Below are 72,089 nucleotides of genomic sequence, written 5' to 3' on the forward strand. Positions count from 1 at the left end.
CCTTTTTTCTCTTTCCACGTTGGGGCCAACCTTACTACAGAGCAAAACAGATCTTCATTTCCTTTTTCATTTTTAGCATAGTCAAATGGTGAGAAGAAATATACCAGTCTGATGTGATCCCACCCTCTCTTTTCTCTTTTGTAAAATGAGATATCAATAAAACACTAGATAATTTCAAAGTGATAGTTACAGAAAATCTAGCTATCTTAGGCGCTGAACATAATAGGAAAATCACAACCCATGTTTTAAGGAGCATCAATTTCAACTGGTTTTACAAGGACTAGGCAAAGAAGGTGAAAATAAAACTAAGTATGTTTAAAAAGAAAAGGAAAATATTTGATGGAAGACTTCTTTCAGTATGGGGTAAAAAAGCTAAAACAATAAAAAACTATTTTAATAGGTGGGGGGGTACTTGTAAGCAGTGGAAAAGAATCAGAAAATGAGAAATTACAGGGTGAAAAATGTTTAAAAGGTGAAAATAATGAAACGTAAATAAATGAAACATAAATCAGAACCAGACTGGCTGAAATAAATTGAGCAGAATTTACAAGGGAAGAAGGAAATAAAAAGAAGCAGATTTATTTCAGAGCTAAAGGCCCTTCAAAGAAATCCAAAATATATAGGAAAGTTGACCTAAGTGAAATGATGTGCAGTTAAAACTGGAAACATAATTAAAAGTAAAGTGGTTGGAAATATTATTATGAACAAAAACCTGAATACTTAAAAATTGAAAAGAACCAAAGAATAAAAATTAATACTGCTGTCTGAAACATAAAACTCAAAGAAAGTTGAATTTAATTCAGAGTGCAAAAATAATTGGCACAAAAAGCTGCAAGAGGTAAACTTGTTCATTTCTAAAACCTACCCCAATGGAATAGACTTGACCTTCATTTTAAATATACAAATCTAAATGGGAAACCATTCTTTTCCATAGGTGAAACCAAAAGCTGTCACTTTTTATTTGCAGTACTGTTATGTTTGGGTTTTCTCTTACAATTCCTTAACACAGAAGTTGGATACACACTAAAAGCACAGATTTTTTTTTTTAAACTGACATGACATTGGCAAATACATTCCCTGAAACAAGCTAAGATCACAGTCCTCCCCTGGTACCTCCTAATAGCAAGCTCAATGTCTCTGACTGTCTCAACTGACAAGTGGCTACAACTGGACACAGAAGCTTTTTCATGCAAAAGATTACTTTTTTTTTTGCACCTATTTTTATATCAAAGGACAAAATTAATAATTTGTTCAATGAGAGGAAGGATAAGAGAGAAAAATCAAGTTTCTATCAACTTTTCTGAAGTCCCTTGAAAGCTAGTATTAAATTTTCTTAACTGACCAGCTAGTCAGGTTCAAGTACATCTTTATTTTATGTACTGTTATAGGCTGCTTGAGGTAGGAACCTGTTCTTTTTCTGTACTCACAGTGAGCTCTGAAGATTGCATATCTGATATCTGTTGATAAATAATACATGCTTAACTCATCAAAGACTTAAAGATAATCTAGGCTTAAATATTAATTCTTTTAACTTAAGCACTTCTCTAGCCTCAGTTTGGAATCAGAAAAAAATAAAAACTTCAATGTGAGTCTGGTGAAATGAGGCTGCCAGAGTATATTTCAGATATTTTTACTTATTCTGTTTTTAAAGATCTAGATTTGCTAAGTTTTTATTCATAGCATTGCCTTGAATTTACTGCCTATATTAAGCATCTCTGCAATAAACAGTTTTATTTATTGTTCCAGTGTAATTTTCAGTGTATGGATCATAACTAAGGAAAATCAACACTTCTAAAATTAAAATACTATGTCACCTTCAGTTACTTTTTTTAAAAAAAAAAAACCTTCAAGAATACAACATGAAGTTATTCTGATCCACATTTACAGTAAGTATGCATGTGAAAAAGAGACTTTCAAGACATAAAATCTTTCAATTAGTATATTTCCCACTATTGGAATAATAATGCACCATTCTCTTTTAAAATAGAGTATTTTATTTCAAAGTATTAACTGTGGTTATTATTGTAGAAACATCCCCAATGGTTTTAAAGTTGCTTTTGAAATTCAATTTGATGCCAATAACAGTGAACTTGTGTTGTTTTGAAAACCCTGAAATGTATGGACCAACATATTTTAAAAGAAATCCCTAAATAGGAAACATTCTCTAATCCAACATAGAACAGAGGATGGCTGCTCTCCATATTACAGAAATATTTTCTTATTTTGTGGAAACAAAATGGAAGTGAAACTGTTCTTTATGAGTGTATCCTTAAATGTATGGTAGCATATTCAAGGCTGGCATTGAGCAACAGAATCAGAGAAATGAATGTTGCCTGATGATTTGGCTAATGTTTTCATACTGAGAGACAATTTATTTCCTATTCTCTTCAGGTCAGCTGGTACAAGCACTCATGATTGAGAAAAATGGTACTGTCTCATTTTGTTGAAAAAGATAAATGTTGAGGACACCCTACACTGGGATTGCAAACCCTTCATGATTCATAGGCTAACATACAGGGACATAGGCTTGTCACAGCAAGAAGAGCACTGACACAGTAACAGTCTATGAGAAGATGATGCTTTCAATGAGGAAAAGGAAGGATGGACATCTGTAAATGTAGCCAAATGCTACAATGCTGCAGAATCCTGGACGAAATCCTATAAACTGTTTCCTACAAAATACGAGCTTAGGTGTCAGGATCATTTAACTTTTTCTTGGTTTCTTTTTGCCATACTCTTATTACTTCAACAGTGCCAATGCTGCTGGGTTTTGATGCATTCAGACAAGGATTTTGCGTTGCTAAGACCCTTCAATGAAAAAGGAAGGTAATGTTTACTATGAACATTATGCAGCCTCCTCTGCCTGAACCACAGTTTCTGAATAATCTTTGTGAAAATTAACTTCTTCTAAGGAGAGAAAGGCAGGGGAAAAAAAAAAAAAAAACAAACCAATATTTGCTCTTTTGCCCATTCTTACTGTGGCAGAGAGGAGCTTTGCTGTTTCAAAAAATTAGTGAGTCTCCCAGTCAGAATATGTCCCTGTACTTTAGTGAAATTTTCAATGTTGTGTTTTGCTCTCCTTAGTGAGTTAAATTGTCTGTATCTAATGTTATTATGTTGTGCAAAAGCTGTCTGAAAAAACATTTTCAAAGTTTTATGACAAAAGGTATTGAATTTCCAGAAAGATGATTAGCTGCTCCTTGTCAAAAAACTGATGCATGATTTAGAAGTTTTAAATACAGTTATTAGTTACCTATGGAGAATGAACAGTTATGAATACAATGTGCATTTGTCACTAAGCTGACAGGGCAGTTAAAGTACAAGAATAAATACAAAGGAATCTAATTATTATGCATGTGGTTAATGATTTTTGGTATGTTTACTGAAAGAAAACATGAAATTTTTCTTCATTAAATTTGTAGGTGACACACAAAGAGAAAGGGTATTTATATTCAATTTATTTGGCAGGGTTTGGCAGCAGGGGAGCTGCTGGGGTGGCTGCTGTGAGATCAGATCAGCTTAACCCACTACAGTCTTTTCTGGTGCCACATGTGGGTTCTGGAGGAATTTGAGAAAAGGGCAGTAATGAAGAGAGGTAATCAGCAAATCTTGATCTGAATATTACCAGAAAGCAGAATATTTGTGAGAACTGATTTGTAGTTGTAATGTGGTGTAGGGACAAAGGGTGTGGCATGCATGTGTTCTCCACCATCATTGGTGCAGTATGATATCAGTTCGAATTTGGTGAATAATACTCTTTATCAATGTATGTGAGGTTTGGGTAGACTGTGTGGTGAATGTATATTTTAATGATAATTTTAAAATATGTTTTTGACAGAGGTGAAGGGGGGATGTCTGGGGGGTGCAGAGTAGAAGTAAACTGAAGAAGCTGTAGCCTGTGGAGTGTGACCTGCACTGGAGCAGCTCTGGAAGAGCTGCAACCCATTGGAAAGCCCCTTGTTGAAGAAGTTCATGTAGGATTGTATCCCAGGGGAGGGACCCCACAATGGAGCAGTGGAAGGGCATGAGGAGAAAGGAGCAGCAGACCTGAAGCATTATGAACTGTCCACAACCCCCTTCCCCTGCCCCACTCAAGCGTGTGGGGGGCAGAGGTACAGGAGTCAGGAGAATCTGAGCCTGGAAAGAAGTGGGAGTGGTGAGGTGTGTTTAGTTTTGGTTTTGTTTCTCACTATTCTACTCTGTTTTCAACTGGAAATAAACTAAATTATTCTTCCTCAATTCTAATCTCTTTTGCCTGTGACAGTAATTGGTGAGAGATCTCCCTCACTCTACCCATCAGCTTTTAATCTTACATTGTTCCCTTGTCCTGCCGAGGAGCAGAAGTGACAAAGTGGCTGGGTGGGCACCTGACAGCTGGCCAAGGTCAACCCACTGCAGTACTGAACAATGAAAGGGCAGTTTCATATCAATATCCCTGTTCTCTGCAAAGTCTGTGCAGTTAAAAATAAAATCAATAAGCTACACAAACTGGAGGGCAACTTTTAAAAAGCAGTGAGTAAGAAAAAGGCACTGAGAAAACCAGATGAAGGATAATTGGTTGAAATTGCTTTCTGGTAAGTGCAATTTTTGGGAATATCATAGTGAATTTTTTATGTATAAGCTGAGCATAAGGATGGGAAGGTACAAGTATAGATCTTGTGATTTCCTCTGTGTGGTACTTGAGAAATAATTTTTTGATTATGATGTCCACTTCTGGTGTTTATTCAAGAGAAAAATAAGGCAATTGCATTACTTTCTGTAAGTAAGTGTGGAACAAATTTCTTAAAGTACAGACATCTGTAACAGACAGAAATTTTACAGTTTACAGTCTCTGCAGGCTTATGCAAGACAAATTCAGACTAATATTGAAGAATTCCTTTTTAACATAGAGTAGATAGCCATTGAAATAGCTTTTCTAATGAAGCATTGAATTTTATATCATCTGCAGTCTTTAAATAAAGCCTAGATAATTTTTCTAAAATGTCTCTAGCTCAGAAGTTGCAGAGTGGATACATCACTTACCAGTTTAAAATTCTACAAGCAGGTAATGAATGCTATGATGATTCCTTATAGACTTGAAATCTGTGTTAATTCTTAAGAGGAATATTAAATTTGAGTGATAGGTTGGAAAAGTAATTGCCAAAAACAACAAGGAAACTTAGGCACAAATTTAGTGAAGTGCTTCTAGAGGTGAAAAAGGCCAGCATAGACTTGTTTTATAAATATACAGGTTGGCACCCAAAAAAATATATGGATTCAGTGCATGACCAGTGATTTCATTTTAATGCATCCTACTATGGGTTTTATCTTGTAAGACAAACTGGAAAGATTTTGGAGAAAATCAACAATTCTATAGGACAGAGTTTCTTTTATATTGTGGTATTTGTATTTAATTGTGTACATTTCACGTTTGAATTGTAACATTTTAGTCAATGGGTACAAATGGCAAAGAAAGGAAAGGAAACATGGTGCAGAACGCTCACCTTTCTGTATACTTACCCCCCAAAAAAACTGGTTTAAAATTAGGATCCTGGTTATTACTTTTAAAACTGGTTTAAAAGTAGTAGCATTTCATCACATCCCAATTTTGAATGTTTTCAATTTTTGTGATTCAAGTTATATTTTCTGGAGAAACTGCTTAGAATAGGGTGAAGCCAGGAGTTTATCACAAGCCATATTCCATATGTAGTCACAGATCATTTGTAATGACTATACCTGTGTCCCTTCATTCAGGCTGAAAATTTCACTGATTTTTTGGAGGTGTTTAGAGAATGCTTGAAGACAAAGAGGAAGTTACACATAAATTTATCCAGCTTGGAACAACTAGCATGGCATTGCTCCCTGAACTTTTCAACAACAAGAAGCTGACTTCTATGCAGCTGCTGACAGCAGAAGGAGAACCCAGCAAAAATAAGTTGCCTACCATTAACATGGAGTAAACTTACAATTAAGCAAATAAGTGTAAGAACTGTTAGGGCTGACACCATGCAAATGTTGGTTTTTTGCTTTCCAGTCTGTGTATTCCATAAGAGTAACCATTTGCTCTTATTATATTAACAATAATGCTTTGCTCCAGAAAATAAGAGTGATTAATGATTGATTTGCCATTGTTTTGTACTTTACCATGTAGTCCTTGCTATTTTTTAATTTAAATGCAGGGTTTATTGCCAACAGCTTTTTTTTACATCCCTTCAAGATTGCTTTTACACAGTAGGAATAGCAAGGAAAACTGCTAAAGGAAGGCCAAACTTTTCATGTAGCACCTGTGCACACAAAGGCTACCCATCCCTAGTCTGTCAGAGGACAGACCAATTTGATCAGAATAGTTCTCTTTTCTTTTAAGGACAGCATGTCTTGTGGAAAAGAATGTCTGAAGTTTGACATCCTGCTATGCACTTTCTCATCTGACAAATAGAAATTAGGATTTTTCCCAGTTCATATGGGAGCTGTTCAGATTTGGGAGTCATGTACAGTGAAAGTTATTTGATATGAAGTCCATTTTCCATTCTGGTTCAATTCTTTCCCCTGGCTTTAGCAGCCTACCTGGTCTAGTCAACTGAATTCTCTCCTTTTCTGGATGGCATTCACAGGCAGCTCATTTTTCAGCTCCACACTGGAACAGAGTTTTCCTGGAGTAGTTCTTCTTTCTCAGAATTGAGGATGACAGCTCAAATGTTCTTAGACCCTTTGCTAAATGGATTTTGGATGGTCTCTTAAGAAGAGGCAGAGCTGGATACTGATCAGGATGTCTTGCTGTACTAAAGTAAGATGCATGGGTGCAGCAACCTTAACCTTTTTTTAATTTTCTCCTTGACTGCAGGAAAAAGCATTGCATTAAACCACAGCAATGTGGATCCAAATACAGGCAGAGTTTGGAATAATTTTATGATAAGTATGCTTTGATTCTTTCTCTTCTTTTGGGGCCCACTAACTAACTAACTAACTAACTAACTAACTAACTAACTAACTAACTAACTAACTAACTAACTAACTAACTAACCCATTCTTAACTAAACTGGCCCTAAACCTCCATCCCTGCATCTCTTAGAATCTAGGAATTTTAACAAGTGGAGCTGATGCTTTCCTTGTGCAACAGGTGGAGTGGCAGCCACTGACATGTTCCAATATTATATCCTGCTTCCAAACAATGTTTATCCTGTAAAGCACATTTACCAAGAGTAATCCTACATCATTAATCTTTTAGTATTCATAATTTGTATCAGCTGATTTCTATTATCTTTTACTCTTCAAAAAAAATTAGAAATCTCTTCCACATGTGATTACCCATATAGCTGGGTGTTGACTTTGTGTGAGTCACTGGGGGAAAGTATATCACTACTTGTGAAATTTTAGAAGATACACCAGGGTTCTCATTGTGTGGTTTTATGAAATTATGATGCATTCAACTGGTTTGCTTCAAGTTATCTATTATCTAGTTCCTGTTTTACATGAGGATAAAGAGTACTTTCCAAGTACAAGCCCAGACCATTTATTATAGCAAGTAATTCGTCTCTATCCACAAAAAAAAAAAAAAAAGCTATTTCCCTAGAAATGTTGTAAAACAGATAGTGCAGTTGATTTAGGAAAACTGAGCTTTGCACGGAGTAAAATATGACAAGCTGGTAAGCGGGCATTTCTTTTCAGTAGCATAGATAATGAAATTTATTTCTGGCTCATACTTGTGGATTGAAACAAATAGTACAAAGGTCTCAAAGCACGGTGGTTTTCACCTTTAGAAATATGTCTTCCTTTATATTTTAAAATTAAATTTATTTTCTATATATAGAGAAAAGAAATTGAAGATCCAGTGATAAACTGGTTTTTTTTCTGCATTTGAGGGGGTTTCTACAGTCCCTTGTTACTAGACAGAATGAGACACTACAGCATCTCATGTAATTTTTTTCTTCTAATTTGGCTGGCAGCACTGTACACTTTCAGCAGCTACATGGCTATGCTTCACTATGTCTTTTGTGTCCATGAGTTGTATGTTTCCAAAGCTTAGAAGTCTGATTCAAAGAAACTATGAAAATGCACAGGCAGCAGAAATGACAACCTACAATATCTTCTGTGATTCACAATGGATGGGAGCCATGACTTCTGACTCCTCTTATTTTGTGTGGGTGGTCACTTGACAAGATATCTGTGGGGATATTACTAATACACTGATACTTTTATTTGAAGTCTAAGCCTATCAGTTAGAATGAAATCATGCTGAAGAAAAAACATTTTTACGAGGACAGTGAAAACTTTCTTTGAAATGAAACTCAGCCTCATGAAATCCACAGCTCTGGCAAGTGTCTCCAAGTGGATGACCTATTCATCACCAGCAGTTTCTGTAGTTGGTTGAGGAAAACTATCAACAAAACACCTCATTCCCATGAGCATTAGAGCCTCCCTGCTGCCAAAAATAGTCTCATTTTTATGACTGCATAACCTGCCAGCATCTAAATATGACCATTAGCCACAACACTGTGGAGGAAAAATGCTTTGATTTTGTGAGCTGAGTACTCACAGATCCCCATTACACAGCAGTCCTAATAAGAAATCCAGGTCTCATACGGCCTGGATTTCTAGGAAGAGCTGCTTGTACACTAGCTACAGAGGTGTTTTACTTCATGCAAAAGCCAAACAAAACTTCTTGTGCCACTCTACACACTGTAGATTTTTTCTGGAAAAGCTAAATATATACTTTCATTAAAAATAAAATCAGGCATTAATAAAAGGTTTCAATATCTGCTGTTCTCACCCTGTTTCTTTGATTTCTAATTTTTTTACTGGAAATAACTGGGGAAAATGTGATATTTTCAAGAAAATTTCAGTATCAAATCAGCATCTTTCACACAGAATTTTTAAGCAGCTATCAACTTCAGTTTGTCAACTTCACAGAATTATTACAAAATCCCAAACTCTCCTTGAAACCTGCACATAAACTGTTCTTTTTGTCCTGCAGTTCTGAGTGAAAGCAGCCTTGCCCACATTCCCCTGTATGTGAATTAAGCCTGAATTAAGAGGGCCAAATTACAATGTTGAACTTCTTCAGAAGAGCTCCAGATGTCCCTGCTGGATGCTTTTTCATGTTTCATTCTGTGTGGGGGCAGCATCATGTACCATGCTGTCTAACACATTCATAATTGATTACCTCAAGCCTCTGTCCATATAGCTGAAATATTATGAAATATTATCAAAATACAAGACTGTATTAAATGGGTTGGATGCACACTTATGACTACACTTGAAAATGAAATGGGTAGATGCTCTGCCCAGAATATAGTGCTCTATACTGCTATAATGGAGGAAACGTAAGAGGGTGTCTCTCAGGCTTTTCTGTCATTGAGAAGAATAGTTTTCATGAGGATTGACCAATCTATCTATCTCTGTACCAATCCATATTTCTGTCTTCATTAATCTATTTCACAAGAGATATGCAATGTTTCTCCAGATGTGTTGCATAGATTAGAATCTGTGCTCTTTTCAGCAAATCTTTTGACCCAAAGCACTTTAACAATGTACAACGAAGGACTCACAATAAATTAAAATCTACATTTGCTTACAATTCTGTTAATCTCAGATAGTATTTTACTATTTTTTTTGAATTTGTGAGCAAATTTGTGACTGAGAGGCTAAAAATTAACCTGAATCTCATTATGCCTTGGGAGTGGAATAATTTTATTATCCTGCAGATCAGGTATTGTTATTGTTATTGCAATGATCAGATTCACGGTTGTACTATTTCACTCCCAGTGTAGTCATATACTGGTAGAAAATTAAATCAGTAGATCAATGACCCTTGCCTTTACAAAGACAATTTCTGTCCTGACCAGCCACAGCCTAACTAAAGAGGAAAGTGAAATTACTTATGAAGCTGAGTATGAAAGTCCTAAGCCAACTTCCTTCAGAGAAAGAGTGAGCAGATATTTATGTCTCAAAGTGGCCCCAGTTTATGTGGCTTAAGATACAAGCAACCTCAGCAGTACCTGAGATCCCAGGCTGTGAAAAATCTATGCTTTAGCTAAGTCAGATGGCAGTGACTGTTTTTGGTAGAAAGAAAAAGTCAAGGGATTCTCTACTGCTGGTGGAGCCGGCTGAGTCTAATACTGACTGCAGGAGACCTAGGACTTTATCACTGCTAAGCCAATATAACTTTCCTTCACTCAAGTGCACCTAGAATTCCTTATGCCTTCTTAAAAAGAAACCCAACATAAAAAAAGAACTCTAATTATTAACTGGAAAAAGAATACTCACTCTGCCATTTTGACTGTCTTCAATGTCACAGTGAAAAAAAAATATTATTATGGGAATATTAAGATAAGGTTGGTAACATATTCAGACTTTATGTAGAAAAGGACAGGTAGAAGAGAGATAAATTAAATTAAATCACACAAGGAATCTGAGTCAAAGTTAGGTTTAGATCTAGTATTCCCTGATGCATAACTCTGTACTTGGACCTTAAGAAATTCTCTCCTGTCAGCTACTTGTTGCATATGCAGAACAGGTTTCGAGCTTACATTGTGTACCTGTCCTGACATTGTTGGTGTTCAGCTGTTTGGACATTTTTGCACCCTATGTCACAGCTCCACATGCGCCTTCTCTGTACAGCACCTGTTGCCAGACAATCTTATTGTTCCAAAGCACACTCATGTGCTATATATAACTGCACACCATCAGGAAATGTCAACATGCATTTGAATTTTCTACTTTTAAAGCAAAAATCCCCACTTATTTTTTTCCACCTTAAAAAAATTTATAGGAGAAAAAGATAGCTAAACTCCTCAATTAAACTAGGGAACTGCCTGCTCCTTCTGCTAGTTCAAAAAAGTCTATAAAAAAGAAAATCTACTTTAAACACATTTCCCAAGGGTTATAGGGCTAGTCAGCTCTGCACTAGGTATGTGACATTGTATCAGTATCCATCATCTCTTAATCCCAAAAAATACATTTTAAAGTAAGGACACATTTCTTTCTTTGTCTTTATAAGGAAAGTTTCAGCTTCTTCCTCTCCTTTCCAATGACTGCGATCTGATCTTTGTTTCTAAACCTGTCACAAACTTCACTTGTGTTTCTTTCTAGTTTTTTCTTCCCTGTGCAATAGAGATCAAACATCCTATTTCACGGGATCTTTGTGTAAGTACAGATTTAAACTAAAAATAAATAAATAAATTTAGAAAAAAAAATTAGTAAGCATGCATCATGGGTCTCACAGTACTGGGAAGGGGCTAAAATGATCCAAATTATTCTTGCATTCCCATAGGCTTAAAAATGTTGGAGAATCAGTGTTCTCATAACATCAGTAAAGAGGGAAGTCCTGTGTATGTTGTGCACACCCTGGGCACTGCTGGTTGTTTCGAGCAGCAGTAATAACCTAGCCCATCCCCAACTGCTGACAGCATTCTGCCTCCTGTAGATTGGTACCTGCCCCTTTCCAGGAGTAGTGTAGTGGCTGGGAAGGAGGTGTATCCCATGGAAATTGCACACAATTCTACCTGCATAAGAAGAGTCCTTCCACTTGCTGATTTGGAGGTTTTTACAAGCTTACCAAGCATTATTCATGACAAAGATGGCAATCTCTCAGGTTTTGTGACAAACCTACCTCATTGGAATCAATTCACAAATCTGTAATCTGTTTTTATTATTATCTTATTCTTTTTTTATGTTTTTAAAAATTTTTTATGAAAATATATGAAAAGTTAAATGTAAGCAAATACCAAGTTACACAACCACCTACAAGCATACTCTTCCCTCCCATGAGAGAAACTGTTTTCTCTCATGGAAAAGATTTTTTTACAACTCATATAATTATTTTTAATGGCACCTATCAATGAGTGGAACTGTCTCCTCCATGTAGAAAGGAAGCACTTGCCAGCAGAGATGAATTCTTTCTAATGCTGGTGATGATGCAGCTATATTAGTTCAAGGCTACACTGTCAACATAAATTAGGAGCCAGAGTCAAAAAGATACTGGCACAAACAGCACAGTTTGGTACCATTATGTGGCATGTGAGTCAGGTTGTGTAGTACATGAAAGATTCAAAAATCAAAATCTTCATTCCTAATGGTTGCACAGGAGTTAAGCTGTGTGACACCCATTAAAGTAAACAGAGGTTTAAAGCTTAAATCTTCTGTCCCACATTCAAGACTTTCCACATTGTAGCATGACTTTCTTCATACAGAGAATGAAATATCATATTTTCCCCTTAAAACTTGAAGTCAACAAAATGAAGGGTTAATCCCTTTAGGTTATGATGTACTACCTCACTTCCTTAGCATGATATACACAAAAAAAAAAAAATTAAGAGAGACATTATATTTTCACTTTTGGTGTGGTTTACTTATTTTATCGTTCAAGAAAGGCAAGTGAAGAGGAATATAAGTGAGCATCACAGTTAGTGTCTCATTTTGTTGCTGTTGCATTTTTCTCTCCATTTTAACAATTGTAATAAATCTGAGTTTAGGGTGATGCAGACTGGGGCAACAGTGGGGATACCCCAAAGATGACTTCTGTCCAAAAGGCCAGCTGTGAGAGTGTTCATGATCTCTGAGCTTGGCTCTTGTTCTCTTTCCATTAAAGAATTATATCCACGTGTCACTGAAGATCGGTATTCATTTGTCCTTTGTCAGCAAAATACTGTCTTGAGGGAAGAGTAGGTATCTCCCACTGAGTGTGTTTATCCATACCACTGTGTGTCAGTACCTTGCCTGAAGCAAACCCCAATTTTCTTCATTTCTAGGAACAGTCTTAAAATCTGTTACAACACATTCTGAATTTCTGAAATATTTTGCCTCGGCAGCACTCAAAACTCCATATGTGTCTGTAAATGTGCTGGGAGTCACATCTCAGATCTGACTTTGGACACATTTACAGTCTTTAAAGAAATGGTTTGCCATAGCTGAGTAATGATATACTGTTAAATAAAATTAGCTATTCAGTCTTATGACTATGATGATGAAAGGTCAACAGCACAATCAATCCCATTTCAAGACAGGGAAACTTCCCGAGTTCAGCAGCAGCAAGCAAGCAGATTTAAAAACTCAAAGAGTGGCAAATTATTATATTCATTTTGAAGACAGAATAAGGCTCTCTATATTTCCCTCACATTTTTTTCCAGAGATCATTAACATGCTTTAATAAGAGCGTGCTTTATGAATTTAATACATATTGTGAAAGTTCATGTACACAAAAGATAGGCTTTTAATTGATATTTGAGAACTGATATTTGAGAATTGGGATTTGAGAACTGCTTCTTCTAGGCCAAAATTTAGATTATCCCATCATACATCTCTCTCCTGGTGCAATGCTACATGATTGAGCAGATATAATAATTTCATTGCTAATAAACAAGAGATGTCCATTCCCTGCCCCACTCCAGCAGTCCATTCCTTTTCTGACTGTACAGCTCCTCCCTCCTGCATCTATGCTTGCACTCATTTGTCCCGTGATGAATCAGTTTGATTCACAACCTAAAAAAAAATAATTGGAATAACAGATGAAGCAGTTTTCTGGGCTTATGACGTGTATCTGTCCATGAAGGTCTGATGAATATGAAAGTGGGCAGGAGTGAGAGTAGGAAGATAGAAAGAATCTCCTCCTCTTCCCCTTCACCAAATTGCTAGATTTGTTCAGTTTCTTGTTCAGCACATCCCACAACAGGTGCTTCAGCTAAGAGTGGTTTGAGATGTTGCAGAGAATGAGAATTAGATCCCTGTGTCCTTTACACAGACAATACAAAGAGGTGCAGGATGTTTACACAGTCAGAGTGTGTTCCGGACCAGACTCCTTCTGACCTGTGCAGTAATGGCACAAGTGTTTTCTGTCCAGCACGGCAGGGCAGGCTCAGCTTCTCTGCATTCAAACTGCAATTAAGAAAACAAATGTAGATAATTCAACAGTAATTTTTGTGTGTGTGTGTGAAGCTGCTTCTGCAAATTCCAGATACTTCAACAAACTGTTGAGTGCTGAAGATTGCTAATTCTGTAAGGGATAAAAGACAGATATGGAAGGATACAAAATGTAATCCCCAAAAACAGAAGAAAAAGGCTGTGTAATGAAACTAAGAATTCTGATTCAGTTTTGGTTTTAATTATTGTTATAAAGTCATGATTTAGTGCTGCCAGCATTTCTTAAATGGCTGTATGGCCATATATCTGTATTCCATGTGTTGTCTAATTTTCAGCTACCTGACAACTGTAAATTATGTAAAGCCCTTAAGAGGCCGGATACTTTTGCAATTTTTTATTTGTTTGTAACATAGTTTTCATAGAGAATACTGAATATTTCTAAAGCTGAAAGCAAAATTCTATGTTTCTTTCTTTGGTGGCAGTATGAGTTTAAGCAATTTCTGCTCTCAGCCCTTCCTTCCTGTCTCAACACCACCACATCCATTGTGCCAGCACAGCTGCTTCTGCAGCTGGTGGTGAAAATGGGAACCATCTGATAAATCCTGGGGCAGCAGAGAGGAATCAAAATCAAAAGGAAGCTTATAACAATGTGTGAATTAAGATGTGTAAGAGGCTAACCTTGCATTGTGACATCTATGAGGTCTATGGAGGCCTTGTTAAGTTGACCCTAAAGGATCTGAGGTCTAGGGAAACTTTTAGAGTCTCTTATGAAATTTCAAATTATGTCTAAAGAACCCTCTTATTTACTTAATTCAAAACTTTTTTCTAGTGACCTTACTTTTTAGCTGTTTGCTGCTTTGAAGATTCTTCATGGAGCAATATTAAACTTACTTAAAAATAAACCTTCCTGAGGAGTTAAGACAGACCCTTAAGGGCCAACTGTTCCATCTCCTTTCTGTTCTTCTCTCAGAAGGTATGATGAATTATAGAAACATATATATGTTTATCTAAACATATAGGTAAAGAGAATGTGTACATATAATCTTTGAAACATTTTTGAAAGCCACTCTATTTTTTTTTTTGTATCAGGTAAGCAAGTTGGTTTGGCTGCCTATGGGAGAGCAGAACATTCACGACAGCTTTCTTAAATACAATATCCATAAAATTAAACACAGTTTTATTAAAAATATTTTATACTTGAACAAAGCTGAACATTTAATTTCTGCAGTGACCCACAGACATTGATATCTCACTTGTTTGCTGGGCAGCTTCTCCAGAGTGCCTCAGTTCCTTCTTTTTTTGATAACAAGGGGTTCTGTCACACTTAAGTCTCACATCAAATGTTGCCCATTTACAGACATGTAATTTTGGAGCACTTCACTGTCCAGATGCTCTGCATATGGAAGGCTGGGTATCTGGTTTCCATTCCAGGGACCAGGCAGTATAATGCATATCATTTAGGTGCTTTGAGATTTTGGCTAATTTCAAGTCTGTGAATAATGGTTGGAACTATTCATATCCTTGATGCTAGGCAAATGCCCAAGAGATTTACTAAAATGTTAAATCACAGTAACACAGTGGCCTCCGATTCAGAGCTTTTAGTCACTAACTCACTTTTCTTCACCTCATATTCTCATACACTGAGTTTTCTGTGCTTTTAAGTAATTATTTTTCTCCTTAAACCTTAAATACATGGCAAAATTTCACTGCTATTTTACCCTGATAGTTTTGTCTTCAGATCAGACAGCTGATGAAGTAATTTTAGAAGGCTGCATTTCCTTAATATCTTTCCCCAGAACATCTCAAAATGTGTTATGAAAAATAATCAAGCTCTTCAGTACGTCTGAGACACTTGAATACTTGAAGGGAAATTAATTCTGGCACAGCTCAAGTCTTTCTTCCCAGCCAAGCATTCTCCTGTCCTGATTCATTCCTCCTCTTTCCTTCTCCTCCTATGCTAACAAAACTTTAACTACCTTTGATTCATACCTCTGTTTAACAGCTATATCTTACTGCAGACTATTTCATCTAAAGGCTTGATTACACCATACTTCACCAGCCATCAAAATCTGTTTTCCTTCTGAAGTCCTTTTTTTTCTTCCCCATACCCCTTTATCTTTTTGATCAACAACTACCTGTTCAATTTACGCTCTGTCATTTATTGAATCAGTCTTATTTCCTCAGTATCTTTTTCCTTCCTCTTTTAATGTGTTTCATTTCAGTTCCACCCCCTTTCATCAATCTTTTGACATGTTTCTTAGTTCTTTATTTGCAGGATTGCAAACCTGACTCTTTCTTTGTATGTGTTTCCTTTTTGCTTGAATCAAAAATCTGAAAATCTACTAGACTTGCTTTGAAGGAAATTTCTTCTGCCTTTTCACACAATTCTTCTTTCAACTTCTTTCGTTTCAGAGAATATCTCACATCTTCGAACCTCGAGTGTTGGAAAACACATAATTTTTTTTCACCTGTTGAGTTTGGGTTGGACATGAAAGATTCAGAGGGCATCATGAAACCAGAAAATGACTGGGACTGAATAAAAAGGGAGAATGTCTACATCTGGTTTTTCACTGAATGTATTCTTTAACACCCTAATTTAAAGTCTATGCTATGGGAGCTATCATTGCCATTCAGTGTACTTTGCTGGACAAAAATCACTAAAGGCATGTACTGCTGCAGCTTTCAGACAAGGTCGTCTTGGTTAGTCTTTTTCACTCATTTAGTTGTCAGTAACAATGAATACAGTATAAATGGAAGACAGGATGGTTTTGTCAGAGCTAGTGAGAAATACTTTCCACCTTCCTTACCAAAAGGGTTAAACATATCCCCAAGGCACATTTATCAGCCTCTAAAAACCAGACATCTCAGTAGCTTCTTTCCTCAGAAGCAATGCTGCAGGCCAGTCACTCCTTCAGCTGCTGCCTCTTCTCAGGGTCCCTTGCTAGCTCCCCAACACCTTCCATCTACCTCCTGGCAACTTTAATCATTTACTGATGATTGTAGTGAGAAGCCCTCAAGTTTTTAATATAATTGTCAGTGTTAGTAGTAATATTAGAGTCAGAGATTCTCATATGCCACTAATCTGTCAACCAATTACTTTGCTAATTTAAGAAATAAAAATAGCAAGTAATAAGATATTTTAAAAAAATAATAATAAAGCATGTTAGAAAGCACTGTTTCAAAATATTGACCCAAGAATCTACTGTCTGCTCTCAAGACCCAAAAGTGTATTACTTGGCAATGGGATACTGACATCTTGGTTTTGCTTATGATAGCATTAAAAATTCTGGGGTTTTGAAAATAAAACCCCAAATATGTATGAAAGCTGCTTAAGGAACAGATTATTAAAGCTCTGAGCTTTAGCAACACCATGATAATTCAGAGGTCTTGTGTTGATCGAGAATAAAAATATATTATTCTGCCCTTTTCAAAACTCGAGTGTTGTATTTCACCAACAGACATGGCATATGAGCACCATCAAGTGGCAAGGCACGTAAATTACAGATAGTATTTTGACTTCCTCCTTTTTCCTCAAACCACAGAATCTAACTAGGCATTTAGATGATGATATTAAATTTCTGCATTTTTAAAAAATTCGCATAACCGTCATTCTGCTAACTCCTCAAAGATGTGGTAGAAGTAGAAAGCTTTTTTGAATACTCTGCATGTCACCTGAACAGGGCACTTGAGTATTCCATGCTGGTTAATATAGGCAAATATTTTCAGAGTATCTAAAATTCCTTTGCAAACACATCTTTTCTTTTTTTTTTCGCTGCGACTGCTATCACAATCATAACTGATTCCTCCCCAGTGTGACAAGACCATTGTTCTCCTTATGGCAGAATAAGGATTCATAACTAAACTGTATCTGCTGCTTCCTGAGAATAGGGTTAAGATTGTTCAACCCTTTTTTAATGCTTACATATTTTTCTTTCTTTCCCCTATTCTCTTTCTTTTCTTCATTGCATAATACTCTGTAAGGTATCAATAAAATTTTGATCCATCAAAAAAGACTAAAATCAGGCATCAAGACTGTATGTCTATCCTGTACTTCAGTGAATTTGGGAACCTCCACTGATGAGTATGGAAGTAATTATGGGGCCTTCATTTATGCCATATTAATGGTGACTGATTCGTTCAAATTTCTGTAGCAAAATCAGATCCCAAAATAATATTGGTTAGAGGAACCTTATGCCTTCTGTAATAATTATATTGGAAATATATTTTCACTTTCCACATGGATGATCTTGTTCTTAGGCCATTTCCTAAGAACAAAATTGTGTAAGACTCCATTAGGATTTTCTTTAATTTTAAGCATGACTGACTTTTGCAATGATCTCTTCCTTAAACTACCCCACTCACCCCCAGATTAAATGTAGCTCTAACTGACATGACACACAGACTTTTAAGTAGGTAAATATGAAACCTCTGTCTTCTGCCCTCTTCTTTTACTACTTTGCTCCCAAAGCTGAAGAATCAAAGCAATGCAGATTTCTTTGGCTTTAACAGCAACCTCATACAATTACTTTCTTTGCTTCAGTAGTTCTTTCGTAATATGAAGAACCTAGATGTCACACTTCATAGTAATTACTTTTAGATTTTTTAAATCTTTACATCTGTGTGGGTTTTTTTTGATCAGTACTGCTTCTTTAGGCTGGACATATTGTGCCTTTTTAAGAGACCATCATACTAAACCACAGCTGAAGAACTTCTGCACTTGAGCATGTTCAATCATAGTTATTATCAAATTATGAATTGAACATCTGACAGCAGACAGGACATACATTCTGGGCTTTCTCAAGCGTGAAACATTTCATGAAGCTGAGGTGATGTGCTAACTGGAGTTAATAGGAAGAAACCAATTGAGAACTAGTGGTTTAAATGAGTGGAAAATCTTAATACTCATTAAAAGTGCTGAAGTAAAGAGCAAAAGGGTAGACATATATTCCCAGCAGAATAATCTTCAGCAGTCGGCTAAAGTAGCATTAGTCCCCTTTGTGATGCATTAAACAGAAGAAGCTATTGCACCTGAGATCTTGCTCACATTCATTTCCAGACCTCTTCTGTAGCAACAAACATTTGACTGTTGAAAACTAGGGTTTATAAAAGTAAAAGCATGTGTCAGTACAGGTAACTTATCTTTAAGAACAGAATTCTGCACTCTGTGGACCGGGCACAGAGGGATGCATGGCAACTACCTTGAAGAGCCATGTTAGAAGCTGGTGTGGTATGATGGTGGAAATTTGCTGTTGCTCTGCCACAACAGGAATATTTTGTACATGCTTCCTCTGTCTCTAATGGTGAGACATTACACACATGGCTAATGTTGCAAATACATCAGTTATAAAAGAACAAGCTGCTTAAATTATGCCAACTCTATCCCATATGTTCCAGTATGTGTGTTTTAGAGGACTAATTTAAATACTTTTTAGGTGCACAATTTCTATCACATGTAAAATAAGCCTGATAATTAAATATAGCTTTTTGTCAACTAATGCTTCTAGTTCAACTTTCTGATGATTGTAAATTATTTCAAAAACTCTCAGGTTAAAAGTGGAAAATTATCTGAGATTATTCTCCTGTGACAGAAGAGTTACCCATAAGGAATTTTATCAAGTTGCTAAAGTGTTTTGGTTTAATATTCTGCTTCTTTCCATTTATTTGTCATAGCTTTTCCATACCGACATGCACAAAACTGCAGTCTTGAGACACAGAGCTTCAGAGACTTGCATTTACCTCAAATAAATTAATCTAGTTCTTTGATGCTGGGACAATGTAAGCAAGTTCTTCCCTTTGCTTAGCAGAGGTAGAAAAGTCAGAATTTATGCCCAATTTAAAACATTTTAAGGTAAGGAGTAGATCATGTCCCAGCTTCCAGTGTATCCTGCCAGTTTACAACACTACATCACCTCCTGTACTCACAGTAAACGGCCCTGTCCAAAAGTTTATTATGACCGATTTTTTGTTTTCAAGTTCTTTTAGCATCTCTATTCATCTACTGAAAGTCATTCCTTCAGGTAGTCCAGATGAGGAAAAAGCAGGCTGTGTTGTAAGTGTATTAGGATATCACAGAGAAATACCTTATCAATCTCTTTATTTGTTGGTTAAAATGTAATGCCATACAGTTCTTAACAATTACTGACTGAAAAAAAAATTATCTGCATAAAAGAGAAGCAAAACTGAAGAGACTAATTTAAAAAGCCATCTTGCTTCAACTTTTGAAACGATTACATACAGAATAATATACATATTTACATTACAAGTATATTATATAAATATAATATATATGTAATCTTGTAACCACAATAAATATCAAGGTCTTTTTTAGGCACACAGCATAGAAAAAAATGCAGAATCTGCACAATCCTTAAGATTCTTGGAGTGACTCACTCTAACATTGTTTTCACACTGAAAAAGCAAATATTTTACACAAAATATACAGCCACAGTTTACGCAGTCCCCAGTGAACAGGGAATCTTTGATCACTTTTCTATAAGTCTACTCCTTGATTTTCTAATACTATTGCTCTATACAGCTATTACATAAGAAAATAGTTTGCAGGTTTGTTTTTTACTCAGCTAAGAGCCTAAGTAATTATCAGTGCTAATAAAATAAGTACAGCATATCTACATAAGGTATATACAGTGTTTACACAAAAACAGGTTTGGTGAACTACTACTGAGCTCACCATTAATACTTGGGAGTCAACCTGAAATTCAGCAGAAAAAAAACTGATTTCCAATGACACAACCTCAGAAATATTTCATCGTTTGAGCAAGACCTGGGCTTCAAAAATAGAAAGCTTTAAATTTAGAAGTTAATTAAAAAATCAAATTCTTGGCTATGCTGGCAGATGTAGGCTGCCCTGCCATTGCATTTGAATGTTTCCTTCAGTGCAAATAAAAACTCAGAGAATTAATCCAACGTGAATTTTCTCAACCAGTATGTACAGTCATGGCATTTTAAAGACTGTCACTATGGAGCACCTGAGACTGCATCCTAGTAAGTGACGCTGACCACTTCTCACAGCAGGGCCGTGATCAGTGAGAGAAGAAACAAACAGCACTTTTTTTGTTCTGTGGTTACAAATCAGACTCTGGCATGTCAGGCATATCTGCCATCAGGTAGCCAATACCATAGCGTCCGTTTGGAGCCGTGTCCAGAGTCGGCGAGCCAGTCTGTTTTCGATATATGTTTTTGCCAAAATTTGGAGACGGCACTTCACTTGGACTCTTCCCATGAATCAGACTCGTATTATCTCCCTCCAGATTAACAGGTTCCTTTATTATCCGACCTCTTTTGTAGGATACAGATGCCAAACTACCAGAACTGTCATCAATAAGGTTGCAACGGCGTACCATGAAGACTATTGGGACTGGCAGTATGGCCAACACCATCAAAGATATACAGACAATCATCCCCCATGTTGGATAGCTGTGGAACTCTTCCATAGCCTGAGAAACACAACAGAAAAAGATTAAGACATCTTTATCAGAAAAATAACAAAAACCTGCAGTCCTCATTGAGGTCTGCAGTTTTCAAGCACATACTGCACAGCACTCACAGTGTGGGCACCACTACAGATCTCAGATTTGAAGAGTCACGGAGATGTAGGATTGCTATCTTTCAGCCGGTGAGCAGGACTAAAACACTTTTGAACAGTTTCTGAGAGCACTTCAGCAGCACACAAATGAAGATTTTCACTTTAGGCTTTCTGCTAGTATTTCTCTGTAGTTTTCCTTCCTTTAAAGGATGTCCAGAACAGACAAGTATGCAGTGGTTATCTGTAACTATGCCTGCAAAATTAGCCCTTGTTCTGTAGGCTAATAGCTGGTCTAGACAGGAACCATCTCAGTTATTGCTCTTTGCATAAACATCAGGTAAACTGTAATGCTGGGGCACTATTATACCCCAGACCTCTACTGCATCCATGCATCAATGGCCAAAAGGCTCTGCTTGCCTAACTGTACGTGGAAAGGAATGGCATGTTTGGTATTCCAAGGTATTCTAAGGTATCTCTCTTTCTAATTTTTCAGGGCAAGACTCAAGTGTAACAAGAGCATTTTTCTGAGAATCATGTAGTTGTCTGGATAGAGGCAGGCATACTATCTACCAATAGTAACACCAACCTCCTCTGTTTATCCTTTACCTGTCTTTGCTGTGACTTCCCCCTGGCTAATTTGGGAAAGTTTTGTTAGATTAATTTGACATTTTCTCTGACATTTTCTCTCTATTCTGCATAAAAAGCCTGTAGAAATAGCTGAGGGCTCATGGGCCTACAACTAGCTGAAGTCTTCAGTTCCCTTGACAAAATCTCTTTTTGAAGTCAAAGCTCCGAACCATCTTGCCACTCACCCAGACAAGTTCTTATCAGAGATAGGTTTTAATACAGCTGCTACCTATACTGTGATATGTGTTCCCAAAGGGAAAAAATTATGACACATAAAAACCTGATGTGATATCTTAAATGATTTATGCAGTTATAATCTGTTTTCTGCAGTAAAATAAGACTTAATGAATGTGAACAACCTCTCCCGTGATCAAGAATTTCTTTATCATATAAGTCACCCAGAGCATACAAGTTTGTGTTAATCAGTTATATTTTAAAGCAGAACTACTTAAAATTTAAAAACTGTTGGTTTTACATCAAAGTTACTTGAGATAAAAGCAACCATGTCATTATTTATACTAATTTTGACTTTCTAATTGTAGTTTTTTAGTCTGCTCATGTGTTTCTCAAATGCTCCAGATACAACCACTATGATGATGATGATGATGATGGTATCATACATACGTACAAACCCTACATATATACACACATACTATATACATACCGTATCTTCAATCCAAGCATTGTAACCAGGAGGACTCAATCCCATTTGGACAATGCTAGCTACCAGCAAACATAGCAATACAAATGGTGAAACATACTTCCACATATAGTAATAATATTGGCTTGGAGAAAACCCCAGCATATCCTTCAGGTCCTCCATAAATCTGTGAAGGGATTAAAATGTTATTGTTAGAGTAGACACTGAGATTTTGAGCACTATAATCAATACATAGCACCCAACCTGAGGGAATCAACACACTGGAAAAAATGCATATATAGAAATAGCTGTAGTTTAAATTACTTGATGGGCTGAAAAATAGAGCTTAGACTAGTAGTTCAGACGAGACGAACAAAAGGAATCCCTGCACAGTGCAGTGATTCAGTAAGCTGCCTGTTGGACTGTGCTGGAAGATATTTAAACTCACTTTTCTTTTAGAAGATTCTTTTTAACATTTTCTTGTATTGTCTACTGGGTTGTTTACTAGCACATCTTACAAATTGTGCAGTATTAATTTTGAACCCGCACACGTGCTGCAGTCTAAAAAACGAACTTTATGCATAAGCTACGGTTTGCATCATATAAGCTGCTGAAATAAAATTCTGCCAAGCTATAAAACTGCCTCCTTTCTCCTCAAAATCTTAAGTTAAGACATGAACAAAACTCCTATTTTTGTACTCATGATGGAGTACATGGTTCCAGAGCTAGCAGAAACAGAGAATGATTTTAGAAATAATTATTTTGGAGTGTGCACAAGCAATGATTGTTTTAACTCCCTTGTGGTCCCACTCCCTTCTGAAATGTGCATCCCAAAAAAGCTCTTATAGAAGAATGTTTTCCAAGCAGTTACACATGTGAAGCTTCTGTCATGTAAACTCTCAGGAAAATATTTTAACTGCACAGCTTGAGGCATTCTATTGTTTGTTTACACTGAAATAAAACACATCATTAAAAGGAAGCTGAATTTACAAATGGATTGTGCCCTCTATAGATAGCCTTCTCTTTCTGAGACCTCCAGTTCTTCTTCCAGCTGAACATGAATCTGTTATCCTTACTTTAAAGTAGTCTTCTATTGTCTCCATCCTACTCATCCTCTCTGTAAGTCCCCTTTAGCTCAAGCTCCTTATAGCACTGATTCCAGTGTGGGAGATTTTCCTTCTTGGCTACAGAAATTCACACGTTGTCTCTTTTCTATAGCACCCTTTGGATGCTATGCTTTGGTTTTCCACTATCTGATTAAAGACTTAATGTCTAAAAATTAGACATTTATACAGAACTTTATCTACAGGGAACCCTTGGTACTATCACAGCCAATGGCAACTTGAGGCTGTTGATACTGACAGTTTTTGCAAACTGAATTGCTAGGTTTCTGCAGAAACATACATCAGAAGAAATACTAGAAATACTGCAGGGGGAATACTCAGGTGGTCATAAGAAATGAGAAACTTGGCTTCACTGTATCCTGCCAGAACCCCTTCTGAAAACATGAATTGCCTGCACTGTGAGTCATAAACCAAGGATTATCATATTTTAGCTATGCCTAAACATCAACTTCCTCACAGGTAAGCTGCTGACTTTTGGCATGTCTACTTCCACGGACAGTGGAGCTTGGACATTACCAACCTTATAACCAAGTCATGTGTTTTTTACATTTTGGTTGCATGTATAAAATAATCTACATGTTGTTTTTATATCTAAATGATCAATTATAGGATTATACATGTGGTCCAAGTTGGAATTCTCCCTATTCTCCCTGAACAAGCAAGAAGACCAAGTACTACTTGCACAGACCAGAAACAATTCTGGAAACCATAAAATTAAATTTTCTTATAGTTTTGTTTCATTGTGATAAATGATTGGCTGATTACTCAGATCACACAAGTGAAAAGTCAAATGAAACCCCACCCATTCTATGTCACACTTTTTCCTCATGCAAAGCAATTACAGACATTTTAATTACTACAACATGTTAGTATGGCATGTTCTGTTTAACCTGTGCATGGCACAAGTTATTTCTGATACAAACTCATCTATTCCTTAAGCATGGCATATACTGATCTCACTTACTGAATCTCACTTACACTCACTGCTGATTTTTGATATAAAATGAATTCAACTAAAAAAAGAAAAAAAAAAAAAAAAAAGAGGGATTTATGGTCATTCCTCTTCACCCATCCCCAACAGGTCACTTTACTTCATTGTCAGCTGTGCTGCTTCCTAGTAAGCTTTGACCCTGTTTTTTCTATCATCTCCTCTCTCACAACTAATGCAAAGAAAAATTAATTGCTATAACACCCCAAACTAAATTTAGTTCTTAAATTGAAACTTTTTTATTTTTACTGCCATTAGAGCTTGCTTTGTTTCTTTCTCAGGTTGCCTGGAATGCTGCATTGAAATACTCACCCTCATCTGTTGCTTAGACCATGGTTATTTCTGAAATCTTCTTGATGTCTTTGTTGATACAAATTCCCTATACTTTTCTATCTAGCCTCCTTTCTAAATTTCTAATTTTGTCTATTTTACTGCATTCTCTTTTTTTTTGACCTCTTGCAATTATTCTTTGGGTTTCAGTACACTGTTCTGATGTAGTATATCTTGCTCCTGTTCTTAGTAACAGACTAGATTCTGGACCAGATTGACATGCTTTCTAATTACTTGAATTTCTGTGTATAATGCAGATGCTTCATACAGTATAATTAAAATAGTAATAAATGTTGTAAAGAATGGTGTTGATATGGACAGGGAGACACATTTCCATCACTTACTTGTCTATTCCATAAATTCGGATGACTGCAATATTCTCCAAAATGACCACGATAAGCAGGGGCAGAGTAGCTGAGTAATCATCAAACATCGTCACAAAATAATTTCCAGAGCGCTGCACAAAGATCAGGCCAATAAAAAAGGCTACCAAGCAGCAGATGACTGGAATAAAGGACAGAAATGTGAGCTACAACGAAGTTCCACAGACAAAAAGGAACTAAGGCATTATTTCATAAAAGTCAAGTTGGTAACATTTGACTGTTTAGGGGCTCTCAATTTTAAGACTATAAGTTATCCTACCTCCTTCCTACAAAACAGACAAATTATGAAACTAGAATTACTAAAATCACCATATTACAGCAGTCCTGATTACGAGAATAATCAGCAGAGATTAATCAAGTGACTATTTCTCACTAAACATAATGTAAATGCAAAGGTAAAATCAAGCAGTTGGCAAAACATCACACATCATGTTAATTGGTCACCAGCTCACCCTTTGGAATTCAGAAGCGAAAAGAATTTAGAGTGAAAATATGGGGAAAAAATAATACAAATAAGTTTCTGTGATTCTAAAAAGACTATGATTCTAAAAAATACAAAGGCTGAATAGACTGCTCCTAAAAGATCATTAACGGCATAAAGGATTAGGATTTATTAGGATTTGTCTAAATGTATTTGAACATTAAGCAACATTCTTGTCGCTTCTTTAGGGACAGCCCAAAATATATTTCTTGAATGGCTGATCCTGCATAATGGATCTCAATATTATGCAGGAACAGCCTGCATAATTTTCTCCAACTAAATTTGTCAGTAACAGGACTTAATGCTTAAGTAAGTCAAATTTCAATAAATCGTGGAATCAGCTGAGGCTGAGCATCAGTAAGACTGATTCTTACAGCTGTAAGTGCTCTCTTTTTTTCTCACAGGGAACTTAGGCTAAGGATGCATCTAAGTAGTCCAAAATTACGTGAAATCATCTGGGTCAAAATATAAAATATCTTTACAGAATACACCCATGAGTCCAAGATAATCAATTATTATTGATTATACTACTGAAAGTAAGACAATAACACTGTTTCAAATATTGTGGTAGAAGTCTAATCACTTTCTTGAACCTTGCAGGAACTATTACTATAATGTCTTTATGGACTTTCCACCACTCAGCATGAGGCATTGTTGAATGCAAAATAAATTTAAGCATTTGAGTTGGTTTCTCTGAACTCAAAGAGTTACAAATGTACTAACTTTTACATTCTGTAAAAGTTGAAAGTTCCTGTCTTGTAAGAACAAAATCTATTGCAGCTATAATCCTTCTTAAATACCACCAGTACTGCATGAAAAATAATCCAGATATTTCATTTTTTTCAGTTAATTAACAAACCACATCAAGTTGTAATCTTTTGAGTACAACTGAATTTAGCTAAAATCATGCATGAACACCACTTTAAAAAGTTACAAAAGAAAGGCAGTTCTTGAATGTTTATCTTAATTATTTTTTTTTGTCTAACAGAGTAACAGGAATTACTGTAAAATGCTCCATTACTTCAGAGTAATGACTATAAATCATGGTACTTGCACACATACTTAGGAAGAACAGCTAATTTCTAATTGTTGCACTGGTTATTCAGTGAGAAGTTAAGACCTAATTAAAAAAAAACCAAACAGACCAAAAAGTGCTCAATAACTTAGGACTTCTGAAAAATCAATTGATTTATCTTTTTTAAGGATTTTATTTTTTTATCTATCAAATATTACTTATTATCTCAGAAAAGTAAGGAAAGCAATAATTGGGAAAAAAGAAGTTGCTCTGCTGCATCAGGCGTTAACTCTTATAAAATGTATTATTATTTCTCTCATAGAGTTTATTATTTTCTTCATAGAGTTAGGCAATGTTAAAGCACAATTTTTTAAAATTTATTTTGTATCCCACCTTTTACAGGCATTGATATGAAAACTGAATTTGTGAATAACACACCAGTCTCTTGCAGCTGTCCTGAAGGTTTTCAGAAACCTGACTGTGTTCACATCTTTGCTGGTGCTTTACATAAAAAAAGAAATCCCTACAAGTCAAAGCTACGTGAACATGCTACACCTCAAATAACTTAGGGCATTTAAGTAATAAAAAACCTCCAAACAAATAACTTAGGGAATTTAAGTAATAAAAAACCCACAAACAAAAAAACTGGACGTCTTGTTTAAGACTTCATAAATATTTAACAGGGAAAAATGTTTCTCTAGAGAGTTACTGTACTGATTTTAACATAATAAAAATTTCATTATAAATTAAGATTTCATCTGGCCTACTCAGGAATAATTTGTAGCAATTTGCAATGTATTTTCATTCTTTCCTTTTCCTTTGTTTCTCCAATGTGTGACAAAGGCTGGAATGGAAAACATTCCGAAAGAGCCCAAAACGACTGACCATACAAAAACTTGTAACAGAAATTGAATAAAAATTTAAGTTTTAGGGTGTTTATGCTACTATAACATTCAGGAAAAGGTTTTATTGGCAGATATTAATGTGCCTGTGCATGGAAGTACAGTCTGGAATACAGTGATTTACTGCTCTGTAAACCTTCACGTCCAAAAAAAAAAAAAAATCATAGTGCCAAAAAAAATTTAGCTTACTGCTCTATGGAGAAAAGAAAGTTTGTGTTACTCACCAGTAAGAATTTCTTTCCTGACCTTGAAGGTATCAACAATGGGCGTGATAATGCCTTCAATGGTTCCAAACATACTTCCAAGTCCCAAATTTACTAACATGAGAAAGAACATGACTGACCAGAAAGGAGAAGCAGGGAAGTGGGTCATTGCTTCTGTAAAGGCAATAAAAGCTAAACCAGTTCCTTGAACTGCCTGTCAGTGAGGAAAGAAAAATTGTATCATTATTCATGAATTTTATTTTGGTTTTTTGGTAGTGTGACAGCCTGACAAGTCTGACTTTGTGTTCATATGGTGTCGTTGATTGCCTCTTGAAGGCAGAGTGGGAAATTGCTATTTAATACGTAATTCTTCCAATTAATACTATTTACTGAAACATGAGAATTTGTAAGTTGATTAGCATTAACACATTTCTTTCACAGAATCATAAACTACAAGGTTTGAAGGTGTCTCACTGATCATCTGGTCCAAACTTTCTTGGCAAAAGCAGGCTAAACAAGATGGCCCTGCATCCTGTCCAGCTGAATCTTCAAAGTGTCCGACGCCATGGAAACCACCACGTCCACTGAGAGATTAGTCCAATGGCTGACTGTGCTCATTATGAAGAATTTTCCTCTCTTGTCCAATCAGAACTTCTTTCTCACCTTCACTGATAATTTTGCATGACAGCGACTATATAGGACTACTACAAAATATACTCTGTATTCTCCAGCAAGCATATAAAGGATTTAATTTCTACACTTCTGTTTCAAATTCAAACAGTGGCCATAGTATAGAAACTTGAGAAGTCTAAGTCACCAATTTTATATTTTACATTCAGATGCTGGTGCAACTGTATAGAAGTCAGTGTTTCAATCTGCAATTGCCTCTCTAAACCTAGAAAACTGTAATTTCTGTAACAGATTTGGCTTACTCTAAGGTTTCAAAACAGGATGATACTCATTAAACAACTACCTAATAAGTAGATAATAATTTTTCAGTATTAGTGAAGTAGTATTTATATCTAATAATTGTATCTTAACATTAAAATATCTTGCAGTCTGAGACATTGAATAGGTAACACCTCTGTTTAGTCTTTGGAAAAACCTTCATGATCAGTTCTTCTAAAAACAGACCTTAAAAAACTTATCACCTCCTGAGAAGAATGATATAATGAACAAAATATATTATAAATCAGTGAAGACTATATTAAGACATCCGACCTCAAAGTCCTCAAGTGAGCTGGAATGCAACCATGTCCTCAAGTGAGCTGGAATGCAACCATGTTTCCATCCAGGTCTTTACAGGTGCACAGCTCACAGGTACACTGTACTGATACTCTGTGTAGGTACACATCACAGCTTACTTCAGGCTTACAAATATTCATCTCTTCCTAATCTCTGTACTCAAGACTTAATCTCACCTTGTCAAGTTCATCTTCAATTTGACAAGATTTCAGGCCAAGAGAATCAAACTGTTCTTCTTTGACTTTCTGTATAATGTCATACACTAAATTGTAATCTTCTGCTGTAATGCTTGAGAAATTGATATGATGTGGGATCATATCTTGGCTGAGATTGCCCATTTTCAAAAGTTTTAAAATCTTCTCAGAATTTCTGCAAAACACAATAGAACAGAGAGAACAAACTCAGTGGTCTGTGTTAATTCATTAACGAAATAAACCATAAAAATAATTTTAAAAAAAGAAATGGATATTCATACTGGGTAACACATTTTTCATTTATGATATTGGCTTTGAAGCCCAGAACTGCAAACACCACCAAAGTTGCCAGCACAGAAGTGAAAAAATTGATGAAGGACACCAGTACAGCATCAAAATGGCAGTTGTTGTCTCTCTTGTTGTAGCTTGAAAAGGCAATGACTCCACCAAATCCAAGCCCTAAGGCAAAGAACACCTGAGTAGCAGCTTCTCTCCAGACCTTGGGCTCCAGCATTATTTCAAGCTGTTTGAAATTAGATATAATATATGTCAGCTATAAAATGCATTTCTATTATATGAAAAAGACAACAGAATAAACACTACATCATAAAATGCTAATACTCCACTATAACCATATTTTCATTATGATAAAATGAAAGCTGAATGCAACCCCTGAAGTTGGCAAACTTATGGGCCAGAATTTCTATTTATTTTATAGTATCTAAACATCGAGGAGAAACATGCTATACATATGTTCCCAACAACGAGACACTACTGGAGCTATGTAACTGAAATAGCAGCTAGTTATACTGAGAAATAAGAGAGATTTGTTTTTTACAGTACTCTTTTATTTACAGTACATGTACTGACTTCTGTTAGACTTAAGATGCATTTTAGATTGATCAACTCTTTTAATAAATGCAATGAGTATGATTAAAGTTGCCTTGCTGTTACTTTTCAAATAAACAAAAAGAAGATGAACATGAGATAGACATGCTTATATGGAATTCTGTTACATGCAAATATGTAAAGCAAAACAAAATATATGAAATGAACACTCGCCACCACAAGCTGTATAGTGCATGAGTCAAATCTCTTAAGACACCTTGAACTTAATCCTATGTTAAATGGGTCATGTATTTCAGGGGCAACTAAGTATTATATCAAACAATTTAACAGTATTGCTCACTCAGATCAACTGCTTTTTGCAAAAAAACCCAAAAACTTTTTTACAAAGTTATGAGTCATCATCTATCTCAAATTCTTCTAGATACTGATTCACAAAAAACAATTAAAGAAGTACATGTCAAATTTAAACATCAGATTTGCTCAAGCTGAACCAGGGCCTCTATTAATGAAAGTGACTTTTATTTTCTTTGAGCCCTAGGTTTAGTCATAGAAGTAAAACTAAAAAGCATCAGCATAGATGCCATAACTATTAGACTGACTGTCTTAGTCTGAGGAGAAATAAATCTGCTATTATTACAACATTTTGAATAAAATGTCTGGAGATATAATGGAGATATAATATTTATTACAGATAGGCAGCAGAAAGCTTCTCTATTCACTTATATATAGCTGAAATACAATAAAATTGGGAAAAGGTGTTTACCAGAATAAACATATTTCTGACTTACAATTTGGATTATAATTACAATGCACAAGTGGCTACTGCACGTAGTTCTAACTCTGGCACTGTCATGCCAGAACTTTCCCACCAGAGGGAGAGCAAGGAACACTCTTAACTGTAACAAATCCCTAATTGGTTGAAATACCATAACACTTCTCACTTCCTGTAATATATCCTTTGGTACCATCAAAAGTAGCGTGTTTTCAGATACACATAACCCAGACTTTCAAAATTAACTCTAGACTGATTTGCTATTAGGTATTGTATGTGAAATTTTGGAGTCTCTGTACTTCAGCTTCATATAATCCCACAGTTTAAACTGCAGTAGTTCAGCGGGCTTTTCACATACCTTTCTTTAGGTTTTCCATTAATTTTCTTACTTAGAATTTCTGCTTTGTTTAACAGCCATGCCAAACAGAGAAAGTCTCCCCTTCTGCATTAGTCTTGCACTCTCACACCTGCACCAATGTGTGCCGGTCCTCTCCTGTGCTGGCATAACTGATGGGAATTTGCTGCAATCATCTGTGCTCAAAATGTGGTCATTTGTTCAGCTAATTGGGCCAAAAAGATGCTTCTCCCTCTCACATCTATCTACCTGGATAATTTTCACACTAGATTGGTTTAGTATTCCTTTTTTGAGCCTGGATGCCCAAATAAAGTGTTAGCACAGTGGAGCGAATGAAAAAACAGGTGTGGGAGTCTGAATTTCTTCAGGTAGTCTCATATGAACCTACAGTCCAAATTAGCGCTCAAGTACAAAAAATTTTAATGGAAATAACTTGTAAGGTTTATATTCACATATAATACATATCACATACAGGCCTCCGATCTTCAAATTTAAACCACAACTTAAATTTTGATACAAAACTGGAAAGTGTCAGAAGAAATTAAGAACCATTTTTCTTTTAATATCATTTAAATGAACAGTTGAAACACTTGTATAATTAAGCATAATGCAACTGTAAGGTAAACACCAGCTGCAACTTTTTTTAAGTATAACTCATGAAGTAGTGAATACTGAAGAGGTGTTGGTATCCAAGGACAGTTTTTATATTTATTTTCCCTCAGTATCTAGTGGTACTTCTCCAGCCAAAGAAAGTATTAACACTGTGGCTGAGAAACCAGATTATATCTTATAGAGGTCTGTACTTCACCTTCGCTTTAGACTTTCTCTCATTAGTAGGCATTACATTTCTCTCTTCCTCAGGTTTCTCAAATTTGCCTGAGCAGCCTGCAAGTCTCTGCACAAGCATGACTCTCAAAAGTGGTGACAGTGAGTGAAGTGGAACATGACTGCATCAATGTGAGAGACGACAAAGGTCATTTTTATAGGATGACAGTTCTCTAGACTCAAAACATCTGGAATCAAAACAACTGACAACATCCTGCCATCTGGCATTAGCCACTATGTGCATTGATTTTGATTATCTTATTATTTACCTTTCATTTTTGAAATAATAGCCCTGTTTTTCTCAACTGTATTGTGAAGTGGACTTGTTGGAAAGCCCATTTCACAATACAATATGAAGCCCAGACTTCATTCCTGAGTATGGCTCTGACTATTCAAACATGCTGTTCCTATAGTATAGATGTAGTTGCAAGCACTTGAGATACATGTGGGTAGAATTTAGATCTTCAAGCTAAACAGTGATTCATAACACTCCTTATCACCTCCATGGTTAGAAAACCTAAAGCTGTGGAAGGCACGTTCCTGGCAAAAATATTGGCAGTAAAAAAAATATACTTAGAACTGCTGCTATCTTGGCAAGTCAAAAGAAAATTGGTAAGGAAAGCTGAGTGGCAAGTACTTACCCTACTTCACTACTAAACACAGGTCACTTGTACTTTGGGCTACTATATAAACAGCTTTAAGTTTTTTCTAAAAAAGAAGGGGGGAAAATGCTCTTTTCCAAAAGGACAAGTTAATTATGCATGCCATGATGAAAGTGCAAAGTAAGGCACTGACAACCCAGAACTAGACATTTCAATATTAGAAAATGGCAAATTTCTCTTTTCAGTATTTAGAAGAGCTCTCTAAACTTCCTGAATCCTCTAAATTGCACTCTCAATTGTTTAGCTTTGTAGAGGTGTGTAACTCCAGCAGCCCTCACCTAAGAGAGGTAACTCCACAGACCCTCAGAGCACCTAGAGCCTTTGGACTTTAGGGCTTGGTATTGTGCCACTGAGATAAACAAAAATTATGCCATTTAAGCAAACAGAAATACAGCCAAATGTTCTATAAAGGAATAAGCTTAAATGAGAGCATTCACAAATGGTCAAATTGCCACTGAAACTTTAATACCCTGCAAACAGAAATTAAGTACATACCTTAGGGGTGAACATGTGACGAATTCCATCCACTGACCCATTAAGGAGGAGTCCTCTGATCAGAAAGCATAAAAGTACCACATATGGAAAAAGGGAACTAAAATACATGATCTGAAATACAAGAAGGCAAGAAAAAATGTAACCTGACATTTAACACAGAGTTTCTTTTCAATATGTTCATTCACTACACAGTATCCTTTGGATATATGACTGAATTGACACTCAGATGGTCTAAGAAATATGCAGAACACTTCCCCTTCCCCTTGTCTCTGCAGAAGAAAGCAAAACCACATGACTGTAAAAGAAATTAAATTCTGTACTGTACAAAAGCAATACAACTGCCTGATGTATTTATCACTAACTGATAAAGAACCTCTGGATATCCAGGGAAATTCAGTAATAATTCAATGAGATGAAAACAAAGACAGAAGTATATTGTTGCAGAAATGCTTCTCTTTACAAAAGCACTTTGACTGGGTATGGCACAGGTATGCAGCATGAATAGAAACTAATTTTGTCTTCAGAAGGAAAGGGGACAAGAATCAATAGAAAGTACATAGCCAATTAATTGAATCACATGCTTACTGTCAAAACAACAAAAAATAGTAATAAAATTTGATATTTCATTACACGTGACTGAAAAGAAAATTAATTCTGGAAAGTTTAGTAAAATGATTCTCTAGTTAAACTTGTTACTTATTTCTTTAACTGAAATGCACCAAGGAGGTCACAGAAATTGCCATGTCAGTGCCAAACGTTTTAATAGCAAAGAATTTTGCTATTGGGACAAATTATTTTTCCTCTGAAAATCCCACCGAGATCAACAGATCTAGCAAATCTTTCACCAGCAAATCCAGCTGGCTGCACGCAAAGAAAGAAGACAACAGCACTCAGATGCAAAGGGATGTTAAATCATTAGTCAAAAGAAACAATCCAGAATCCTGGAAAGCTGCTGTGTTAATGCCAGAAGCATGCATATGTGAGTGCACTGCAGTCATACAGTGAGTACACATGGAAACTTATTTCCTTAGACACTCAAAACACAGAGACTTATGCTGCACAATAAAGCTGAGGTACAGTTACATGCAACAACTATGCTGATGAGAAGCAAAATTATTCTTCAGATCTCAATTCCCACTAAATAACTTCCATTTCCAATAAAATTGATAGAATTTTAATGCTTAACTACTAATATCCCTCTACTTGAGATTATAAAAATGCATGGGTGAGTCAAAGCACTTAACCTGCTCCTACAGATTTCATGAGAGTAAACAGTTTGGTGAACAGAATTGTCCTGATATGCTTCAAAATAAAACAATGTCATGCAGGTAAACAGTAAACTCACTTTGCCTGAAGACTGAATGCCTTTGATCATGGCTAAGCATACCATGACCCAAGCTGCCAGCAAGCAGATAGTCATCTTCCAATTTAAACCCCCACTCTCTGACAGAGAGCTGGAAATATTCAGTGCTTCTCTGTACCAGTAGTAAGTGGTTGCAGAACTTTTTTCGCACTCTGGCTCCACAACTGTCAAAGAGATGTTAGCAAGTAAAAAGAGGGTTAAGGAGAGATTTTTCATAACAGCGTTCTATCACTTCTCAATATTTCTAATTGTGCCATCATCATTTATTAAAAAACTAAACTCAAAAAACAGTGTTAAGACATTGTGTAAAAGAAAAAGTGACTGCTATTATTGAAAGCTTCTGGGTATATCTTTTAAAACACTCTTTTGGGAAAATGTATTCCTCTGCATTATGGTTAAACCTACCCCAAGGCAGAATTTATTTCTCTCTTCAGAACTAAACAGTAGGCAGGCTTAGATGAAGACATATATTCAATTAATAACAAATAAAATTACATTATCTGCATATGATACTATGAATTCCATACTATGAAAACTACCTCTCTGCAACGAACACAAATTTGAAGACATATGGAAAACGAATCATTGTGTCTGCTTTGATATGACACTCAAATAAACAGGGACTTAACTACTATTACAAACAATAAAATAATAACATAATGATAGCAAAGTGACGAGAAAAGGAAATAAGTGGTTCCTACACAGATATATTAAATGACAGTTCCTATGCATATTCCAGAAGTGATTCTTTGGCTCATACTGTAATTCTGTTATAGTCATGTTGCCGAACAGTTTAAGAAACTGTGTGTATCTAGACACCTAACACACAAATAGAAAGATTTCTTCAGAGAAAATATTTACTTAATAATCTTTATAAATTATTTATACCTGACAATCAACCATACATGTAAAGCATGACCTGAGTCAAGACCATTAATGGAAAAAAAGGGGAAAACACACTCTTTTTAATCTAACCTAACACAGATGACAGATCTTCACTGAAATAACCTATTAAAAATGGTAAGATGTTATCAAATATAATAGTTTTCTTTTTTAAGCTTAGTTCAGATGGCCTCTGCTCAAGTTAGGCTGACACGCTGCGTCTTGATATTTAGGAAGGTTAAGAGTACATAAACAACCACTGCTGCTCAATTAATGGACAGTAGCTTGTGGAATACATTCAGTTTGACTGTCAACATTCACAAGTATTATTTCTGAAGAGTAACTGAAGCAAGCAACTCTGGAAAAGACACTACAAAAAGGTACAACTTTTCAAACATCCCTGGTTGCTCTTTATTCAAGTGGTAAACAAACCCATGGAAGATAATTAAAGAAAATTTAGGATCTGAAAAAAAGCAAAAGAAGAAATAATTCATATTTCAATATCAATAATAATACAAAATATGTACTGCTATAAGATAACCAAACCCAAGGGATAAGGAACTTTTCATGCTGTTACAGAATATGTCTGTAAGAGATTATCCCATTACAGCAGAACTCAAAGGATTGATCATCTCATTTCTATTAATTTACATAGAAAACAGTACTCTTATAGGACACTTAAGAACACACAAACAGAACACTTTTGCACACAAGTATCTTCTTAAATTGTAGTTTTTCTCCTTTTTGTTTGAAAACCTCAAATTTTATATACTTCATATGTTAACATAGACTTACAGGTATGAGATGCATTTTTAACTAAAGGACATTGATCCCATGGTAATGGATGCTGAAAAGACTGGGAAAAGTAAAACAGGCTCCATCCAATAATGACATTGTAGTACAGGGCCACAAAGAAACATACCTAGTAAGAAGGAAAAAAACAACGAAAAAGTTATATTTATGAAGTAAATAAAAAAATGCCTGTTAAGCTTCTGCATATTTCTGTACATCAGTCAATGAACCTGATTAACTAAATTTAGTTTTATTCAACTAAATCAGAAGAAGGGAAGGACTAGTCCCCTCAAAGTACCTGACATTTTCTAAATTTTCATTTTTCTCCCTATTTATTTATTTATGTTACACCTATACTGTTACAGGCATTTTTCCTCCAGAAGGGTACTCTGTTCCACAGCTCCTAATTTCAAAAGAATCACAAAATTCAAGTTGACTGACTTAACAGACATTACATTGGCATATATGCCAACAGTTTAAATGGATCAATTCAAGTTCTAAGATCTTCAAAAACACTGTAAACTGACCTTGATGCCCAGCTATAAATCAATGGCCTTTCCCTGCAGCAAAACAGGAAGTCTAAATCATAACACCTGAAAGCAAACAACACAGTGTTAAAAAACTTACTACGCAGCTTGCAAATCCAATTCCTCCAAGTTTGGGGCTGATATAATTCCACACACCAATACTCCCTCGACGGATCCTCTGCCCAACAGCAAGCTCCAAGAAAAAGAGTGGAATCCCTATTATCAGTAGCAAGATTAAGTATGGCACAAGATAGGCACCTATGAGGGGAAGAAAGAATAAATCAGAGTAAATGGAAGAAGAGTCAGAACTTGACAGAATAAATGTGAAAATTTCTAATAGCTTCAAATTTGAATTAGTGTCCTTCATTGCAAAGCTTTTTTGATCACATGCAAGAGTAATTTTAGCTGAACCTCGGTCATAAGTCTTGTAAGATATCAAAAACCCAAAGACACCTAATCTATAAAGCACTGTAACGTGTTTGAGGCAAGCCTTTCTGCAAGTGAGATATTACTGAAATTAGTTGTTTGAAATATTGGACATTCAATCAAACTTTTTAGAAATACAGGATCATCAGGAGCTAAATCAACATTTCTTAGAAAACCTTACAGCTTGACTTCTAACAGAGCAGCAAGACTTACTACAAAGGAAATATCACTCACAACATTCTGAGTGAGCTACAATCGTAAGAAGTTTCAGAAGATATCTCTCAATTTCTCAGATGCTCAAAAAGGGGATTTCATACTGTACATAATAATGATGCTACCCAGCTAAGCAAGAAAACTGTATCAGCCTGTTGCCATAAGGCTCCAGACAGAAAACAGAAACATGAGGTGGAAGGGAAATGGAGTATTGTAGATCTGTATCTTGCAGCACTCACCAACTCTCTTCTTCAAGTCATATTTGAAAATGCAACTGTAACTTCACCTTTACATACACATATATATAAAAAGCAATTCCTCTTTTTTAAGGTCTTATTCCCAGGAACTGATCATACACAATTCTAACTTAAGGATGCGTCTCCATTTATTTCAGGAAGTCTGACTACAAACAAATATACCCAGACACTAAGCACACTGGCAAGTTCCAAGCCTAACTTCCTCCTTGGTGTTGTGGAGTATTTAGTACCAGAGCTAAAAAACCATACAGGTATCAGCATAAGCAAAATGGCACCTGACTTTGTGTGGCTCTTACACTGCAATATAGACCACTGTGCTGGACAACTGACTCAAAGACCTTAGAAGTTCTGTTTGAAACTATTATAAGGCTAAGGGAAAACCTTTGAGAGATGCAGACTGCAGCGTGCTGAAGCAAGCTACAAAGCAAAGATCTAAAGACCTCAGAAGCTTAGATTCAGAACTGCTAACTTGTATAATCAATGTCCTCATCCTGTGATGAAAGAGAAGCTGAGCAAAGTTCAGAAACCAATTTGTCATTTATCCTCAACTCCAGCTAAGTCCTACTTCAAGTTCCCGCATCCAGGGTCAACTTTCTAGGGCTTTTTTAGGAATCCATCAAAATGCACTGGCATTTTCATATCCTTAGTGGGCAATTTATCTCATGCAATACAGTTGATGTTAGAAAAGCTAAACTTTTCTAGACTGTGCAGGAGGTCTCAGATGTTCTGGTAGCATTCATTCCTGTTTAGGTCCACTTGCTATTTTGCCTCTCACGAAGTACACACTAATTGGACATCCTCTTCCATTACAAAGATCTTATAAAGATATTAATCATGGTTTAACTGCCGTCTTGAGTTCAAGACTTGGGAGAAAAAAAGAAGAAATAAAATGCAAGAAAAATAGGTCAATATAAGATGTTGACCACCTGGAATGAGTCCAGAGGCACCACGTTGGTCACGGGACAGCAAAGCAGACCTGGTAAAGTTGGGGTTATTCAGTCTGGAAAGAGAAGGTTCTGGAGAGACCTTACGGAAACTTATAGCAGTACTAAAAGGGACCTACAGGAGAGCTAGAGACCTTTAATAAGGGCCTGTAGTGACAGGATATGGTGGAACGGCCTTTAGATGAAGGAGGGCAGATTTAGATTAGATATTAGGAAGAAATTCTTTACTATAAGGTTGATTAGGCACTGGAACAGGTTGCCCAGGGAGGTTTTAAACTCCCCATCCCCAGAATTGTTCAAGGCCGATTGGATGGGGTTTTGAGTAACCTGGTCTAGTGCAAAGTTGCTTGCCTATGGCAGGGCAGTTTGAACTAGAAGATCTTTAAGGTCCCTTCCAAACCAAACCATTCTACTATTCTATGAAAAACCACTGTTGCACCAGACAAAGAATAATAGTCTCATGTACCTCACAGTCTATAGGCTATGTTATCAATGAAGTAGCTCCATGATAATAGCTATGCAATGACATTGTCTGACAGTGTCTACTGAAGCATTGTTTTTACTGAGGTAGCAGCTACATTCCTATTCAGTACTTTGGTGTCTCTTACAGTCCATCTTCTATGTGCACATAATGGAAAGAATGCAAAGGACTTACTTGCTATTAAGAAAAGGGACAGAAAAAAATAAATGTGAGGAAAACTGAGAAACAGAGCAACAACCACATTCAAAAATGAGGAGGACTATTTGTCTTAAAAACATACAACACAGAAACCATTAAATATCCTTGATTGACTCTCAAAATTTCTGCAACATAGAATTTACATTGCAAGTGAGAAGCTTTGGCATCACTGTCTTTAAAAAAATCTGCTCATAACAATTCACTGAAAGCCAACAATACACAGGTGTTATATCATATAATGCTACTGTAAATGATACCTTAGATTTTAATTAGACAGATGCGCCATAGCTGAGCAGAGACAAACCTATACAGCTCAAAAAAATTGGGGCCTAGTGACTTACCCTGTATCCCACTGGATGACTGTACTAGAGCAGGAACTGAACCCAGCTCTTCAGTGTCCCAGTCCACAACCTTAATCACAAGGCTGCAAAGTTAAGCACACGTTTAAAGACTGGGCTGATGTGGGTGTTTTATGGTGCAGTATCAATGTAAATTGCAAGATTTATCAGTTAGATTCTACTAAATGAGTTCAATAAATGTGGTGGTAAATCCACATTACATTAGACATGACAGCTCTGTAATTCAGTGGGTAGCCAGACAGCAGAGTTCACCTCCAATACTGCTAGGTTTGTGCAAAGCACCTGAAGTGCTGGTTCTTCTGATTATTCAAACCTCCTGAGCTTCTTTCTGCTCTTGTTCTTGTTGCTAAAACGGACATAATGAAAAATTGCGCACATGTGAGTTTCAGTACAATACAGCTTGGACATAGCTGGATTATACAGCTGCATCACAGCTGCAAAGGGCTTCTATGCCCCATAGTCAGCAGGAAACCAGAGCATCTCTGGGCAAGCACTTTGCTGAAGTCTTCCCTTGAAGCTAGATATACTCAAAGAGCTCTAGGACATCCTAACTTCATCCTAAAAAAGAATCACTACGGAAACATCCCAGCATGTCTCTTGCCTGTGCATGAAACCATGGGACCTTGCAGTTACAACACTGGATAAGGACCATTCTAATTTGAATTTGAATAATAAACTGGCCTTGAACAACATCCTACAGTCAGTTGTCTACTACACCTATCAGCTAAGCTACCTTCTGAATATTACAATTCTGTGTAGTTCAGGATCCCAGGTCTCCTTTCTCCACTTAAAAAAGTATTCAGCTATGAAGTCACTTTTTTTCTTGCCTGTTTTGATCTTAAACATTGGCTTCCATATTAAAAAAATCATCTCAATAAGAAAAAAACCCTCATTTTTCTTTACTAGAATGAATGACAAAGATATAAGAGATTTCATGAAGATTTCATGATTGTTAAAACTGTGCACTACTTTGATTTCCTTATTGTTTTATTTAATCAAGCACAGAATGGGATATCTGGTAAACTGTCTTTCTTGAGATTACCATAAGGCCTGCATTTGGCAATATTATTGACAAAAGTGGAATAATGACATTGGTTTTTATTTAAGCTCTTAAAAATGCTCCAAAAAATCATAAAATTACATGATTCATTAGTGATTAAAGAGTTGGAAAATACTTTCAAAAGCAGTAACCCAAGGCAACATAACCATTACCACCTTGATACTACAGACGGATTTTCTTCTCCTAGCAATTCTTGCTGAAACCTGAAAAATGTATTAACTTTCCACATTTGTTTCAGCTGCTGTGCTAGATTTCAATTAAGTGTCTGGTGTCTGATTTAATTCTTATTCAATCAAGGTAAAGTTTACTACTGTCTTGTAGAGTGATCCCAGCTCTTATTGCTTACTAGACACTTACTAACAGAATGCAAGCAAGAAGATGACATTCAGATGAGGATAAGCTGATTTTCAATGTCAAATGCTTAAATTTTCAAAGTTATGACAAGTGAGCAGCAAAACACTATAAATTACCAGTATACTAAGCTTCAGTAAGTAAAATTATTTACAACTACAAAATGAAAACTGCTTTTTTCAGGAAAACTCTGATAAATGGTTTTATGTTTTATCTGTAGGTTTATAGTCTATCCTGATAGGATAGTCTTCCTATCACTAGTTTCAGTATGTTCAGGTGTGCCTGTTTACAAAACTGTGCTTCAAGGGTGAATATCATCTTAGCCAAATAGGCATCTTAGCCTCAATGAAGAATTACACTTGCAAAATAGAAACAAGACATTTTCAGTACACGAAAGTACAACTAAATTTTGAGTCTGATAATACTGAACTCAAAAAATTATACTGAAGTCATCAGTGAACTCAAGGCACTGAATATAAACTACTGATCCAAAGCTACATAATAAAGCCTCTGAATCCATACTCGAGTGTTGGAGTACAAGGGAATATTTGCTTTGCTCCCAATTTCTCTTGTATTAGTTGTTTGCTTTGAAGAGTACTGCAGAGGAAAAAGTACAACTGCCATGCTTTTTCATTAGACCACAAAACTCTAATGTCAATCTGTTGGTGTTTCAGTAAAAAATTCAGACCAATTAACTGTAAAAACTCACAATGAGACTCTACCCAGGTCAATCTTTTCAAACATAATGACAGCATCACCTGCTACAATTTTTCTTATTTTGCTTACAGCTTTTATCTATGAGTGTTTAGTTCTTTCGACTTTTTACATCACAGAGATATTAAAAAAGAATTACCTTAAAAAAAAAAAAAAGAAAAATCAGAAAAATTAAGTTAATGCTCGCAACAATGCAACACAAAATCTTTGGGCATGTAGTACCTTGTAGACTCCCCACTTTTCTTCAAAGTAACACTCCGTCATTTTAGCAGAATAGCTAATTCATTTTGCTTTTGTTACATCTAATTATGTAACAGTATCATTATACTTCTGCTAATCCTAAAGGGAAATGACAACCAACAGAATAAACTTTAAATATTTTCTTTGTTTGAAAACACTGAAAGATGTGCAATCTGTCCTCCAGACAACAGTTAGGAGCAGCAGGAAATTATAAATCTAGTTTGTCACTATTTATGAGCATCTTGGCAAGACTGGGGAGATCTGAGCAGTTCATTTTTAAGGCTATCAAGCACAGGAAGCTGAGGCAGCTCTGAACCTATGTTCAGAAGTTATAGAACCTATGCTAACAGAGGTTATGAAATTGTTATACAGGAACTGTGCTTATCTGAACAAACACACATATTCATCTTCATGGAGTAAAAGAGGAATAAACAAATCCTACAGTGCAAAAATGAAATTGAGCATACTCAGCTCCAGCACAAATTGTCTGTATCGAGAATCATGGATGAAACAGCTTTTTTTATCAGTTAGGCTGATAAAAGAGGTGCCCTAAGTGCCAGATGGAGTCTGGCCACTGTCTGCCAGGGTAAGACAGAAGGGTGAGGTGGTAAGGACAGAGAGATCTATAGTCAGTTCTCAAAACTTTACAGAACATCTTCAGCCCCTATTTCACAGACCCTAAAACTCCTTTGCACCCTCCCTCTCAAGTCAAGAAAACCAGCACCCTGGAGTACTCTTTGCTGCTCCCAGACTCATTTTTCCACTTGATACATTTGGCACTACAGTTACATTCCCAATATGGATCCAAGTACACCCCATCTGTATACTAGCCTTATCTCTCACCCCTCCCAACAAACATTTTTCTGGGAATAAGACAAGTGTGAAAGTCAGCAAAGAGCTACCCAGTCTAGTTTTAACTTAGTTAACTATAAAAATTACCAGATGTTACTCTAAATATTTATGAGTTGCTATGAATTAAAGCAATGGGAGCACGTGTTAAATAATCACAAGAAATAAACTGAAGGAAGATGGTTTGGTAAAACAGACCAGACCCAGAAAGAGAGATTGCAAACATATCTACAGACATCCAAATTCTCACTGCAGCATAGTGCTACTCAAGTTACATTTAAAGATGGTATCACAGGTATATCATAGAAACAGTAGAGAGCTCTGACGTTAGGAGTGTCATTATACCACATGCCACAGCCATAAACAAACTAAATCTATACTGAAAACAGGGTGGGAAACACACCATTTTTTTTTCCACAAAATTCTCAAATAACATGTATCTATTTGGGCTAACCTTGCTGTGTCTTATCTATGTTTATTTTGCTATTCTTGTCACAGAAGTTTAAAAAAAAGATAAAAATTAAGATTATTACACAGTTAGGATCTGCCTTTTCTTTTACTGGTGGCTTTAGTGTTGTAAGAAGGCTGTGAAGGAAACTAATGAGTAACTATGGTTTTTACTTCTTTCTGGTTTAAATTGGAACTGGATCTACTGGTTTACTACTTTTTAATTTTTAATATACTTCCCTCCCCTCACATGGTATTTTCCAGATATAAGTTCCTTAAACACAGGGAAGAAAATGAAAGTCTAAACTGAAGGTAGATACACTAGGAAAGTTTACCTTATACCAAGAGACTTCAACAGGTATTTATCAGCTTTATCAGCAGAAGATTACAGAACAGTTCTGACACACATGATATTTAGATGGGTTAAATAAAACCACTCTAATTTTACCTAGAAAACTTATTTGAAATAATACGTGTATCAGAAAGCAGAACCTCATACAAAATGTGCGTAGGTTTTCTTACAATGTGCTTGAAGTTTTCACTCCCTCCCCCTATTCTTCTATGCACTTGTGACAATTATCTGTCCATCTGCACATACATACAGGCATCAATGTACTTCACATATTTCCAAGTTTTGTGTCACCTTCTCCATCTTGCATTATGATTAACTTGAAAACCAAGCAAGCTTCAGCTCTAATGATAAATTCATTTTCTCTGTTGCTCAGAAGGCTGGCATTTGCTAAAATGGTGCAAAATTATTGTTAAAAGCCAAATAAACTCATCTCAGCATGTGCAGAAAACACTGTATCTCTACAGACTATGCTATGCATCCAATTTCCTGCAATCACAGCACAGGAGAAAGCACTTAACTACAATCTCAAGTGACATCATAGTTACTTTTTCAAATTTGTTAATTAAGCACCATGATCCTTGAAGATTGGCTGGTTTACTGTTTGAGGGGTTTTGGTTTGTTTTTTTTTTTCTTTTTACCAAAATGTAAAATTGGTAACTAACTTAATTTATTTATATTTGACCAGAATTAAATTTACCCTCACTGACAGAGTAACTTTAAAAGCATTGGTGTGCTCCTTGGGCATGAAACCAACAGCCCAAGGAGCACACCAATGGTTCCCTTCTCTTGGTTCAAAGGAGAATCCAACTGACTTGCAAAATTCCTGACTACATTAGACACAGACTTTCAAAGGGACACAACTACACAAAATAAACTGCTGTAGTCCATTGTCCCTGAGGCTACACATTGACACCATACTTTAAATCAATCATTTAATGACTGTCTCTCCAGAATATAAGAGAAAAAAAGAAACTTAAATGATAGCAAAAAAAAAATCTATGGATATAAAAGAATTTAACTTTATGCTGAAGTTAGAATAGTTAAAACCATAAACTTAATTTTTAGGGCTTGAATTGAGAGAAAACAAATAAAGAATTACAGTTTTATCATATTCTAAGCTCATTTCTATACACCTCAATTACATCAGTTGTATCATTCAGCTTTTAAAACAGCAGCAGGAGTAGAAAGCTATTCTTCACTTTCTGTAAACATTCACTTTCTGTATCATGAAAAGTGACATAAAAAAATCAAAGCATTTGTTTTGAATTCAGCCTAGTAATTAGCTGCAATAGAATGTGCATTATTGTAGTATATTTGGGTATGGAATAGCACTGGATGAAATACTAATCCTGCATTCACAGAGGAAGGAAAGTTTCCAGACTTGTACTTCAAACTACATTCAAGACCACAGATGGTCAACTAACAAACAGCTTGATGCCATTGTTTTAAGTGAAAGGTACCTTGTTATTTACGAAAATAGTAAACTGTCTAACAGCATAAAAACAGATGCAGTCCCTTAATAGAATGATTTAAATTATTTATCAGTAAACAAACAAACAAACAAAAAAAACAACAAACCAAAACAAAAAACCCTACTTTTTGCCTCCCAGAGTATTCTGAAGTTCATGCCAGAAGTAAATCATGATCAAATGGCCAGGAGTTACAAGCAATTAGAAAGTAAAGGTGTGAAACTTAGTACCACTAAATACTAAAAGATAAATGCTGCTTTGGTCTTTAAAGTGGGTGTAGTTTTAATGCCTTGATTTATTGTCAAATTACTACAAAGAACATTTAAGCACAATAACCAGATCCTAAACAATGCAACCCTCCATAATTATGAGTTACGGGTAGACACTGGTTTGAGCAGTAGCTAAGGTTGTATCAAGAGCTTTCTACCCTAAAATGAGGAAACGGCATCTTGGAAGAATCTGCTAGTTACTTTAACAAATGCATCTTTCTAAGTACAGAGAATGTGGGTTTTTCTTCATAGGCTCTGGCAAAAACTAAAAGAAAAACTTGACATGTTGGAGCAGGTTTGACTGCGGCTTTCACTGCTAACTTTGAAATATGAAAGGTTAGCATCATCATCTAGGTACAACCAGCCATATCACAAAACTTACCTCCACCATTCTTCTGACACAGATAGGGGAATCGCCACACATTCCCCAATCCCACAGAAAATCCAACTTGTGCCAGAATATACTGGAGTTTGCTGTTCCAAGCAGGTCTTTCATCTTCTACATCTGAGCCTTCTTCAACATCTACATCTTTTTCTTCTGGATCATCAACCATAAGTTCACTCTTCTTGAAGGCATCATCTGAAGAGTCTTCATTAGACAGCAGGTCCTTAACTGACTCAATGACCTCATCATCTAGATCTCTTTTCACTACCTTGCTGTTCTTAGGCATTTGTAATTTGAAAAAACAGCAAGGAGATGACGTTCAGCTGAAACAGATGGACACTGAAGCAGACTCTCCCTCTGCTTGGGATAAAACACTGAATAAAAAGACTGAAGATGGTGCCTGATGGATCCTTGAAACCAGGGAATCAAGAGTAAGGACTTCTGTTTCTGAACACTTGCTCTACTGAAAGTATCTGTGGAAAAAGAAATTTAAAAGGATATTATATTATTATGCAGAAGAAACTTAATTTTGAAATTGTGCGCTTTGTTTTACCCATTTTTGCATATCTCATGATTTGACAAGACAAGAAAACAAGAAGAAAGTGATGTTAAACCAATTTCAAATTGTAGGAAATAAGTCCACTATTTGGTCTAAAATATTTTATAAAATACATCTGGTTCACTTGTTAAGGGTTTTGTTTTGGTTTAGTTCCTAAGGACTGATAGGCTAACTGCTCATACTTTGATACCGTAACAAGATTCTTCTTATCAGGCATAAAAGGGTATGCACTTTACACAAAATGTAGGAACCCAACTCCCTTACTTCCCAACTTAATAGCTTTACTTGAATTTATTAAAAGTATATTTTAACCAAAGTAAATTAAGTTTTTCAGACTATTTCAGAAAGTCATGCAGCAATTAAAATTTTGATAGAGAGGATGCACCTAGCTCAAAAGCAACGGTGACTTATTTTCTTGTTACTTTTCATCCTGGAATATATAATCACAGGGATAGTTTGAAAGGAGAGATGCTCATCTCTTATAACCTTTGATGCTTTAGGTATTTTTAATTACTTCCTGTTTCTAAGAAACTACCTGAAATATTTGAAATGCCAAATCCATTTTAAAAGCCTACTGTTTCAAATGTGTATGTACAGAAACAAAAACGCCTGTGTTTGAATATGTGTTTTTCATAAACATAATCATTTAAAAAGACAGACAGACTTGCTTGCAGCTGCCATACAAAAGGTAACTATAAGATTTTGGGGAGGAATGTTTTTCAATAAATTCTTCACTAATCACATGGGATAAAACTAGTGTGTGCAAAGCCATCTGCACAATTAAGAGTCTTAAAAGGGATTTAGATTATGTGTTAAGCTTCATGAAAGCTCTAAAGAGGGCTTCTGTAAAGAATACACAAGAAGTCTAATCAAGAACTGCTAACTGATGAGAATCAGAAATTACTTCAGGAAACATGAGCCCTTACAGCTTTTGCTTATGGACTTGCTGCAACATCTATCTGGTCCATAGTACAAAGGCTGCATGATGTCCTGACAAAATCCCATGCAGTGGAGAACTGCAAGGTACTGTTCACACAGTCACTGAGAGGTCAAGCACCTCACGGCTGCTTCTGTGCCAGACCCAAAGGAGAGATGTTAAGCCACTGGAACCCAGCCCACAGTTTACCAAGATGAGACTTCACAGCACCAGAAATAAAACCTCTGCCACCACAAGTCCTATCACCAGCCTCCTAACCAACAAGGCAATTACTTTTTCCAATAATTTCCAAGGATTTGGAAGCTGAAGTTCACTCCAGTTGCCTACTGAACTCTGTTGTAACCTCTTTTCACTGATTCTCTAGACTCCGGTCACTGTCTTCTCACTTTCCCTTCTGTTACTGCCTCCTCTCAGCAACTCTAGCTCTGGCAGTCAGCCCAATTTTTTTAAGCACAGTAGAACCTACTTGGCTTGTGATCTGCTTCATGTTCGTGGGACTAGCACCAGGCTTTGCTTTGAATGATACCAGTTCTTCCATTAAAAAAAAAAACAAAAAAAACAGAAAACAATACATGAAAAAAAAGGAGTGTATGAGCTATACAGAAAACACAGTAGAACAGGGGAAAAGTTGTTTATACAAAAGTTGTTTATACAAGAGAAATCCTAATACTCTATCCTGTATATCTGGGCTAAATGAATGTCTGTGTGGGCCTCTTTTCATCTGTTCTGTCTTTTTCATTGCAGTCTTCAAAAGACTACACCCTCTTCTAGTTCATACATGATTCAGTGGCTCCTAGTTCTGACTGAGATACCTAAACCAAAATGCAGAACCAAAATGCAAACTTAATACATTAAGCTGAAGCATTTAAGCAGTCCTAATGGAGCTCTGGGACATAAGCCACAGCATCTGGTACTTCAAATATTACTTTTTGTCACATTTCAAACTCTTTTTTCCCTTTGTTCCACTGATGCAAATTAGAAAGCAGCTTCTCAGTTCCAGTAATTAGTAATAAGTTCAGGGATTACATTAAAAGGAAACAGCTGTACATGTGAAACAGCATCAGTATTTGTCTCCAAGTCTGAAATCCTTCTCTAATTGTAATAACAAAAACAGACTTTCAGTCAAAAAGACATAAGCCATACATAAGTATTTACTGAAATGTTTTAAAAGGTCATACCTGTTTTAATTATTTTAGACAGAGTAACTTGCAGAGCAGCAATATGATTTATCTGGAGCTCTCACTGATGAGTCAATTCCAACAAAAATTGCATCACACTGTCCTGTCATGCATTAAACATCGCACTGCTACACTTTAGGATAAAGTGGGCTTGAGACTTCTACTCCTAGCACATAATAATTTCCCTTTCATTAACCTTCCATTAAGTAGTATGTTATCCACAGAAATATCACTGTATAGCCTGCAACATTTGCAGGTCTTGAGAAAATGTGGGAGGCACGCTCAGCAGACTGGTGCATGGTTCTAACAGGACTGCTTTCCTAACTCAATACATTTTCATTGGCCAGACTGCACCAAGGATGGAGGACAGTCCTTCCGGACACATCACAAATCCAAAGGCACTCTCCTACTGTCAGATTTAACAACTTTTCTCTGTATTAAAGGAGCTGGTACTGAAGCAAATAAGGACTCCTCTCTCAAAACAAACTATCATCAGGTACAAATGTTTGAAGTGTGAACCCAGCAGGCTTGTGCAAGGAGTTTATTGCTCCGTGCTCAGCACCCCCAGAACGCAGTCAGTGACATGCACAGAAGCCGCTCTTTGATCCAGAACAAACCTGCACGGAAGACTGATATCAAACTACTCAGCTTGAGCCAAGTATAGAAATGAATGCTCCTGTGTGAAGGCTGAATAGGGAGAAAGAGTAGAGTTACTCACCAGCACTGATTAGCTAAACACAAACTACTGAACAGGCTTTCTTTTTCCTCATCAGAGGACTGAACCTGAGCACTTCACCATATAAAATGCTATTCTATGGTCCCACGTGACTTGGATGTAATCTGGTATTGAAGCTCATCAGCATTAAACTAGGAAATATCATGCCAAATTCTGTCAAACATCTTCAGTTAGTTCCAGTACTTGTTACCTTCTACACTGCCTTGTACAGAAATACAAAACTATGTGATGAGACAGGCAATTTTGTAAATCCTTAGTAAAACGCGGATTTGTTATGTAGATTTTTAAATTATACTTAGGAGAAACTATCATTATATTAAAAATCCAAGTCCTAAATCTTGTCAGGTACTTTAAAACATGATTTAAAACCATGATTTAACCAGTACCTTGGATTAAAAGTAAAATGTCTAAAATATAATTTAGCCTTATTAGAGCTATTAGAGCTATTTTTTTTTTTTCTGTCTTGAATTTAGATCATGGAATTTGATCAACTGATTAAGTTCCTAGCATCTCATCCTTTTCATGACTCAAATGATGTAACCTGTCAGATGAAAACATTGAAGGAAAACTTTTATTACCACATTTATTGGAGAATATAATATTTTTCTGGACTTTTCCATGGCTGAAATGAACAAATAAGAATGATTTTCCTTTTTTTATGTAAAATTCCATTTATAAAGAAATCTAAAATTACTCTTAAACTGACCTGACAAGTGTCTGTATTGTTTGATGGAATTTAACAGAATGGAAATTGTTGAACAGTACATGGTTCAGTAAAAGGAGCACTTAGAAAATTATTCTGAAATAAGAGCAATCAATAATCTGAGTTGGCATAAACAAACTTTTGCAAAAACCTTACTAAAACATACATGTGAGCTAGATTTTAATTATGTCTCACTAGCATTGTCCTTTATATGCTAATACCTATTTCTCTCACAAACTAAAAGATAAAACAGTAAGTATTTTCTGACTTTTCTGATATCAAGCAAACTGCAGACCCCAACTTTCTCTCTCAGAACACAGCAGGAATTTTGTTGTTTTTTTTTTTTTCCATGGAAAAAGAATCAACTCAATGCACTACCATGCAGAAGTAACCTGATTAGACCTCCACACCACTAGCAGATTAAGCAATAATAATCCCTTACAACAGGGAATTCAGACCCAAATTAGCTCCCTGGGAGATCCATGCTTGCTATAGAACTTTTACTTCAGCTTCAGGCCTGCATTCAGAAATGCTGGCACAGGGAGATAAGACTTGCAGTGCCTCCACTGACCAAACTTGCAAGCATTTGCTGTAAGACCCAAAGGAATTTCATTAGTCAAAGCACCAAAAGACACATTGAAAAACATCGCTGCATGTCCTTTTCTCACAATCTTTTTTGCAAGGAATGCCTAGTAAGGGAGTTGTCCTGGTTCTGTAAAACACTGCTGCTCCTCTTCACCATTACTCTGGCAATGAATCTTGTGTTGGGCTTCTTCTGATACACCTCTATCAATATAGAGATACCTACTTGAAGAACACTGTACTTCTGCTTCTCTCAGCTGTGTAATACCAATAAACAATTAAAGTTACAAGGCTGGAGATTTTCCCAACATGTACAGAAAAATAGGCACAAAAAAAATCCCCTCACTTACGGATTTGAAAGTATAATGAGTACAGCTGCCCCATGTTCTTGGAAATTCAGCACAAACCTTTATAAAAAGCCATTTGTAAGGCAATTTCATGTTTAAAACATCCCCACAATACTATTGCAACAACTGATACAACTAAGTATTAACGAACTTCTGGCAGTGTTTTTCCAACATAAATTACAACACAATAATTCTTACATCGCCTTCCTTCTTAAAACCAGCACTGCCCTCTGAAAAGGAGAGCCAAAAATATTATTTTCTAACACAGTGCACTTTTTTATTTTATAATCTTATTTTTACTTCTGATGGAAACACAGTGATTTAACAAAATTATTCACATTTAATTTTTAATGTTTTACAAATAATCCTTGATACCTTTTTTGGTTTGATATTTGCCATTGAAGGGATTAAAGAGATCAACATTCTATTCTTCAGAGCACTGCGTTCCTCCCTGAGGAAGCAGTTACATCCCAACATGCTGCTGTGAGGGTGGCAAAATGCAATAAAAAGCTGCAGCCAGATCACATCACTATAATCTCAGTTTTGAAAGTAGATTATGCTAGTGCGGTGTGCCAGTCCAGTCCCACAAACTTGTGTCTTATATTCCTGTTCACCAAGTCTTCCCTTTGACTCCCAATGAAGAAACTAGCATGGTTAAGCACATGGAACTAAAAGTCAGGATTGTCACCATGACACATATTCATAAAAGATTTTTTATTGATATTCATGTCAAGTGTTTCAGTCTGTATGAAATCACTGGAGAAGAATCATATACAAAAGTGCAGAAGAGGAGCCTTTAGCACCAAAAGGAAAGGCACAAAATGCATCTCAAATGTGAGTCGACAAGCTGGAAAGAAAAAGCATGATGGAAACAAGCAATACAGAAAATGAAAACTGAAGTTTCGGGAGCAAGGGACGACTGTAAGTCTGCAAAAAAGAAATCTATGTAGACAGGATGTGGAGAATACTTAGTGACCATCATATTTGAGTGAAAAAGAGAGGAAAAAGACTGCAGGAGCAAACCAGGTTTCATGGGAGTACTGTGACTGTGAAGAATGGCTATCGCTGGGGGAATCTGTGCACAGATAATTATTTCAGGAAGAGTTACACTGTGTTACAGTACTCATTGCACAGACTGAATTACTGCTGCAATGCAGCATTGTGTTCTTTGGCGGAAACAGGAATACACACCATAACCTTTTTGCCTAGTCAAGCCCATCTCCATAAACTGAAGCAACCATTATGCTGCTCTTCAGCATGAACTACATGATCTAGCATTTTCCCCTACCTAGTTTAATATAGCTTGTCAGTAAGATATAGATTCAATAGGTGCTTAACTCAATTGCAATTAAAGATAATGATATTCTATACCTACAATTATACTTGTATTAGCATGTCTCAGAGAACATCACTGAAGAATGTAAGGAAATCTGTTACACATTCATGACACTGTAAAAAAATAAGAGCTCTGTGGGCTATGGGAGACTGAAACGCATTAGAAAAAAGTATTTATTCTGGTGTCTACAACAGAACCATTTACATTAGAGCAAAACTATTTAAAAATGCAAGACTAAATTCACACCTGCTGCAGATACAGGTAGTTATACAGTCTTCAGTGACACTGCATCTGTTTTATACTGCTGGGAAATTTGTTCTCCATGCCTACAAAATTTTGTTCATGGCTTTATCATACAACAAAACCCTGCACAGACTCAAATGCAAAAAAACTTCTGGTCCAGATTAGTCTCCTTAAATTTTAGTTACAGTAGAATACTTCCTACTATTATAGAACAAACACAACAAATTGACAAAAACAGCAACGTTTCTTTCTCAGGATTGTTCATAATCAATAGATTTGATCTTAACAGCTTGTGTGACTACTGCCAAATCCCTGGCCCAACAGAAACATCTAGAGACAGAATGTTACAACCTAGAGCTCTTAAATGTCAGTTTTTCTTTTCACTGCACATAATCCCTAAAGAATTAATTTGCCTTACTGTAGTTTCTCACTTCTGCACAGGTTTCTCAGTATTTTCTTCTCACAAATCAACCTCACTGAAATATTCAGAGACTTACAGGATAAGCTAACTGTAACTTCCTATTCAAATGGAGAAAATATACCACTTATTCAGCAGTCTTCTCCTATATGTAATTCATTGAATGAACTAATTCAGTAGTTACCACTCCTTCAAGTGAAGCAATCTCAGCAATTATGAAGAAACTCTACCCTTGGTTAGTCAAACTCAAAAGGTGCAACTACTGGCAACTTGAAACAAAATCTCCATACTCTAAGCTCACCATGTAAAATATAAGAGAACCATGAGTTTATGGCACAATTTTATCACACTTCTCAGAAGCGGAAGGTTTTAAAAATATATTTAGTATTTCAATAAATATTAAATTTACTTAAGTTGCAAAATCAATTACTGAAAATTAGGTATTACCAGATACATAGTTGCACTGAGACCCTAATTCTCAGACCTCTGTGCTTCAGAATGGATCAATAAGTAAATCAGTTGACCTTGGGAAGAATTCATGCGATTACTTCTTCCTCTTTTTTATATACAAGCAAAAAGCCAAACTGAACATATGGGTTAGCGGAAATCTTACTTCTCATCACATCTGATTATTTGATTTCATCACACGAATCATGCTTTCGAGTTACGTTACAATAAATGTCTATGTCTTTAGAAAGGAAATTATTAATACCAATTCCACTACAGAAAGTCAAACACTGTAAATGTCCTATTACAGTTTTCATCCCTTCTCCATGTTGGCTTAAGGAGAGCTGAATTATTAATATTGCAGTACACGTTTCTGACACTTGAAATGCAAAAACTATCATTTGCCAGCAGCAAGAAACCCTTTCCCCAAAGTGGGATATAGACTACTGGTACCATGACTCGAGGCACTGCTGTCCACAGCATTACACGAACTTTTTCTTTGCTTTCTCCAATACAAACAAGGAATCCCTAGCCTTAGGAGTGAAGGATAAGAATGCAGAGCTCTGTTTCAGTGTAGGCTTATGGGAAGCTCAGTCCAGTTACTGCCATGGCCTAATGCAACCGCTCTAGCAGTTACCACTGCATTTTCACACCACTTTGTACTGTCTCACCAGGATTTGTGCTTCCAGCTCTTCAGTAGAATAGCATTTGGTTGTCATTTGTCAATGATGCTTTTTTTTTCCTAAATAATTTCAATACATTTCCTGAGTAATGGCAAGGTTACTTTGAATCAATTTTCAAGGACAAATGGAGTTGCTCAAGTGGCCACCTGCTGATATATCAAAGTTATTCTGCAACTGAGAATTCAGAGATCTCTGAAATCATGTGTAAAAGCTGCTACCATTGCTATGCTGATCTATTAAAATTTGAGACTGAAAACTTCTTCCAATATCAACAGGTATTTTGTCTTTTAATTAAGAACATTACTAATGGAGATGAGTGAAACGGTCAGAACAATGGAAAGTAGTTAGGAAAACAGGTAAAAATGTCCTTAATGTTGTGTACACTTGTGGTACAGTATTCTAGAGAATTTAAAAAAAAAAAAAATCTTCCCAGAAAGGTTCTACCACAAATACTTCAAGTGGTAATTCCATACCACTTGAGCAGTGACTGCTCCTTAACAATGTCATCTAAATCAAAAGGAATAGCTGCAATGAGTAGATTGTGTTTATGAATAATTTGTGATTTTTTTTCTGACTAATTCAGCATTTGAAAAATTTTGTGCATAGGGGCTTTTGCAATATGGAAAAAAAACAACTGTAAGAACGACAAGACATGAAAGGTCAAAAGGAATCAGATTATGGTGTAAAACTAGTTTCAAGATGCCTTGGCAGTTTCACATACTCAGTTTTCTGTACTGGTGACACATCTGAACAGCTATGAATGGTTTGGTTTTTCATGCACAGATCAAAACCAATGGGATTTTTTGTTCTTGAGCCTGAAGTGCAGAGCTGAGCCCAAAGGGAGTGTCCAAGATGCAATGCATGCAGACTGTGAGTCTATGGTCATCTTAATATGGGGTGTGGGTAAACAAAACACTTGTATATTAGCCAAAACTAAATTAAGCAATCTTTACTAAGTATTTTTCATAGTTTCCCTTCTAATGTGAGGCAGATAATCAGAAATATACTGCTAAATAGAAAGAAAATTATTATGTTGTCTTTGCTTTTTAATCAAATGGAGAAAGCTGCCTGCACAACACATCCAGCATGCATTTATATGACATCAGATAAAATCTTTACTTCATTTACACTTTTCTTTGTAGGGGGGAAATTGGCTCCGTATCCTATGGCATGCCACAGTGACACACAGATGAGAACTTACTATTTAGAAATTATTAGGCTTATCTTAGAAAACAACACTACAGCAGTGAGCTTGCTATGTAGCAGTAGCACAGTGAAAATTAAATAGTTGATGATATTGTGGTCTTTCACAAGTAAAACACAGTGCAATTTACTTAAATAGATGAAATCTCATGACAACTCTCATGTGCGCCAGGTCAGTGTGACTGTGCAGGCATATTACAATCATCTCATTTACTTCCACAACAAAAGCAAAGCCTTGCGAAGAAATTTCAGTTCGCTCTAACACTAGCAAAAAGAGAACAAAATCAGGCACTACAGGCACAGAAAATCAGAAGGATTAATAAGCAAATAGAAGAGAAAAAGAATCACTAGGAGAACACTGTAGGTATGAATCTACCCCGTGGACACGTCGTGGTACACGGCGGGCTGCAACCATCACAATCCCGCACAGAAAATAAATCCGAGAGGCACAAAGGTTGGGAGAAAGTGCTCATTACCATACCCACCCAAACATGGCTGACACCGGGGCGCACCAGCCCCCGGCCGCGGGGCTTGCCCCCGCCTGCGCGGGGCGAGAGGCACCGTGCGGCCCCGCCGGGCGACGCCCACGCTCCGCAGCAACAATGCAGCGCCCGGGCCCGGCGCTCGCCCCGTGGCGCCTCCGCCCGCGGCACATGGTGGGGATGGAGCCCGCGGGCCGCTCCCGATGGCACCCGGCTCCCTCAGCGGCCGGCTCGCCCTGCTCTCCCCGATCCCGGGCTCGTCCGTGCGGCGAGGCACATCACCGCGGTGCTCCCGGGTGGGGACAGCCCGCGCCCCCGCTCCTCCCGGAACACGCGCTACACATGCATCTGTAAAAAATCCGGGATTTTTTACGCAACACACGGGAGATGAATGAAATTTCTTTCACTCGGAAAAAGATATAAGTTCCTTGCCCCTGCCAACAGCAATAATAATAATAATAAAGCTGATTAAAACAGCCCCGTACATCCTCTTAACCTACCGCCGAGTTAAAACACATGGGCGGCTTCTAACCGGCGCTCGCTATTGTTTCCCGAGGGGCCGGCTCTCTCCGCGCCAGCGAGAGGCTGGCACAGGGCGAAAGCCCCGGGTGGGCTGGGGAGACCCCCGACCCGCAGCAAGGCGGACACCGGGCGGAAAGGAACCCCCGACACATCCTGCCCCTTCCCGCCCGGCGACACACGCGAGGCGGCCACGCTCCCCCATGGCCCCAGCCGCATGGCAGGGCTGGGAAAGCGCGGGCCGCCCCGCGCACCCACGATCAGCGCCGTGCCCTGCTGTGCCGTGCCCTGCCTGCCGTGCCATACCTGCCGTGCCTGCCTTGCCTTACCTCCGCCCGCCGGGCGCCAGCTGCGAAAAGGGGGGGGCCGGGTGCCCCCGCGGGCGAGGATGGCGAGCGGGGCCGTGCGGGCGCGGGGCTCAGCGGCGGGCAGGCGGTGGCAGCCACATGTGCCCAACCCTCACTGCGGCGGCGTTTAAAGACAGACATAAAAGCGGCGGGGGGAGAGGAAAGGGGAGGGCAGCGTCGGGCCGGGGGAGCCGCACCTCCTGACGCAGGGAGGAGCGCCCACCCACCCGCCTGCAGCAGCATCTCTCTGCCGGGGGCGGGCGGGGAGGAGGCAGACGCGGCGGCGAGAGGACGAGGAGGCCGCCGCGCAAAAATCCCCGTGGCCACGCTTAGGCACCGCGGATGCCTCATTTCTATCCTCATCTTCATCCCCTGCCGCCTGTGCCTGTCTGCGCCCAGACTCATGACGATCCCCAGGTCCCTGTGCCGCTCACGCGGGCTGCGAGCGGCCCGCCCTGGCCTTCTGTTGGTGGGGTAGCGGCGTACGGGCGGGGGTGGCCTCCGGGGCGGCCTGGAGGCGGGAGGTAGGCACACAGGTGGGAGCTTCCTCGGGGAACACGTAGGTTTTCCAAAAGAAGGGGGTTAGTGGGAATGAGGGGTTGTGGGACCCAGGAAGGAAAAGAAGTCTGTCGGAAGCAAGGGCCGCAGCAAGTGCAACACCTGGGTGCTGGAGGCCGGCAGGCGGCTGGGAGCGAGCTTGGGGGCTGAAGGGATGGAGAGATGGTGAGAAGAGTGGGAGGCACCGACCATCCCCGTGGTGATGGTGCTGAGGTCTTGTAGCCCTGACTCCTGCAGTTGCTTTAGTCGCAGGAAGGTGATGCTTGGCTTCAACGCCTCCCCGAAAGCTTCTGTCTCAAAGTGTTCACTGCCCCTAGGTCAGTTTTTTCTCTGCTTGCATTTCTCTTTCGAAAAAAAAAAAAAAAAAAAAAAAAAAAAAAAAAAAAAAAGATCGTTCCTGCTAGCAAGGAAGACGAAGTAAAGATGAGGAAGTGAGCTGTTCAAAGGCGCGGCGACCAGGTGGGAGCCGCCCATAGGCTTTGCCGAGGTTAGACACGATTGAATAGAGAATGAACTGGTTTTAATGCTCGCTGTGTGAACAATTATTGCAACAGCTTCAGTTTTAACATACATAACTTTGTTACACCTCGTGAATCAAGGAGAGATTTTTCTCCAGAGTATGGAAGATAGTCTGCCTATATGATTTGCATTTCCTTCATCTTTTACTGAGAAACCTGATACAAACTTATTTTCATTTCTGCTTCTTTATTAAAAGTAATTCATCAGCATTGTGTGTTTCTTGCTATTGGTGCTAGTTCACTTAACTAATAATTTCCACAGTGTATTTCAATTATGTATAAAAACAGCCCTGTAGACAATAGATTATGTACTTGCTGAATATTCTTTGCAACTCAGGAAAAATGAACTTGCCTTGAGTTAAGTTTCTAACTGTGAATTAAGTTTCTTTTACACTATGTACTAATAAAAGAATGAATTTATGCTTTCATTTGCCAGATCATGACTGGTACTTTTATTTAGTAAATTAACTAGTAATGTTAATCAGATGACTGCATAGTTAATTGAAAGAGGAAGAAGTCATTTCTGGATCCCTTTAAATTCTGTGTGCCATTAATGGTGAGCTTATATCTGAGGTAGGGCACTACACTCAGACACAGAGAAAGCCTCATTTGCTGGTCTGATTCTCCAAGTGTCTCTGCTTGTGACTCAGGAGATTTGAGGATAGAGAGAAAAAATCTAAGTGGAAAGCAAGAAATGCCAGCAAGACAAAAATCATTATTGTAAAAAGCAAAGCCCAAATGCTGATGTACAAAAGTTCTAAACCATCGAAGCTTTAGAGAAAAAAAAATGCAGAAGGAGAGAAAATGACTGGAAGAAAAGCAGTTATGCCACTTTTATTTTTCTGCTAGGTTTTGCTGTCTTGTCACTTGCGTAGAGCTTTTAAATGCTGTGAGTTGGAAGAGACCCAGAAGGATCATCAAAGTCCGAAGTCCAGAGTCCCGGCTCTGCACAGGAGAGCCCCTCACACACCATGTGTTCTGAGAGCATTGTTTGAACACTTCTCGAGCTCTGTCAGGCTTCATGCTGGTACCATTTCCCTGGGGAGCCTCTTCCAGTACCCAGCCACCTGCTGGGTGAAGAACCTTTTCTTAATATCCAGCCTAAACCCTGACACAAATTCAGGCCATTCCCTCAGGCCTTGTCACTGGGCACCACAGAGAAGAGATCAGTGCCTCTTCCTCTCATGAGCAGTTGTAACTGCAGTGAGGTCTCCCCTCAGTCTCCTCCAGGCTGAACAGACCAAGTGACCTCAGTCACTCCTCATAGGATTTCCCCTCAAAGCCCTTCACCAACCTTGTGTCCTTACCCTGGAGGCTCTCTAAGAGCTTCATGTCTTTCCTGTATGGTGGCACCCAAAACTGCCCCTAGCACTCGAGGTGAGGCTGCCCCAGTGCAGAGCGGAGCAGGACCATCCCCTCCCTTGCCTGGCTGGTGATGCTGTTCCTGATATCCCCAGGACAGGGCTGGCCCTCCTGGCTGCCAGGGCACTGCTGACCCATGTTCAACTTGCCATCGACCAGGACTTCCACGTGGTTTTCTCTGGTGCTGCTTTCCAGTAACTCATTCTGTATGGATTAATGAATTTCCTGACTGCATCACCTGTTCTTGTGTTCTGGAGACTGAGAAAGGTGCCTGATTCTTCCCAGACTGGGGTAAATCTAGTGCATTGCAAGCATTGGCCCAGTCTGCCCATACATCCAAGGCTGCCCCATCCCAGGTGCAGAATCTGACACTTGGGGCTTTTGCATGCAAGTATCATTAATATTCTCAGCACATAAAAATGACACTTTTTCACAAGCTGGATAAATGTGGAATTAGCATTGCATTTTACACCTTTTGAATCTGTCCCTTTTGTTAATATTCTCTCTTTGTCTTAATGTTAGCTCAGCACTGAATTTTACTTCAAATACTGCTCTCCATAATATTGTAGATTATAAACTCAGGGTTATCAGTAATTAACAGCTATACTAGTTTGTGTTATAAATGGCCATTCCTATTTTTTCCATATTTTTCAAAAGGTTTAATGATCTAGTAATTCTAAATCACTTATGATCCTTTTCAACTTTTTTTTTTTTCATTTTATTAAATGTAGCCTCTTTGGTTAAGAACTGTATTAATCTATTCAAGAAAACAAAAATATGCTTTGTTTCCCACAGTAGCAGTAGTATTAATTAGAAAGACAGAGAGTGAAGATGTTTTATATAAGTTGCCTATTTTTATGATAATGAATATGTTGAGGAACTTCAGCTGAACACAACAGAACCACTGACAACTCTCTGTGACTTCTTATTGCTGCATCATTCTGGCTGCTCTTAGTTCTCTAGGAGATGGCATCTGGTCAAGATTCTGAAGGAGATTTTGCCTTATTGCTCAAGACACAAATTATCCCTTTGGACATAGCAAGCTTAGTAAGCGTGGATTTACTGACTGCAGCACCTGTTTTTTTGTATTCTGGAGACACTGAGAAAGGCACCTTATTCTTCCAAGACTGGGGCAAAACGAGTAAATTGCAAGCATGGGGCCAGTACAGGGATTAAAATAGTTCCAGAGACACTGTCAGTTCAGGGTGTGGCTAGTTATGTGATATGTGTTTGAGATACGTGTTTGAAGTTTAATTTTTACTAAATTGAAAGTTTAGATGTAATTAATGTAATGGTATAGTGACCATAATTTCTTTAGCAGAATAAATTAAATAAGTACCTTATTTTACTCAGAGAAGAAAGAATTAGCATTAAAAATACTTAGATAGAAAGTATCATGTAAAGTATAAGTGTAGCCATAAACTTAAGAATTTTGGTTTTGAAAGTAATACAGAACTTACTGCTTATAGGAATGCTTCCATGTGTCATGTTCGTCTATGTAACACATTATGAGAACCTCAGAAGCTGTATTCTCCTCTGAGATCCAGTTCATACCATAAAGTCATAGCAATAAAATCATACCCAGGGGAAGTTCTTTCTGACTCCCAAATTTCACTGAGACTAGAAGAAAAAGATTATAGCAACTCAAAACTCTGCATGAGTTAAAAATAATTTCCTCTCCTGATGTGTTCTATCTGAGATGATCAATTTTGTTAGGGATGTAATTTTGTAGGGAAAATTGTTAGGGATGTATTTTTTTAATAAATTAATACTTCTATGGTAGAATGAAAAAAGTAGGAGCTATTATTTCAATTACTACAATTCAGAATACCATGTAAATAATGGAAACTAATATTAAGACAACAGAAGAGCATTAATTTTCAGAAATCCCCAAAAGACTCTTACAGGTTTAATCAAGGATAAAATAATTTCTGTGGAAGCAAGGAATAAAAAGCATAGGATGTTCAATTGCAAGCCGTCCATGAGAGATACTTAAATGTATTTAGGCATATAAATGGATGTTTCTATAGTGCATTTGAGACCATCAAAGGAACCTCTGAAACTGTGCTAAGGCACATAATAAATAAAGAGATTATTGGTAAAGGCCAGCATGACTTCACTAAGGGCAAATTGTGCCTGATATCACCTACCTGTAACTAGTATTCCTTCTGGAACTGTACAGAGCATTTGACACTGTCCTGCATGAATTCTACTCTCCAAACTGGAGAGACAGATTTGGTGATGGGACACTCAGTGGATAAGGAATTGGCTGCCCAGAGCTGCAGTCACCAGCTTGATGTCCCAGTGGAGACCAGTGGTGAGTGGGGTTCCTCAGGGGTTGGTATTGGGACTGGCACTGCTTAACCTCTTTGCTGGCGGCATGGACAATGGGATCAAGTGCGCCCTCAGCAAGTTTGCAGATGACAGCAAGCTGTGTGGTGTGATGGACATCCTGGAGGGAAGGGATGCCATCCAGAGGGACCTGGACAGGTGTGACAAGTGGGCCAATGCAAACCTCATGAAGTTGAACAAGGCCAGGTGCAAGGTCTTGCACCAGGGTCAGTCCGAAGCACAGATACAGGCTGGGTGGAGAATGGATCAAGATGAGCCCCAGAGAAAGGACTTGGGGGTGTTTGTGGATGAGGAGAGTGACATAAATTGGCAATGTGAGTTTGCAGCCCGGAAATCCAACTGCATCCCAGGCTGTATCAAAAGCAGTGTGGCCATCAGGGTGAGAGAGGTGGTTCTGACCCACTACTCAGTTCTCATGAGACCCCACCTGGAGTGCTGCATCCCAATCTGCAGTCCCCAACATAAGGAAGGCTGTTCTGTGTGGCCTCCTGGATGTAGGGAGAATAACAAGTGCTCTGCTCCAGAAAAATAGAAGGAAAAAAAAAATCTCAGCCATGAATGTCACTGCTACAGCTGTGCTAAAAAATACTTTGAAAATTAAGAAGCCAGCAGTTTACTGAGTTGTTTTCTTTACATCAAAAATAGATCTGTATTGCAACACAGCATTCAAAAATAAAATGTTTACTTGGAAGTCTAATATTTTCAAATTGCCATATACTCAGCTTTAGCACATTTTAAATTAATATAAATCATTATATATACACACAGATAGACATCACATAATTGTTCAACATACAGTTGAGCTGTGTATGTACTGTCCTGAATGAAGGTAAAATGATGTCAGGAAATTTGTTCTTTTTTTTTAAAGTTTGGAGAATAGTCATCTAAAAATTGTTTTTGCTTGTGGAACAATGTGTCACATTTTAAATATTATACTGAGGCCTCAGTTCAGAATGGTCTTCATGTTAAGTTCCTGCCTAAAAGTGCACATGATGCTCAGAATTGTTCCTTATGTTTGAGCTAGGTAAATTTTTAAATATAAAATTTTGCTATGCTTTGGGGTTTTTTATCATTGCATAAGGAGGTGAGCCAGAATGGAATCCTAGTGTCCTCAAAATGAATTCTAAAATTCATGGATCTAGGATAACATGAGCTGTGTTAATCTGTGCATGGCATGAAGAAAAGTGGTTTTAAAAAAGTTGCAAAATGTCTCTTGTCTCATGAGATTTCAGAGCAATCCAGTTTGCCAGTATATTTTAACATGTCCTGTGATGACAGGCTATGGGCTTAGAAAACCCAAGCATATTTCTTAATCCCAGGACTGGCAAGGGCAAATGTAAGGCTCCACTAATGTGTGCAATCCAGTGAGTCATCGCTGCCCTCAGAAGCTATCATTCTCTACTTGCAGCCTAATAACTGGGTTATTCTATAATAGTATAAAATCCATGTTAGATTTTGCCTATGCCTTACACACTGTGTCATTTTTAGTTATTGATGGGCAAGGGTGGAAATTACTTTTTTCTCATGCATGGAATATTGTTTAAAATCTGTGTACAAGGTACTGGGGTATTCCATATGCTTCAAGCTGAAGCACTTATGAATCAACCACAACTTGACCTTTGTGTCAAAAGGCACAAGCAATTCATGTGAAATAATTTTATTATAATATATTGCAGTCATAATGCAAGGATATAATGTAATGTAAGCCTATAGTACATTAATAAATTAGAATTTAATTGTTGACCATCAGTTAATGCCAGGGAGTGAGGATCAGGATGTGTGTTTCATTCACCTAAGAGACAGGAGGGGACAACTGGCATTAGCAAATCCAGTTCTGTGATATCCTAGTTAATCTGCCTGTATAAACCTGCCCCTGTATTTCTCATGTTCATTCTTAAAACTACTTAGGTTTCACCACTGCATCTTGCTGAAGTGTCTCTAGAACTTCTCTCCTGAGATGGTTTGAAACCTTCTTTGAACAGTCCCAGCTTATTCATCATTATTTTTTTCTTGTGCCAAAAGGTTTTTAAACTGCTTTCTGCCTTTCTATTTTATGTATCATTGTATTTTTGGAGCGTCACTCCATTGTTCCCTCCCTTCGTTTTAGTAGGGCAAAAAAATGAGGGTTTTTACAGTAATGAAGGATGATACAAAACTAACCTCATGCTTGTTAGTCATGCACATCATGAAAAGATATTAGCTTGAGTCTTGAAAGGAGCATGCATGTGATAGTTTACTCCGATGTTGTTGTCTTAGATAAGTGTTATTCCTGAGTTAATCTGTTACATCTGTGTGAAACAACAAGTAGCTCCCCTGTTGTACAGTGCAGTGCCCATGTAGTACACATGGTTTCCAGTTAAATACAGGACCAGAAGAAAGGTCCACCTGGACAGTATCTGCCTTCAGCAGTGCTATTTCCTAGATGTTTACAGAAAAGCACAGGGAACAGTGGAAGTATGACTTCTGATATTATAGCAAATGTTTACATTTGCAAATGTGTACATTTCTGATGGCATTTACTATAATTAAAGTGAAATACTAGTCTGTTCAATAAAAATATGAAGCTAGTATGCAGAATTATCCTTAGCAAATCTATACAGAGCTTACCAATTTTTATTTCTCTTTGACTACTTTTCCTTTCACTTTTATTGAAAAGTCAGCATATGATGCATATGATTGAAGTCAAATGAGTAGTCTCATTGTTTATCTTAAATATATTTATTTTCAGACATATTTACTATTCTTAATTTATTCATTGTCAAAAGTTACTAAGGAAAGTCTTAGAAACATGTATTAGAATATATAATGCATAGTACTTCTTTGTATTTTGGGATGGAAATAATATGGCTTTTTCCTACCTTAGCTGTCTCCAGCTACACTTTCAGAAATGGAAGTTTTATTGTTGAGGTGTGCTCAATTTTAATCATTCTCATTAGCGATGCTGCCTTTGCCACCAAGAGTTACACCACCAATTTTGCTTGAAGACTCTAGTAAGCTATCTAAATTTTTGCATATTTTACTTAAGGACACTCTGTACTTACTTATTGCATAAGTCCACAAACTTCTGTAATAAGTTTCCTAACTTCTGACTCTTGGCTCTTCTGAAACTAAAATGTTAGTTACAGAATTACTTAACCTCTGTGTTTAGGTAGACCAAGTTCACATTTGCAGTGGTGCCTTTAGATTGGACTAGAAAAATTCATAATTCCTTCAAATATCAAACTAGCTCACTCATGAAATTCAGCTGTTGGTTTGGTTTTTTTGGTTAGGTTTAGTTTTAGGAGGTTGGTTTATTGGTTGGTTTTGCTATACTAAATGCAAAAAATACATATTGGTGTATCACAATTACTTCACAGACATGATTTACCTAACAGAGTGTCATCCAGCCCAACATCATTGTTATTTGGATTCCTCTGGGGGATGTGATAAGTTTGGTTGTGGATACCTGTTCTGTCCAGCATCTGAATAGAAGAGCCTTAGTTTAATCCAGATTCCTAATTTTGTGGCGGCTGAAAAAATTCCATTTCTCGCTCAGGCATTTTACATAGGTAGAGATATGAGATCTCAAGTAATTAAATTTGTCTCATTATGACAGAAATATTTTGACATGAGTTTGAGATTCAAGCTAACTAGTTTGTACACTTTGACTAAATCCATATTATTAGAATTTGTGTTGAAGAAAGGTTTGAAAATGATAGTGTTTGAATGACAATTTACTGCTAGGCTATGTAAAAATGCTAGTTTAAAAAATAACAGGCTTAGAAAAATTGGCTTTGGATTCTAGATATTATTTTGCATCCTAAGTACTATATGAATGTTAGAAAAAGACTATTATGATTCAATTTGAACATAAAATTTTCTCAAATTATATTTTTCTGAATATGCATTTACAAATGCTGGAAATTTTTAACTCTTATTTGCCTGAAAATAAGCACTATTTTCTGTACACAGAAATCAGCATAAGCAATAATTACACTGATGATATCGTGGAATGCTTTCTTTACAGAATACTCTAATTTAGTTTCCCCTTACTGGTAGAAAAATGATGTATCAAGGAATTTATGTTGTTGTGATGAGAATTTTCTTTGACCTAGACCTTGAAGAGTCATTTTAGCAATGCAGTTTAAACTTTCAAAATGGGAGACATTCAACTATACAGGGCTTGTGACTCAAAAACAAACCTTAAATGCAATTTTTCAGAGGTGATAGTGGAATTTGTAGGGACTGAGGTGCCAGACCAAGGTTTGGTGGCTGTGGAGACCTTGTTAGATTAGTCCTTTTTTCAGGACTGTAGCTTTAGCTTGGACATTACTCTGCACCTGAGAGCAGTGTGGGGTGTTCTGCTGTGGAATTGAAATCACAAGCTAATGAATAGACTGTTAGCTTAATTCTCTGTACATCTGCTTTTCTTATGATAATATTTGGTTTACAGTGCTCAGGCCTATGACAGCTGGGATTGATCCTGTTCTTGGCAGAGTCAGTGGCAAAATTTCCATGATAAGTAACAATTAGAGTTTCCCAATCCTTGACAATGTTAAAATACACATGAACAAAAGCTTTACTCTGCTGCAGGTATGAACTAGCAAGAAATAACTCCCCAGAGTAAGACAAGTAGGCAAGAATGTGTGCCTCAGGGCAGACAGACATGGGACTTGTAAGTTCTGCTACTTTGTGCACCAGACTTGCTTTAAGCCAAAAGCTCTCAGGAAGTCAGCACATGTAACCAACATTTCAAGTGGTAACTGATCAAGAAAGTTTATCAAGGTTGATATCTGTGTAATCATATACAGGTGAATCATATACTTCAGGTGAAGTATATGATTAAAAAGACAGAAAGCTTCCTCATATTTACACATTTTATTCACAAAAATAGTATGTTCAAAGTAATTAATCTCTTGCAAATATGTACAAAGAGACAATTACTACTGGATGCATTACATGAAAGCACCAGTTAGAAAGCTGATTTTCCTGGTGTCTTATCTTTAAAATGCAGTGGCCCTATTTAAACATGACAAATGAGAACAAAACCCTGCAAAACAAGACTTGTCCAGTTCATAGTGCTGATATCATTGTTTAATCAATGAAAAGGATGGATTTTATTTTAAAAACTGGAAATATATAATGGATTTTCTAAGGGATCCCAGTGAAAAAGCATGCATGTATTATTATTATTTAACCTGTAAAAGTAAACTGAATACAAACAATTAAACTTTAGTTGTTAATTATGGGAAATGTTTATTCATATTGGGGGCAGAGAGTTACAGTGTTTATCCGATAGAACTGATAAATGCTACTGAGTTCAACTGAGTATTTTTCCAGCTGTTTTACAGAGGATTATGTTTTCAAAAGTTTTTCATAAATCTGTCAAAATCAGGAAAAAAGTTAGTAGAGGACAGAGTGTCTTGCTAAATAAATAAGCTCATTGATATGCCAAAAGTTGTGAGGATGAGGTTGGTTACATACTTCATGGCAGCAACTTGAGTGTTGCGTAATTTTGCAGCCAGATTCTCATATGCATAAGAACTCTGGTGCTTGCTGGAAGATTAGCACAAATCATGGATTTGGAGAAGCAGCAGCACCAAGGGTTCTGTTGAGCATGCAGTGAAAGAGTCAAGAGTGGACTATGTTGAAAAAAGTTATTTAGTTTAGCAAGTAAAGTTCTTCAAATATATGTTTACATCTTTCCACTTTTGTGTAACTATAAGGTCACTACTCAGAGCCCGGTTTTATTCTCTTCTGTGACAATATTGGAGGAATAGAAATGCACCAAAAAAGTGGATACATCATCCTTTAGACCAGAAAGGAGGTCCGGAATTTAATTTTCAGCTGCCAGGTACAGGGTCCTGAGCAAGGCCTCTGGCAGGGCACACCTGTTCTGCAGTGCCATGATAGCAAGTAGAAGTTTCACTTTGGGGTACCAAAGAAGGTAGTCACCTCCCTCACCTGTTTTCTCACCACTGGTTCATAAAATGTCTTTAATGATCAGTTAGGAGTGGGAAAATGTTCAGTTTTTATTCAATAGAAATTACATGCTCATTTTTTGAAAACAGAGAATTGTTAAAAACAATCATTTAAAGGCAATGCTTTAAAAATCTTAGATAATTTAAAACTGCTAATATTTTAGCCTAATTATTTTCTGAACCAGTAGAATGTTTATATATTTGGCAATTTGACTTTGTATTTTAAAAGAGCAAATTTCTGTTGTATAACTTCATTAAGCCAGCTCTCTTGTTCATGCGGTTAGAATTTGGCTAGGGTTGCAGTACAGTACATACTTGAGGGATTGGCATTAGAAACTAAAATGGGTCAGAGGAGGGAAAGATGGCTTCAGACATTTTAGCTTTGCATATTTAGAAAGTTTATTAAACAATAAAGACAAGCAAACAGATATTCTTGTTTTCACTTTGCAGTGATTTAGCAGATTTTATGTTTGGTTTCTTTAAAATTTTTTCTCTTATATCTGAGCCAAAACACTGAAATCTCTTCTATGTCTTTTCCTTTGATGTGAGAAATAGAAGGATTATAAATCACAAAATCCCTGCCAACAGAATCTACTAAGTCTCTTGGAAAAATTGTGTAAATTAATTCGGATACACCACTGTGAAACCCAAACTGAAACAGCTTTTGTTGTAGGAAGAAAAAAAGATAGCTCTCCTAAGGAGGATAGCTATTTTGTCCAGAATGCTTGGTGGGAAAGAGTTAGCCATAGTTTTTGAGTTAGCTATAGTTTTATACAGATTAGCAGGTAAAGGTAAAAATAGAAGGAAAGCATTGTTACTAAATGCTTTTGTATAAAATAAAACACCTGCGGCTCATATTCAAGTTCATGGAAAACAAATGAGATAGTAAACATGTAGTGATTTAATTTAGCAAAAGGATTTTGTTTTACCATGGGGGAAGAAAGAGTGTATGTACCACTCTACATGTACCACTCTACATTTGTGGTACTTAGATGGCTAGTGCTTATATTACTCATCATTGTACCATTTTCTTTTTTATTGCAAGTCTGGCAAAAATAAGATCAATCATCCTACAAATGATGGACTAACATGAAAACAGCTTCAAAATTTAATTCTCTTTGACCAACAGGTGTTCTTGTCAGATAGTACTTATAAAATTATACATATTTTTACTGGAGCTGACATATTTTCTCTTTCTGTAAGAATGCATACATAAACTGTTCACCCATATATACACCTGTTACATATGCATTTTCAGATAAATATACATGGATATCTGTGTGTGTGGGTATACATACATACACTAACCTATGGATAAACCAGATATTAGAGAGAGAATGAGAGAAGGGGGGTAGGGGGGAGGCAGAGAAATATGCATATTCATCTGTCAGGTCCACCAACTCCCACAACTCAGCGCAGTTTGCTTGTAAAGACTGGGGCTGACAAACTTCTGTTTCGAAGTACAGAATGGATTTGCTTCAGAATTATGTGCTGACACTCAGTGGTGACAGGAGACCAGCCAGGCCTGAAAGTGTGATCAGCGGAGAGTTAGTCCAAGGGTGGCATCAAACCTGGAACTTTGTGTCTCCTGGACGAAAACCTTTCCATCCATAACTACAGGGAGAGACCGTGCCTCCAAAAAAGGGCATCAGGATAATGAAGTGCATGGTAGAAATGCTATTTGCTTTCCATATCTGTGTGAGTGAATTCTCGTGGGAATTACTTAAAAACCGGTCAAAAGAGGGTGATGGTAAAACAGCATGCAGAAAATCAACTTCATTGATATACTTACTTATTTTATTTGATTGACATAATTCTGTAGCTAATGCCAGATTCTAGACCATATATTGGATGACATTATGTCTGTTGCATATAATGAAAAGAACAATATCCTGCCAGCTTCCCGGTTTAAGCCACAAAATTTGTCTTCTGGCTACACAAATCTCAAATTTAAAATGTTGCCCTAACTTGCAAATATGCAGAAATTATTTAATTTTTTTTTGCATATTGTTAGACTAAATATAACCTGTAACATTTATTGTTCATTATCCAGTTATTTCTTTTCCTGAGGAATAGAAGAAAGTAATTCTGAAAGCTATTGGGGATGAAGACCAGTGCCAAATTAAATCTGAAATAAAATCATCTGAAACAACCAGCAAAGTTGTACATTCCTCTGCCATATTTTGGTATACAGATAATAATCCTTTCCCTTAGGATATAACCCTGTTCTCCTGACAATAGGTATTTGCTTCTGGCTATGATTTCTCAAATCATAAGTAAGTAAGTTACTTCAAAGTATGATTTTTATCAGTCTGAAATGGAGGTATGCTTCTGAATTATAGATATACTTTAAAATTGGTTTCCTTTCATGTTAGTGACATGTACTCAGATTCCCTAATATATGGACACAGACCACTTTTTATTGTTTTACCTTTCTATATATGAGAAAGAATATCCTGTCTGTCTGTTTGTCTGTTTGTTTGTTTTGGGTGATATTTCATTTAGATGATGGTGTAGGGAATATTCCAACTCACCCATGGACAAAATATACTTTTTGTCACATGTCAGATAAAACAGTGATAACAGTAAAATGAAAATATTACTCAACCACTTATTTAAATGGCTGAATTGTCCAATAACCTAAAATTATATATATGATTTAAAACAGACACAGGTTTCTGACCACCCAAACTTCTGAACTTGATTTTATTGTAACAATCAATTTCAGAATTCATTCAGCATTCAGGATATGGGGAGTAGGAAACATTTTATATGCCAGCTTGAATATACTATATTTTATTTTTATATAATTCAATCTTTTTTCTTCTCTCTTATTTTTAAGTTGACTGCTGGGATATGAAATGGAAAAATATACTGCATATGCTGAAAAAAGGGGCAGTGAGGGTCTTAGGGTTACAACTCTGTGGGATGAATAAGGCAATCCACAGCAGGCTGGGAAACCTTGGAAGCATAGAGTAGTCAAAGCAGTTTGTCTCCCTGATGATTTCACATACACTCTACAATAAAACAGTTATTACTCAGAGCCCAGTCTTATTCTCCTCTGTGAGTGACAACATTGGGGAAATGGAAAAGCATCAAAAAAGTTGATACATCATCCTTTAGACATAAAATAACCAGAAAGGAGGTCCAGAATTTACATTTCAGCTGCCAGATTCAAGATCCTGAGCAAGGACTCTGGCAGGGTACACCCATTGTGCAGTGACAGCAAGAACAAGATTCCCTTTGTGGTACTAAAGAAGGCAGTCACCTTCCTCATCTGTTTACTCACCCACCACTGGCTCATAACATGTCTTTAGCGATCACTTAAGAGTGGGCAAATTCACCAGTGCTTTTTGTTTGAGTTGGTTGGGGTTTTTTTCTGCTTTAACATCTTGTTAGGAGTATTTCATCATGTTCAAAGCTCTGGGCGGCATCACATGTTACTCTGCATGTCTTAGCTTGGCTGAAAGAGCTTTTTGTCTACATTTTTTCCCTCCCAGCTAAGGGAAATTGCTCTGGCTCCTCTTTTCCATAACTGAAAGTTTGTTTATGTTTGGCTGGTGCTGTGCATTTTGTCAGCAAGAGTAAACTGGTTTCTTTTACATCTCCATTATTAGTACAATACCAGATGGATGTGTGTTCCTCCTGCCTCATCCTCATCTCTTTCATTCCTTTTTCTCTGCTTATTACACAATTTGTTTTTCAAAGACGTATCTTGATGTTCAACCTCTGATGTTCAAATCAAAATGAGTAGTTACAGCACTTTCTGCTAACTGCTCAATACTGTGTATTGAGAATTGATGCCCAAAATGTTAATAGAATAAAATTTTGCAAGTTTAAGGGGTTTATAGAAAGGGAGAGATCTGAGGTCTAGAAATAAAACCAAACCATGTCACCCTGAATTTTGGACACTGGTTTAACAGTATAGAAATTCTACTTTTAAAATGTCACTTTTAAAAACATACTAAAATACCAAAGATACCAACTGGCTAAACAGTTACTACATACACACAGGTATAGGGTACTTCTATAAAACTAGAGTTTTCCATTAGTAACAGAATTTTGGGATCAAGAAAAGTGTTGTTTACACATCTACTTCAAGCCATTTCAAGCACTGAAGGACAATCAATTATTGCTGCTATTTAACAGAATTTCATTAATTGTAAAGGTCTTCATCAAGGGAGGCAGATATAGAATGTCAAAGTATGGCTAAACTTAAACCTAAATGCTTGCCTTTTTCGTGGACAGAGCACGTGGAGGGTGTGGAGAGGCAGCACACACCGTTCCTTGTGACTGCTCTGGTTGCGCCATGGCACTCACGGCACTGTGGCCGCCAGTGTGTCTGCCAGCCTGCCCATGGCCACCTGCCTCACGGTACCTGCAGACAAATGGGCCAAGGGCAGGTGGAGCAGCTGCTGTGACTCCCCTGCTTCCAGCGATGAGCTTGCTCTTGGGGTCTGCTCCTCTGTTTGCACATGTGTTCGTACACACACTCACACATGCACCCCTTTTCTTGCTCAGAGAGATTTCCCTACCAAGGTGATGATAGTACATATGCGAAACAAATCTCAATAT

General features: G+C 37.1%; 1 protein-coding gene across 2 annotated transcripts; it reads right to left on the reverse strand.

The window, feature by feature from the left end:
* Nucleotides 1-19,910: 19,910 nt before the first annotated feature.
* On the reverse strand, nucleotides 19,911-57,638 carry SLC6A15 (solute carrier family 6 member 15). Of its 2 annotated transcripts, none has more exons than XM_038154789.1 (12): nucleotides 56,747-57,638; nucleotides 46,042-46,517; nucleotides 37,131-37,288; nucleotides 36,507-36,633; nucleotides 34,812-34,993; nucleotides 33,467-33,577; nucleotides 29,790-30,031; nucleotides 29,491-29,683; nucleotides 28,091-28,283; nucleotides 25,430-25,589; nucleotides 22,668-22,830; nucleotides 19,911-21,287 (listed from the first exon to the last, which is right to left on the reverse strand). In XM_038154789.1, the coding sequence occupies exons 2-12, from the start codon at nucleotides 46,328-46,330 to the stop codon at nucleotides 20,916-20,918; spliced, it is 2,190 nt and encodes a 729-aa protein (XP_038010717.1). In that variant the 5' UTR covers nucleotides 46,331-46,517; nucleotides 56,747-57,638; the 3' UTR covers nucleotides 19,911-20,915. The 2 variants fall into 2 exon arrangements, with proteins under 2 accessions (XP_038010717.1, XP_038010718.1); XM_038154790.1 differs by having other exon boundaries at nucleotides 20,854-21,287; nucleotides 56,724-57,638.
* Between the last annotated feature and the right edge of the window lie 14,451 nt (nucleotides 57,639-72,089).

The sequence above is a fragment of the Motacilla alba genome, chromosome 1A (assembly GCF_015832195.1).
Source record: "Motacilla alba alba isolate MOTALB_02 chromosome 1A, Motacilla_alba_V1.0_pri, whole genome shotgun sequence".
Taxonomy (NCBI): Eukaryota; Metazoa; Chordata; class Aves; order Passeriformes; family Motacillidae; genus Motacilla; species Motacilla alba.

Bases quoted from the DNA above. Each gene is read 5' to 3' on its own strand.
- SLC6A15 (XM_038154789.1), bottom strand. From the start codon at position 46,330: ATGCCTAAGAACAGCAAGGTAGTGAAAAGAGATCTAGATGATGAGGTC. The intron at 22,831-25,429 runs GTAAGTGATGGA...ATCCCTTCACAG, and splicing joins CGAATTTATGGAATAGACAA to ATTTATGGAGGACCTGAAGG. The intron at 21,288-22,667 runs GTATGTATATAG...TGTGTTTCTCAG, and splicing joins ATGCTTGGATTGAAGATACG to GCTATGGAAGAGTTCCACAG.